We start from the raw sequence: 72,089 nt of genomic DNA, 5'->3' as shown, positions 1-72,089 counted from the left end.
TGGGTTATTATGGACCCAGGAAAGATTATTGGCCTAGATCGGTACGATCAGAATTGGCTTGAGGTCTGTGAATGGATTTAATATGAATATGGGCTCTATATCAGGCCGGATGTGTTCATTTCAGCATATCACTCCTTATGGAAGAGTATTCGGATGTTGGATGTCGTTTCGTCGTTGGCTATTTCATGTAATATTATATCGTGCCGTGTGAGTTGTGAAACGGCTTGATAATTCTCTTATGTGTTGAGGTTCCACGTAGCGATGGTGTTATTGAGCAGGATGGCTCTTTAGATTTAGATCATATATTGTACCCCAGTTGTCTTTGAGTTTTGTAGCGTATGGCGCTATCTGTCTCCCCAGGGATGGTATTATGCACTTAGCGTGCTTGTGGATGATATTCGGTATTTTGTAGTAATAAGCACTCTAGCTCGGTATGTATCTCCTTATATAGATTTTATGTGTGGATCAGGTGGCACGCCACCACAGGTATGTTGATGGGATCGGGTTGCACGCCGCAACAGTGTGATGTGGAGTCAGTCCCCTACGTTCTATTTTGTGTGTTTTGTTTCCCATTTTTTTTTTCTGAGGGAGGTTTATAACACCTTCTCGGCTGTATGATTAGTTTCGTAGGTTTAGTAGTCCCTTCCAGAGTTCGTTTTCCTTATGTATCACGTTCGAGTTGGTAGCCTACTGGCACATTGTGGCATCATATGAGACATTTGGTCATGTCTAGAGTGGCTTATTGCCTGAGCAGCTCGTACTAGGTAAGACGAGATTATTGGATCTAGGATTAGTGCAATCAGATTATTTGAAGTATATTAAAGAGCAAATACCATTATTTGGTTCAAAATGAGGTAATGGTTCTTGTCAGGAGTATAGCCTCAATGATTTGTTGACTCGGCAGTTGGTTATGGATTTCTACACGTCTCTTCCATCGTGGCAGTATTGTAAGAGTTGGAACAAGACTTATATGACATGGGGTGCATTGTGAGCATTAGATTCGGGGAATGTCGGTTATTATGATCAGAGAATGTTATAATGGTCCAGTGAATGAGGTGGTGCATGGTGAGAATTCAACAAAGGCATGCAGTCATGTTCTGGTACCTCGTGTAGTGATTGATACAGTGTTGTATATTGGAAGCAGGCCTGGCAGAGAATTCGGGATGTTGAAATTGGGCTCTAAGTTTATTTGCTTGGATAAAAAGGGAATGTCTTCAGAATTGATCGAGCTAATGTGCTCAACTGGGTTGTAGTGGCACGGGTAGGTGCACGAGGTGTTAAATAGTGATTTCGGACAACTCTAGTGCAATTCTTAGCACGTTCGAGGACGAACGTATGTTTAAGTGGGAGAGAATGTAACGACCCAACTGGTCATTTTGAGCTCTAACACGACGTTAAGCAGTTTGAGGCCTTGAGCAGCTTCACTTCAGGTATTATGACTTGTACGTATGGTCGGAATTGAATTTCGGGAAGTTCGGAGTTGATTTGGAAAGAGAATTCTCATTTCGGAAGCTTTAAGTTGAAAGAATTGACTAAAATCGGATTTTTCAGTAAACGACCTCGGAATCGGGATATGAAGGTTCCATCAGGTTCGTATGATGATTTCGGACTTGGGCGTATGTCCGGATCGGGTTTTGGAAGACCCGGGAATGTTTCGGCACCTATTGTGGAAGTTAGCATTTTTGCAAGAATTTCATGAGTTTGGGTTGAAGTGCATTTCAGTGTTATCATTGTCCTTTGGGATTCCGAGTCTGTGAATAGCTCTGTATGGTGATTCTGGAGTTGGGAGCGCGATCGGAAGTGAATTCGGAGGTCCCTGGGTCATATTGGAGTCGTTTGGCTAAAGATAGAAATTTGAAGGTTTTTGAGGAGTTTGACCGGAAGTGGACTTTTTGATATCGGGGTCGGAATCCAATTCCGGAAGTTGGAGTAGGTCCGTAATGCCGAATGTGACTTGTGTGCAAAATTTGATGTCAATCGGATGTGATTTGATAGGTTTCGGCATCGAATGTAGAAATTGGAATTTCTTAGTTTCATTAGATTCGAATTGGGGTGTGATTCGTGTTTTTAGCGTTGTTTGATGTGATTTGAGGCCTCGACTAAGTCCGTGATATGTTTTGAGACTTGTTGGTATGTTCGAACGGGGTCCTGAGGGGCTCGGGGTGAGTTTTGGGGTGATTTCGGACCATTTTTAGCTGCTGGTTTTTTGATACAGCAGTATGCTATGCGATCACGGGGAATTGGTTGCGATAGTGATGAGTAAAGTGGGAGAAAATGGCCAGTGATTCGCAATCGCGGAAGGCCTTTCGCGATCACGTAGAGGAAAGTTTCCGCTGCACTGACCCGACTTCGGAAGCTTGTATCTCGCAATCTATAAGGAATTTGGAGATGATCCAAAAATAAAAGTTGTATCCCTTTGTGTCTAGTTTTCAGAAAATTAAAGCATTTGCTATTTGGAGCTGCGTACAGAAAGTTATGAGTGGTACACTACAGCTTATCCGGGAAGAGTTTGAAAATTGCAAAGAAGAAATTTGTGTTGCACATGGCTGACTTTGGAAGCTTATATCTTGTAATCTATAAGGGAATGGGAGATGAGCAAAGCAATGAAGTTGTAGTCCTTGGAGTCTAGTTTTCAAAAAATTAAACCATTTGCAATTTGGAGTTTTGTACAAAAAGTTATGGCCATTATGCTAGAGACTGTCTGGAAGAGCTGGGCATTTATTCTTCGCGATCGCGAAGGGAAAGTTTTGGGCTGAGAAATGTTGTGCTTTGCGATTGCAAAGAATTTTACGCGATTGCGAAGAGTAAATACCTGGGCAGAAGCTATATTTCGAGGTTTCAGCCATTTTTAACATATTTGGAGCTATGGAGCTCGGATTGAAGCGATTTTTGAGGTGATTTTCACCATATGGATTGGGGTAAGTGTTGTATATCCGAAAGTAATTATACTTCATGACTCTATGGTTATATTCATCATTTATTTCGGATTTAAATGGAAGAAATCAAGATTTTTGCAAAACTTTTCAAGAACGAAAATTCAAGATTTGGAGGTCAAGTTGTTATCGGAATTTGGTAAAATTGGTATGGTTGAACTCCTATCAGAATGGGTTGTCGGATTTTGTGAGTTTTTCAGAATTCAGGCACGTGGGCCCACGGGCGATTTGGTCAACTTTTTGAACGGAGTTAGAAATTTATCTAAATTTAATTGTTGTGAGTATTAGAGTATATATTTATGGATTTTCTCATTTATTGGCTAGTTTTGGAGCGTTGTGCATCGATTTGAGCCATCAGAAGGGCTTGAAAGCCGGTTTTCGAGCTTCGGAGCAAGGTGAGTCTCCATTCTAACCTTGTAAGAGGGAATTGTCCCCATAGGTGAATTAATTGGATATGTGCTTCTATGTGTGGGGGCTACGTACGCACGAAGTGACGAGCGTCCGTGCGTAGCTACTATTATGCTTAAGTCCGGGTAGTCTAGGACCCAAAAACATGCTTTACTTGTAATAATTGTAACCTTACTGACAGTTTAAATTGCTTTAATTGCATCGAACTGGTAAATGATTTTCTAAAAGAGTTAAACTTCGTTTTCTCGACTTGTAAAAGAGAAATTGATACTTTCTTGAATAATTGTCTCCCTGATGAAGTTTTGATTGACTGTTTGAATGTGTGTTTCTATGTGTACCTGCGTCGCATGTATGATTCGCGAGCAGGGTGATTATTTATTTATGTTTGACCGCGTCGCATGTATGATTCGCGAGCGGGGTAACAGATGCATCTATGGTTCACGCCATTCGACCCTCTGGCAGTGCACAATTTAAATATTGTTGGATTGGGCCGTACGTCCTCGGCATGATTTGCGCATGCTTGTATTGCTTGCCTTGATATTTATAAATGAGGATATGCTTCTCCGGATTGAGAATAATTGTATAAATGATGAAAACTAATTTGGCAATTTCTTGCTTCATGCTATTGAGTTACAACCATTTTCTATAGAAACCTTCGATTTACTATATTATTGGTGTATTATTATTGGACCACTAGTAAGTGTCGAAGTCGACCTCTCGTCTCTACTTCTTCGAGATTAGACGGCATACTTACTGAGTACACGTTGTTTTTGTACTCATGCTACACTTGCTGTGCATTTTTGTTGTACAGGCACATGTACCCCTAGCGGCTTAATGGGCGTAGCAGCAGGGATGAATACGGAGACTTAGGTGAGCTGCATCTCTCGAGTCGATCCACAATCGGCATAGTCTCTTTCAGCGTATAGTATTTACCTTCTGTCCAATTTGTATTCCGGACAGTTATTGCACTTCATTTGATTTCGTAGAAATAGCTCATGCACTTGTGACACCGGGTTCTGGGATGATTATAGGATTATTAAATATAAATTTTGTTAAAGACATCATCTTATTTTAATGAATTTCATTATTTATTGTTTAATGTATAAGAGGAATGATTTCAACAAATACTAAAATGAGAATTTAATTAACTTCTTGGTGTTGGCTTGCCTGACAGTGGTGTCCGGCGCCATCACGACCCTTAGTGGATTTTGGGTCGTGACAGTAGGACCACTACCACAAGCCAAAGGCAAGGTACGATTTCTATTAGTACTCACTGACTATTTTACTAAGTGGGTAGAAACAGGCGCCTTCAAACAGGTACGAGAAAAAGAGATCAGAGTCTTCATCTGGCGAAATATCATTTGCCGGTTTGGCGTCCAAAAGAGATCGTGTGCGATAATGGCCCGCAGTTCATAGGTGCACAAATCACAGAGTTCTTTCAAAGTTGGCAGATTAAAAGGATTACCTCGACACCTTACCATCCAGTGGCGAATGGACAAGTTGAATCAACGAATAAAGTTATTATCAACAACTTGAAGAAAAGACTGGAAGAATCAAAAGGCAAGTGACCGGAGGCGCTACCTGGAGTTTTATGGGCTTACCGAACAACAACAAAAACAAGTACGGGAGAGACACCATTCTCACTTGTGTATGGTGCTGAAGCCTTAATTCTAGTTGAAATAGGGGAGCCAAGTACAAGATATACTCAAGCTACCGAAGAGTCTAATGAAGAGGAGATGCGGGTAAATCTCGATTTGCTTGAAGAAAGGAGAGAAATTGCCTTAATAAGGATGGCTGCGCAAAAACAAGTTATTGAGTGATATTACAATCGGAAAGCTCATCTCAGATGCTTCAAAATTGGGTACTACGTAGTCAAGAAAGTTTTTCAATCCACAAGAGCAGCCAACGCAGGAAAGTTGAGTCCAAATTGGGAAGGACCTTACAGGATTCGCGATATTGCAGGAAAAGGTGCATATGAACTTGAAACCATGGATGGAAAGATTTTACCCTCGAGTTGGAATGTTGTTCATTTGTAGAAGCACTATTTCTAAAGGAAGGAAATACCCGCAATCAGGTACCCTCACTTACAATTTTTATTTTGAACTGTTAAAGTTATACTAACAATTTTAGATGATGGGCAAAGCTAGCCTACACCAAATGATGAAATTAGACCTGAAAGAAACGCGGAAAAAACATAATTCCCAGTCTAGGGTTACAACTATTCTGATGGAAATATAATGGGTTAAGCAGTCTTCATCTAAATTATACCTCCGAGTCCCGTATGTTTTTCCTTTTCAGGAAAAGGACCGCATGGAAGGAATAATCAAGTGCTCGAGATTTTATGCTTCAAAGCTCAAACACTTGGGGGACTATATAATATACATATAATATATGTATAGGGAAGGCAAAGAAGACTGGAACAATTAAATTTCAAGTCAAGCCTAAAAGTCTGTTCAACAAATCTCAAGTTCAAAGCAAAATCAAGAGCCAAAAACAAAAACACAAGCCCGATTCAAAAACCTATGAAGGATACACTCGTGGATGTAAAATGTTTAGGTTAAAGGCAATATTTAGTTATGGATTATAAAGAAACCCTTGAATTTCCTTTTTTACAAATCTGTTGTAAATAAAACAGTTACGGAAGAGTTATAGATGATATTAAAATACATGGAAGGCATTATTTTCAGTTCGACAAGTTCGAATGAAATAAAACTTTTCTCAAAGTTATTCCAAGAAACATGTGTGTTCCTATTTCTTCTTTCGTATGTTTACACCATTATGAAGTTGAGACGTCTTCTTCTTTAAGTGTCGTATATAAAAGGGCCCTATTTTATAATTCGTGCTTGATTCAAAAAGCCATGAAATAAACAAAGCATTTTTAAATGCGAAAGGGTAAAATAAAAACCCACATATTAAAATTGAAGTGGAAGCAAGACCTTAAACTTATAAAGGAAAAGGCAAGGACAAACCCTTAAGAGAGTAGAACAGAAACTCAAATCAAAGGCATCATAAAAGTTGAGCAAAAACTTTATAATACCTTAAAATATTTAGTTAAAACTAAGTATGAACTTAATCCTAACTTAATTGTCATTATAGAAATCCCCGAAAAGGACTGGGGATATGATGTTACCAAAAATAGTACCCCTAAATGGGACCAGGGGTAAAACCACCAAATGTTTCACCAACAAAACAATAAAAAAAAAACTAGTTAACTTCACAATTAAACTTTCACTATGGAGCTGGTTCTAAAGAAGAGTTCAAGGTGGCGTCATCAGCAACAGAAGGTTTAACATGATCATAAGGGGCTTGAACATCCACTACACCAGGATTAGCTTCAAATCTTTCGGGAGTATCAGCCATGGGTGAAGAAAAACTTTGGCTTTGCTGAGTTTTTTCAATTGTCTCCTTAATCTTTGCTACCTCAGCATCCAAATTAAAACCTTCCTGGCTTACCTCCATAAGAGTATCGTGGCGCGTGTTCAATATGGCCCAACTTACTTCAACAACGGCCTTGTGTTCAAGAGCTTCGTAATCTCTCTCCCAATGACCAATTTCACTCTTAAGCTCTTCTTTCTTAGCTAAAGTGGCATTGTAAGAAGTCTGTAAGGGGGCAAGTGAGCTCTCCAAAAACTTAACCTTATCGGAAGACACTCGGAGATCTTCTTGGGTCTGGGTGAGAGTTTGAACGAGCTCACCAGTATAAACTTCTTTCTCATTCAACAGGGCCTTCAGACCTCTGATGTCTTTTGTAGACTTGGAAAGTTGTTCAGCAAAAGATGACTCAAGAAGGTGCTTGTCCTTGCCCGCTTGGTTGGAAGAGGCTTTCTCAACTACTAGCTCCGCTGCCATGACTTTTATCTGGTGCTCCAAGGTATATTTGTTCTCCTCTAAAACTTCCATCTCAAGCTGGAGATTTTCATACTGCTCTTTCCAATTATCAGCCTCAATTTGGTAGTCATGCATCAATTGCTCCGCATGGGAAACCCTTTTCATCATCTCCGTGCCGATGAGATTGATCTACATAAAGAGAAAAGGATGAGAATCCTAGTAAAAGGAAAAATTGCATAAGATAAAGAGAGGAGTCTATACATTCAATGATGATTGCACGATGTCGTTCATCCAAGTCAAAGAACTATGACTTTCTAGTTTTGACTTTTCAACTAGACCAATCAAGGGTTTTAGCCATACGTCAGCCTGGCCTGACTTCTTCAGAAGATTACCATCGGTAGGAACTTCTATGGTAATTTGCTTCATTGCCCTGCTTCCACTTGAAGAACCAATTTAAGTACGAGAAATATTGGCAGCAGGGACAGTCGAAGAAGTCGTAGTAGCTTCGGGCGGAGGAGAAACAACAGCGGTAAGAATAGGCAAATGGCATTCCATTGGAACAGACACAGGAAAGGAGGCAAGAGGCGCTTCCTCAGACACCAAGTCAAAGCCTTCATTATCAAACCCACGTGAAAAGAGGTGTTCAGCAAAGTCACGAGGTGCCACAAGCATCTCTTCATCAGAACTCACTAAAGTGGCTTCAACAAGCTCGGTCATGGAAATAGAACGGGGAGGACGAGTAGCTTCGTCATCCGAAATAACACGTCTTCTAGCCCGCAGCTTTCGAACCAAAAAGCTTCCATCCCGCTCCTCTTCATCTTCAGATTCCTGTGGTCTATCAGCTTTTCTTTTCGTTGAAGAACTCAAGATTATCTCCTAAGCTCTTGCTAAAGAAAGTCTAGAGGCTACGATTGACTCAGCACTCACGCCACGAATAGGAAACCCTGATAAAAAGAAGGGTTAATAAATTCTAATGAAAGGATGAATATAAAAAAAGAGAAGGGGAAGAATAAATTTTTTACCGTGAGTCTTAACCTTCCAACCAAACCTATTTGAAAGGTACTTCCAAAACCTTACTTCCATCGGAGCAACTTTTAACAATTTTTCTACCCAACCACGGAGATCGGGAATCTCCTCAACCGTTCTCATGGTTGCTGAAAAAGAAAAGTAAAACAGTCACGGGAAGTACGAACTCTTAAAGAAAACTTACGTGCAAAGCTTTACTTCTTAGGGAAGGGCATATTCTCTTCGCCTACTAGTCCTTGCGTAGGAGCAGCAACAAATCGGGCGTACCAGCCACGATCTTTATCGTCCTCAGGGCTAACTAAATCTCTCTTACTCCTCGCCACCAGAGTAAATATCCCATAACGGAAAAATTTAGGGGAGTATAGATGGATTAGATGGTAGAAGGTGAACGACAACTGAGCTAGATTCGTCAAATACCTTAAACATGCAACCGCCCTCCATACAATAGGGCCGATTTGTCCTAAACACACATTGAAGAAGCGGCAAAATTCAATAATGACTGGATCAATAGGGGGTCTAAGTATAATGTGAAGGGATACGTGTACCCAAAAGAAAAGCCAGCTTTAAAAGAAGTGATCCTTTGATTTGCATTAGGGATCAGAATTGGGAAATCAAACTTCCAATGACAATCTCTACGAACAACAGAGATTAAACCTTCAGTAATCTGTGAAGGATAAACATCGGCACGATCATGAGAGGACATAGAGGAGACCTGGTTTCTAATCGATTCTCTATCAGTATAAAAAGAAAGTTCAGTAGGAATAATCTCGTCTATTGTAGGTCCACGAATTGGCTCGCTGGAATCTCTACTTCTAGCAGAATACCTATGTGAAAGAGAAGCCCTAGTTCTAGAAGATGATGGAGGAGTAGAACTAGGTTGAGAAGAAGAACCTCGAATGGAAACTGACCCTAAACTACGCAGCCTACCCCCTCTCCTGCTTCTGGTAGGAGCAAGGGGAAGTTCATCTACAATAAGAACCTTCTGAGGATCAGGGTTTGAAGAAGACATAGCTGTACGAAGAAGAAGAAAGGATTGAACGGCAAAATATGGAAAAAAATTTCGTGAAAGAAAAGACAAAGGATATATTTATACTCAGAAGCAACCGTCAAACAAAAAGGTAATAATGGAAACGTCATTATGAAAATTGTCATTCGTGATTGATGCAGCGGTAAGAAAGCCCTAAAAGGCGCTGAGGAATTGCAGAACCAATCGTAGGACACCACGTGTCACGCGCATTAAATGGAAGTGACATACGATGCTGCAGTTCAGAAGAAGGTATAATGATACATGGGAAACGACGGCAAAAATTTTCGCTTTAATGAGATCCACTTCCCAAATATTCAATTGCTGAATAAATGGAAAGTGAGAGGACTATCTGTATTGGGGAAAATCAATATTACACTTGGAATTAATTATGTGGCTGACATGTTAAGACACGTGGATTATCATAAGAGTGACAGCTGGCAGAAAAGTACTTAAAGAGACACGAATCTTAATAGGTACGAGCGAAGCGTTTTCAGAACAAGAAGGAACAGTCACTCGGGTCTCTTCATGATTTGAAGAGACACCGGTGGAATGAACCAAGACAGTAAAAAAGTACAGATTCGTTAAATCTTCAAATTAATGAGCGTAAATGATAGGAAACGTTACAGAATCTTCACGAAACAGTTACGATCGCCAATTATAACGTTTATTTAATGCCATTAAATGCTCATAATGATTCTACTATGAGAAGGAAGAAACATTGTACTTAGAAAGAGCTATAAAAGGGAGAGAAATAACATTCTATAGGGACATTGTTTATTATTGGAATATACTCATTTACATTGCTTTATATTGTCTACTTGGCTACCTCTCAGTCTAATTTTCCTTTACACAATCATTTCCTTATTTGATTATCAGTAACCCGAATTCTTCTAAAAATAAGTTTTGACCGAAATTTTTATTTTCTTTTTAAATCATTATTAGCAACTAAAATATATTTATCCAATTTTACTCTTCCCAAAAAGTATGCATGGAATTTGAATTGTATTCAACTTATTATATTTGGACTCCAAAGAGTGTTGACCCTAAAAACAGGAGGGTATGGTAACAAAATTTTTACCAACTCCGGAAAATGTCCAATCACCACTCAAGAATTAATTAATTAATAAAACTAACTTATGTACTATTATTTTATCTAAAAGAACAGCCCTATTAAAGTTTAGCATAAGAAAAATGTTGTTTAAGTTTCTATATAGTTGAGGTTTTTTGTCGCCATTTACTCAGTTCAATTATATCAAAAGGTCCTTTCGTCTATCTCGGCAAGCTTTCCACTGTCGCAAAAATTTTGTTCCTCCTTTCCGTTTCTCCCCATTGCATAATTGACTTCATTAAATTATTTTCTTGCATAATAATGTATCATTTCAAACCTGGCTAAGCTTTAATTTTTCACAACAATTCACTTCAAATTATCAATGTAGCTACTTTGTAACGACTCGATTGGTCGTTTTGAGTATTTGCACTTCCCTCGATAGTTTGAGGGCACGAGTACCTCCGCATGATATATTATGACTTGTGTGAATCGCCGGTCTTGGTTTTCAAGTTATTCGGATTCGATTTGGAAGAAGGAACTTCAAGATTGAAGCTTTAAGTTGGAAGGGTTGACCAAGTTTGACTTTTTAGCATTTGACCTTGCATTGGAGTTTTGATGGTTCCGTTAGGTTCGGATGGTGATTTTTGACTCGGGCGTATGCCCGGATTTGCATTTAGATATTTCTAGAAGGATTCGGCACTAATTGGCGAAAGTTGGAAATTTGAAGGTTTGGAAAGTTCATAAGTTCGACCGGAAGTTGACTTTAAGGATAACGGATTCGGATTGTAATTACAGTAATTGGAATAGCTTCGCTATGTCATATGGAACTTGCCTGCAAAATTTGACATCATTTGGAGTTGATTTGATATGGTTTGGACACTTGGTTGCGATTCTAGAAGTTCTTGAAGTCTTTTGTGATCTTCATGCGTTTTGTCATCCGATTCGTACTTTTAGAGGTTATTTTGATGTTTTGATGGTGCGAGCGAGTTCGTGTTGTGTTTTTTGACTTGTGTGCATGTTTGGTTTGGAGCCCCAGGGCTCTTCGGTTAGGCTTCAGAGTGGTTCTAGACTTAGGAAAAATAGTTTGTTCATCTGTTGGTGCAGGCCTCAGATCTCGCAATTGCGAGGTATGAGTTTGCATTTGCGAAATTTTCCAAGTCTGGTGGGTTTGCATTTGCTAACCTAGTGTTTGCATTTTCAAAGGGCACTTGGGGAGAGCTTCTTTCGCATTTGCGGAGGGTCCATTTATTCGCAATTGCGAACTATTCATCGCAATTGTGATGACAACAGAGATAGGAAGGACTTCGCATTTGCGAGTGGTTCTTTGCATTTGCGGGGTTCGCAATTGCAAACCTCAGGTCGTAAATGTGACATCTGCAACTAGACAAATAGCTGAAGAACAGGATTTTTGAGTTCATTCTCTCATTTTTGAACCCTAGCCTCGGTAGGAGACAACTTGGAGAGGGGATTTTCACCTACAAACCTTGGGTAAGTGATCCCAATATATTTCTAATCATTTTCCATCAACGTATCTTAGATTTTAACATCAAAATCATGTGAACCAAGTAGAAACTTAGGAAACTATGTCAAGTTCTTAAAGGATGAGAATTTGGGATTTGAGAGTCCAAGAGGACTCGAATTTGAAAACTAATCACGTATATGGACTTGTGGGGCTATGGGTAGTCAAGACCTACCTTTGGACCCGGATTTTGACCAGGCGGGCCGGGGGATGACTTTTGTTGACTTTTTAGAAATTTTAGAAAGATCACACTTTATTAATTGAAATTGTTTTCTCTTGCATTGTGTGTTGTATTTAAGTCATGTTTGGCTAGATTGAGCTGAGCGGAGGTGAATTTATAAAGGAACAAGCTAAATTTGAGTATTGAGTTAGCCGAATTGAGGTAAGTGTCTTGACTAACTTTGTTGAGAGAATTTTTCCTACTATTTGACATTATTTGCTACATGCGGGGGAGATACATATATGACGTGACGAGCATATATGCATGTGCCAGGGTTAATTATGCTCGGGGGTAGATTATGCTATGAATTGTGCCTTGTAGAGTTACGTGACCTTCTTGCTTCATGTCTTACTTGACTCATAGATACTAAGAATATATAATTAAATGTTATAAAGCAAGATTTAGTTTATTATTACTTGATTAAAATTTGACGGAATATTGAGAGAACATTGATGTGTCTAATACTCTAATTCAGTCATCATTATGTTTAATCATTAATACATTGCTACGGCCGATATTCTTGGGATATTAGATTCTATACTCGTGTTGTAGATCATTCTTGAGATCTGTTGAAATACTTGAATAATAAGGTTCTTGAGGGTTTATTGAACTCTTGAGCCGAGGGTCTATTGGAAATAGCCTCTCTTTCCTCACAAGGTAGGCGTAAGCTCTGTGTACACACTACACTCCCCAGACTCCACGGTGTGGGATAATACTGGTTAAATTATTATTGTTGTTGTTGAGGGTTTATTGAACTATTGTTGGCTTGAAGTTGTGATTGGGTTCATTTGGAATATTTGTTTAAACATTCTCCTTGACGTTATTTATGCTTCCTACCTTGTTTGTCATTGATATTGCGTTCGCATTCAAGCCCTCGCGTTCGCGTAGTATTAATTGGCGCTGAGGGCTGTGGCTATTTTTCCTCATCGCGTTCGCATGCCTTCGATCGCGTTCGCGTAGCTTTGAAATGCTCGCCCTTCGCGTTCGCGTCTCCTACTTCGCGTTCGCGAAGAGCAATTTCTGGGCGACAATAATTTCTCTTCCGCGTTCGCGAGCTAGATTCCGCGTTCGCAAAGCATAATTGAGCAGCCTTCATTTTTCTTCTTTTGCGAACGCGATACTTCTTCCGTGTTCGTGATGCATTAAATACCTGGGCAGATATAACATTTCAAAAACGAGGGTTTAGCCATTTTTACCAAAACTCAAGCTGGGAGCTCGGATTTGAGCAAGATTTCGAGGGGTTTTTTAAGAGATCGATTGGGTAACGATTCTAAACTCCTTTTTGCTTGTAACCCACTAATCTAAGCATGAATTCCTCCTTTAATTTCGGATTTTTGAAAGAAAATTTGATAAAACTTCATAGACCGAATTATTGAGTTTTGATGGGGATTTTGACATCCGATTTGAGAGATTTTTATATGGTTATACTCGTGTGAGTGTGAGGATTCTGAAAATGTTAATTTCACCCGATTCCGAGACGTTGGTCTGAGGAGCGTTTTGGTCATTTCACCTAATTTCGCGTCTTAGGTTTGAATTAAATCGTAGAATCAATTGCTTGAGATGTTATTTACATTATGTAATTGAATTGAGTAGATTCGGGCCATTTGGAGTCGGATACTCGTGGCAAAGGCGTGGTTTCTAGTTGACTTTGAGCCGGTTCGAGGTAAGTGGCTTGTCTAACCTTGTGTGGGGGACCCTTTCCCCTTAGGATATGATATTTGATAATTGAATGCCTTGTACGTGAGGTGACGAGCGCGTACTTGAGCTAATTGTTGGAAATCCGGTTTTACTTTTAGTACTTAAACTGAGTTCTTTTCTTACTTGATTTATTCTACTTGCAAATATAGCTTGTGTTAGTTTAGAAGAGTATGCTTAGTTGAATTAATTGCCTATTTGCTCAAACTGCCTTAATTGCATTACGTGAAGCACGTTAGGCTAGAATTTACTGTTTACTTATTAGACTTAGCATTTATTTTGATGTCCTTGAGCTGCTGTTGTGTGTTTAAATTGGGACTACGGGACAGCATCCCGGGAGATCCCCTGTGCGTAAATTTTGGTCTGGATTGAGGTGCGGGATACCAAGAGATCCCTGGGACGTGTATGGAGGGTACCAAGAGATCCTCGGGATACCAAGAGATCCCAAGAGTGTATATTGAGGATACCAAGAGATCCCGATTATTTATCTTGCTGTGAGGGGTATTTCCTTGTAGTTTGCCTTTATCTCTGTTTTCATTATTGCAGCATTATTATACTGTGTTGATCTTTATTATCGACTCTCAGTTTTACTGCTTATTGCCCTGTCATTTTATTATATATATATATATATATATATATGTATGTATGTATGTATTTATCTCAGTAAGGCCCTGACCTTCCTCGTCACTACCCAACCGAGGTTAGGCTTGGCACTTACTGAGTACCGCTGTGGTGTACTCATGCCCTTTCTGCGCATGTTTTTCATGTGCAGATCCAGGTACCTCTACCCAGGCGTATCATCCTTGAGGCAGGGAGCATTTTGGAGACTTCGAGGTATATCTGTCGCGTCCGCAGACCGAAGAGTCTCCTTCTTTACTCTATCTGTAGTGTTAGCCCTTCTATCGTACTATTGATGTAGACATTTCTGGAGATTAGAGCACTTTATTGTATTCCTTCTAGCTTGTGTTCCCGTGAGTTTCCGGGTTTTGGGATAGTATTTTTAGAAGTTTGAGATAATGCGTTGTATGTGCCGAGTGGCATTTTTATTTCGTTTCCTTTTGTTAAATCCTGGTTTAAGTGATAATTTCCGCAAGGTTTCTATTGTTTTCCCGCACTTGATAGGCTTACCTAGTCGTAGTGACTAGGTGCTGTCACGACAGTTCACGGAGGGCGAACTGGGGTCGTGACAACAATGCAGAAGAAAGGAGGAGAACTCAAAAAATTATATGGAAAATCTGAGAGAATAGACTGGTATGTATAGCCAATGTTGAGCTCAAAACTGAAGAGATGCAACTCTTCAGAATGGCTGTTTATGTAAAACGGCCATAACATGAATTCCATAACATAAATGGATATTTACGCAACAATAAATCGGGAATTGAAGAGGGAGGTTAATTTTCAGTTACAAAACTGAAAAATTGAAAACGAAAATAAAACGTTTAATATTTCCGTTGGATTTAATATTAATATTCCGTTGGATTCCTGTTAATATTTGCTACTAACAAATAAATTTGGTCCAAAAAAATTAATCAATCAATAGATCATTTGACCAAATCAGAATCCAAATCCGAATGCGAATGCGAATCTGAGTCGAGCGAGCGACGACACGACGGCGCGAGACTTGCCTTCTTCTTAACTCTTTAAGAGCTACAAGAAGAGCAGCTGTATATATACCCATCAAAAACCTTTTCCTCTTCCAATATGGGACAATGTCCCTTTGTCAAGGGGGAAAACATAAAATTTCACTTAAAATTTTCATTTTCCCTCCATTTCCCATTCACCCTCTATTAAGCCTATTTAGCTTAAAACCTCAACAATCCCCGACAAGAATGGGGAATGGCTATATCACGAAAATATGCATGAAAAACTGTGTGATTCGCAAGCAAGGATTAATTGTATCTGGACAAGTAAGTTTCCCTTTGAACTTTCCGTAGTGAACTTATGTCGGATATACTCGGTCAACCGGTAGATTTGTTATCTTTGAACCGTCGAACTTTGGTGTATACCTAGACAACCATAAGTCACACAATCAACCCTTAACAGTCTTTGGTTCTCATTGTTGTGTTCGTTTCAGCCATGAACACCGCCTGGTTTCATAAGTGCGTAGAGAACTGGCCTTACAAAATTCTCCTTGAAGCGGCTAACACTTCACACTTACATAGGTGAATCCTAAACATGTCATCCCATAGATATACTATTTGATATACCCCATATCAAATTTAGAAATCACTAAAAAAAACTTAATGCTTTATCCTTGGTACTTAACATTGTCTCATCACGAGAATGGACCCAAATTTTAGTTGACAATGTTGAACCGTCATTAATGACTTTGTTTGATCTCCTTGAACCTAGATCTTGGGATCTCTAGTCTTTTTGGTAGAGTTACCGCAACAATGACTTGTACTCGGCCATAGTCCCATTCCCCTCGATGATTTCTCAACTACCTCTCTAGTTAGGCCTTTTGTAAGTGGATCCGACACATTATCACTTGACTTTACGTAGTCAATCGTGATAATTCCTCTAGAGAGTAATTGCCTAACGGTTTTATGCCTTCATCGTATATGAAGAGATTTACCTTTATACATAACGCTCCCAACCCTTCCAATTGCAGCTTGACTATCGCAATGCATGCATATTGGTGCCAGCGGTTTGGGCCAAAATGGAATGTCTACAAGAAATTACGGAGCCATTCAGCTTCTTCACCGGCTTTATCTAAGGCTATGAACTCAGTCACCATTGTAGAGCGGGCAATACAAGTTTGTTTGGACGACTTCCAAGATACCGCTCCTCCATCAATAGTGAATACATATCCACTTGTGGACTTAGAATCAGTTGAATCGGTGATCCAATTTGCATCACAGTATCCCTCAATCACCGCAGGATATTTACTGTAGTGCAAAGCAAAGCTCTGGGTGTCGCGCCCTCTTTTACTCGCGAAATCGGGTTCATGATATTTTGGTTGGGACAACTCTTTCCTTTTGGGAAAGGAGTTTGCATTTTTTTAAGAGTCGCCACCTAACGATTTAAGGTCGTTAGGGCACCTATAGGGTTCATTTATAACTATGTTTGGTAACCAGAGACAGGGTAAGGGCTTGAAATTATCCTAAGGGGATGGTGTTAGGCACCCCTCAGGATCCACTAGTGTGGTTCCCGGCCAAACAGTTTTGTGTGAATTTGTACAATTAGCAAATAAACAAGTATGACTCAAATATTAGGGGATTTAAGTTTAAATACACAGGAGTTTGAAAAAAAAAAGCAATTAAAAAAAACAAGATTTTGAAAAGAATTACAATATAAGCATGTTTGGGGATATAAAGGGTATCCTAGGTTTGTTTGTAATATGGATCATATCAATGCAATACCCGGTATGACACTCCTCGAAGAGGGGCTACACGTGGTATTAACGCACCGGTCATCATATTCATATCTACCCCCTCCCGCCCCGTGAAGGTAATTAAAGCGAAGGTTGGTCTCGACTCCTATTGCATGCTGTTACCCGTCCTTTCCTATAATCCTGGAGGAGTTTAGGGTTTCTATCCTATGAGGGAGGTTCTAGGCAGACCCTCAGGTTTAAAGGCAAAATACTAGGCGACAAATAAGAACACATAGGACTGCATTTAGGGGGGAGAACACAGAAAAACAGTTAGAAGGCTCAGATATACCTCCGCATGTAATGCACATAGACAGCACGACTCATACACAGATAAGGTCCACATTTGAACTCAGAATCCTAAAGCATGGTATCTAAGTGATTTTAAAACATAATAGAGGCAGATTTGATATGTAATTCAGAAGAGGGGTCCTAATAAGTTTTGCCTACTGATTTTAAACCAGTTGATAATTAAGCAGCATACATAAAGAAGTATGTTTCTAGTTTTGACAAATTTAGCACCTAAGGCTCGCCTAGGTGTAAAACAGTGTTCCAGTTATCAGGGTTACTTAGAGAAGACTGTTTGAATTGTAATACTAAACATGCTGTTCTATATGTTCAGAATTTCGGAATTATTACCAGCCGGGTTAATCTATTTTTTATCAATAATTAAACTAGAGATGCCTAAGCAGATGTGAATGCAATTCTAAAGGCATGTTATCTAATGCACAAAAAATGCAGAGTGATGTATATGCAGGACCTGAGCAGGATTTTTTTTTCTAAATGCATAAGTGTTACATACTTTCAGAATATGCAGAAGATATGGAAATGACTTGTTTATTAGCATTGTTTTTATCCTAAGGCGGGATCTCTAAGTGTACATGGCAGCGCATAACATAATGGTAAAGTGCTTGTTATTAGCAGATTTTAACACATGCTTTTATAAGGATGCTCATGCTGAAACAATAAATATGGGACCTAAGAGCATGATTTCTAATGCATGTATGAATCCTAAGCATGGTTTCTATTGCGCAATTAGGAATATAAACCTAATAACATGTTTTCTACTCTTAACAACTACAGCATGCATATTTACCCCATCCGTTTTTACTATCAATCCCCAGAGAGTTTTTATAATAATTATTACAAACTGTTTGCACAGATTACATAATTGAAATAATAAAAGAAGCAGTTATACTATAGGGAGCCTACTAATAGGCCCAGAATCTCCAGAATGCCTCAAATGCCATTGGTTCACAGCCTTTCACATGATCCAGGTGTGTCAGAGTTCCCTAAGGATCTCAAGGGGTCCCGGGCAGTACTCACACCTAGATTCATAACCAAATTGAGTAAGTGTAGTGTGGAAGAGCTAGCCTTAATGTGTCAGAGTTCAGAGGGAGCTCATAAGGGTCCCTAAGCAGTCACACATTAAGGGAGCAGAACCTAGACTTCTAAGAGTATATGTGAGAGTGCTTGACATAGCTTTAAAAGAGTTGAGTTGGAAACAGTTTTGACAATGATTAGTTTGAAATAAGTTTTGGAAGAGTTTGCCTTAGTGAAAACCAGTTTGAAGAAGAAAAGAAACAGGACAATCAGCAACTCAAAACCAAATCAACATACATAGTTCAAAGACAAACAGGGAAAGGAGGAATTGGGGACAAGTAGTTCATATGTGAAAGCATATTTGCACACAGGTTAACACCAGAGAAGTACTACAGAACTTAAATAGTCACAACAATAGTCTATCACAAAGTGTTCATGCCAGGAGCTTAACGGCATTAGATTAATGGGTGCTAAACAGAGTTACACATTAGGTTTAGGGGGAAGGGTTCAGGATCACATAGTAACTAGGTGTCATGAACACATGCTTATAATGTATTGGGGGTTAGGGGGGGAGGGCAGAATAGTAGTAGAAAATGTAAGAAAGCAGTAGACATGCTGAATTACAGGGAAGGGGTAATCACATGGCAAAATAGGCATGCTAATTGCAAGGGAGACAGCAGAACCACAAGTAGAAGCATAAGAGAAACAAAACGAAGTGCAATACAAATAGAGACATATTGTTTTGGATGCTAGAAGTTAAACTAAGAACATACCAGTAAAAATGAGAGAATAAGTGCAGAGTGAGGAGTGAAGAGCAGTACAATAAAGGGAAGTAGAGCAGTAGTGTGTAGAGCAGTTGAGCAGTAGAACAATAGAGAAGCAGAGCAATGTAGTCACTTAGTTTTGGCTTGGCAGCCGACTGAGTATCAAGTAAACGACAAGAGAAGCAAGCAAGTATGTATGTGTATAAGAGAGAGTTCAGAACAGTGTAATTGTTCCTCCCTTATGCTAAAGAGAGGGTAGAGTATTTATAGTTTGAGAACAGGCAGGAAAATAAAGTAATAAGTACTGACTTAGCACAATTATAGAAATAATACAAATCAGAATCAATTAAAGACCCGGACTCCCTTCAATTAGGGAGTCATAGTTCAAACGGGTACAAGTTGTATCAAATAAGGAAACGAATTACTTATAAGACTGATTTTACCATAATAGGAGTAGTAAAAGCATGTAGCATGTAATAAGGAATAAGTACAGAATATTTTCAAGTAAGGAAAGTACACATTAAATAACTAACATCATATTTGTGCACATAAATAAGGTAGGGTACAATTTTAATTTTGAAAGTTAGTTCAAAGGATCACGAATAAGATTGAAAATCATAGGGAATCAGCACTAACTAAGGAAAGTATCACAAAAGTAAGGAAGCAATTCAAAAAATCAGTACAGAATTACAAGGAAAATACGCATAATCACAGATTCAGGGAAGAAATCGCATGTCTAAGGAGATTACACAAAAATCAATATAAATTATTATGTGGACAATCAATAAAACAAATAGTCGGACCTATTACACGATAAATAACATGTGTTGGACAAAATCAAAGAAACTCTAAGAACAAATTAGAGCAGGAAGCACAAGAGCATATAGAACATACATGAAACCTAGAATGTTCATGAGAGACATGCAAACACATCGCAAACAGACTCAAACTTCAAATCGAACCCAGAAGTATTAGGGTTTCTTAACAAAAATTAATCGAGCAAAAGGAAAGACTCAGGTGATGTATAAACATGCTAAAAATCACAAAGTAATCGCTAAAAATTAGAAAGAAATCGTTTTTTGCAAAAGGGTTTTGAAACCCTAGTCTAGAAAATGAGGAAATCGTTTGAAATCAGAGAAATCTTTTGAGGAAAACAGGTGAGAACCTTAAAAGACACATAGATCCATCACAGATCTAAAAAGATCGGAGGATTTAAAGCTAGGGTTTCCAGAGAAAACCCAAAGGAGGAGAAGAGAGCTTAAAATATCACCGGCCTTTGGCCGGAAAATGTAGAGATCTTACTCGAACGGCCATAGGTGGCCGAAAAACATGGCATGAGACCGGAGATGGGAGTGGACTGCCTCAGGGTCACTTGAGAGCCTCCACCGGTGACACAGGCTTGAAGGACGGATCCGTAAGGTCGATGAGAGGTGGAAACTTCATGGTTTCCGACGAGGAGATGGCTGGAGAGGGGAGAGACGGAGCTCAGGAGACGAAGGTTCTAGAGAGAGTTGAGAGGATTCAGAGAGATGGGTGAGAAATGAGACGGAGAAAAATGGGAAAGGGGGGTAGTCATTTAGGGGTTAATATGGTAAGTATTAATTTGGGCCGTTGATTTGAATTAATCGACAGCTCAGATCGAACGAGGGTTGGGCCGGGTAAGATTTTAAGTTTGGTTGGGTAACTGGGCTAGTTTATTGGGTTAGGGGTCTGGGTTAATTAGGCTAGAATTGAAATTTAAAAATGGCTAGTTGTTAAATACCCCATAAAATAGATAAATAATTTATAAAAATGGCTAATAATTATAAAAAATGAAATTGATGCTTAATAAACTAAATTAAAATGATTAATTAGTATTNTGCAATTCATTACATCTTTCACAATTATAAGATCTTACCTCACTTGTTTCACCTCGAGCCATGAAATAGTTCTCATTGTCATCTTTGCATTCGTCATTTGAAGTGTTTTCATCCGTCCAGCATCCTGAGGATTTGTTCATCTCGTTTTCCAGAATCGTCATGAAGCAAGGATTTGCTATTTCTTCGTGTTCTGAACTGTCTTCATCGCTCCAACTTCCAAAAGATTTGTTCTTGTTAAAGCCTCTGGAAATTTTTCTTTTTAGATCTGGCACTCAGCTTGAATGTGTCCAAATCTTCCACACTCATAGTATTTTCCATCATTCTTGTCCTGTTCGTTGTATTGCCTGAATCGCCTAGGTGGAATTCTTCCTTTCCTCGTATTCCTGAATCTTCTCATTAAGCCATCCATGTTTCTTGATAGCATAGCAATCTCTTCTTGGAGAGCTTCAGGATCATCATCGATTTCATTTTCAGCTATTTCAGTTGAGGCCTTGAATGCGACTGTTTTCCTTTTTTCTTCTTGGCTAGTCTTCTTGAGATATGTCTTTTCAAAGGCTATGAGTTCTCCTCGTAGTTCATCATAGGATAACTTGTTTAGATCCTGAGATTCAAGTGTGACCACTTTAGTCTGCCACGTGGTTGGTAGACTTCTAAGAATTTTTCTGACTTGATCACCACTGGTATATGGTTTGCCAAATACTTTTAGATTGCTAATTATTTTGCTGAATCTGGCAAACATCTCTTCAATAGACTCTCCTTATTTCATTGAAAAGAGTTCGTAATCATGAACCAACATGTTGATATGTGTTTACTTTGCTTTGCTGGTTCCTTCGTATGTAACCTCAAGCTTGTCCCACATTTTTTTGGCTGTGTCACAGCTCGAGATTTTCTCATATTCTTCACCACTTATGGTATTGTAAAGCAGGTTTCTCGCTTTATTGTTAACTTGTACCACTTCCATTTGCTCTTTTGTATATGAATCTATATCCTTAGGATCAGCAAGTGGTTGAGCAGCAGCTGGCAGGGGATAGTTCCCCTTTTTGATGACTCTCCAAATTTTAACATCATAAGCCTTGGCATAGATCTCCATACGCACTTTCCAGTGAGAAAAATGTTGTCCATTGAAGTATGGTGGCCTAACTTGTGAAGTTCCTTCCTGGAAGAGAGCTCCTATGATAACTTGATTTGCCATGAACTTTTCTCACAAGCTGCTAAGCAAAAGAAAAGTGTGAGCCTTGCTCTGATACCAATTGAAAGTACAAGAGGGGGGTGAATTGTATATTTTTAAACTTAATCTCTTTTAGTTGACTGGTTTTTCAATTAGTCGACTAGACCCAATAAACAAACAGTTGTAATAACAGAATATAAGATGCTGAAAGTAAATGCAGGAATTAAAGACACCAGAACTTTTATACTGGTTCGGATTCAATGTGAATCCTAGTCCAGTCCCCTTGGGTTGCAAGGGAGTTCTCTTTGGTGAATGAGTTTCTTCGAGTACAATGGAAATGATGTGATAGCTCAGTTCCTATATCACTCGTCTCTTTTGATACAATGCCTCACCAGTGTTCTCTCTTTCTTCTCTAACTTGTTACACAGCAGGTCTTAGAGAGCTACAATATTTGTTTGCAGTAGAACAAAGAGAGGGTGTTTGGTTCGATCAAAGTATATCTAGCTAAGGTGTGATTACAGGTTTAAATACTTTGAGAGAGAGGCTTGAATTCTAGAAAGATTTTCCAACCCAAGAGATTTGATCCTTCGAAAGAGATTGATTCTTTCCAAGAATAAATTTGTTCTGTAACGGCTCTGTTGAACTTGGAATCTTGATCCTCTATATTTAGACACTTGTTTGAATATTCAGCGAGATCTTGATTTAGCTGATTCCTTGAGTTTGATTGAATATTCAGCGAAATCTTGATTTATTTGATTCCTTGAGTTTAGCTATAATTGATCCCATCTGTATCTTCAGTGATTTCTTCTTCCTTTGATCGCGTCCCTTGATTCCGTCAGTATCTTCACTCTTGATTTCATCTTCCTTTAACCGCGCCTACATTCCTTGAATCTTGTAACTCAATCCATACGTTCCTTGATCATTGCTAATTGATTTCACCAATCCAAGAGTTTCTACACAAAAAGAAAATATATTATTGTCGCACCCCCTTTTTCTCGCGAAATCGGGTTTGTGACGTTTTGGTTTGGACAACTCTTTCCTTTTGGAAATGGGTTTGCATTTTTGAAGAGTCGCCACTTAACGATTTAAGGTGCGTTAGGTCACCTATAGGGTTCATTTATAACTACATTGGTAACCAGAGACAGGGTAAGGGCTTGAAATTATCCTAAGGGGAAGGTGTTAGGCACCCCTTAGGATCCACTAGTGTGGTTCCCGGCCAAACAGTTTTGTGTGAATTTGTACAATCAGCAAATAAACAAGTATGGTTCAAATAGTAGGGGATTTAAGTTTAAATACACAGGTGTTTGAAAAAAAGCAATTAAAAAAGAGAGATTTTGAAAAGAATTACAATATAAGCATGTTTGGGAATGTAAAGGGTATCCTACGTTTGTTTGTAATATAGATCACATCAATGCAATACCCGGTATAACACTCCTCTAAGAGGGGCTACACGTGGTATTAACGCACCCTTCATCATATCCATATCTACCCTTTCCCGCCCCGTGAAGGTAATTAAAGCGAGGGTTGGTCTTGACCCCTATTGCATGATGTTACCGTCCTTTCCTATAATCCTGGAGGAGTTTAGGATTTCTATCCTATGAGGGAGGTTCTAGGCAGACGCTCAGGTTTAAAGGCAAAATACCAGGCAACAAATAAGAACACATAGGACTGCATTTAGGGGAGAGAACACAGAAAACAGATAGGGCTCAGATATACCTCCACAAGTAATGCACATAGACAGCACGGCTCATACACAGATAAGGTCCACATTTGAACTCAGAATCTTAAAACATGGTATCTAAGTGATTTTAAAACATAACAGAGGCAGATTTGATCTGTAATTTAGAAAAGGGGTCCTAATAAGTTTTGCCTACTGATTTTAAACCAGTTGATAATTAAGCAGCATACATAAAGAAGCATGTTTCCAGTTTTGACAGATTTAGCACCTAAGGCTTGCCTAGGTGTAAAACAGTGTTCCAGTTATCAGGGTTACTTAGAGAAGACTGTTTGAATTGTATTACTAAACATGTTGTTCTAAATGTTCAGAATTCCGGAATTATTACCAGCTGGGTTAATCTACTTTTTATCAATAATTAAACTAGAGATGCCTAAGCGGATGTGAATGCAATTCTAAATGCATGAATCTAATGCACAAAATGCAGAGTGATGTATATGCAGGACCTGAGTAGGATTTTTTTCTAAATGCATAAGTGTTACATACTTTCAGAATATGCAGAAGATATGGAAATGACCTGTTTATTAGCATTGTTTTTATCCTAAGGCATGATCTCTAAGTGTACATGGCAGCGCATTACATTATGGTAAAGTTCTAGTTATTAGCAGATTTTAATACATGATTTTATAAGGATGAACATGCTGAAACAATAAACATGGGACCTAAGAGCACGATTTCTAATGCATGTATGAATGCTAAGCATGGTTTCTATTGCGTAATTAGGAATATAAACCTAATAACATATTTTCTACCCTTAACCTAATAGTTATACTATGGGGAGACTACTGATAGGCCCAGAATCTCCAGAATGCCTCAAATGCTATTGGTTCACAGCCTTTCACATGATCCAGGTGTGTCAGAGTTCCCTAAGGATCTCAAGGGATCCCGGGCCGTACTCACACCCAGATTCATAACCAAATTGAGTAAGTGCAATTTGGAAGAGCCAGCCTTAATGTGTCAGAGTTCAGAGGGATCTCATAAGGGTCCCTAAGCAGTCACACATTAAGGGGGCAGAACCTAGACTTCTAAGAGTATATGTGAGAGTGCTTGACATAGGTTTAAAAGAGTTGAGTTGGAAACTGTTTTGACAATGATTAGTTTGAAATAAGTTTGGGAAAACAATAGAAGAGTTTGCCTTAGTGAAAACCAGTTTGAAGAAGAAAAGAAACAGGACAATCAGCAACTCAAAACCAAATCAACATACATAATTCAAACACATACAGGGAAAGGAGGAATAGGGGACAAGTAGTTCATATGTGAAAGCATATTTGCACAAAGGTTAACACCAAAGAAGTACTACAGAACTTAAATAGTCACAGCAATAGTCTATCACAAAGTGTTCATGCTAGGAGCTTAACATCCTTAGATTAAGGGGTGCTAAACAGAGTTACACATTAGGTTTAGGGGGAAGGGTTCAGGATCACATAGTAACTAGGTGTCACGTACACATGCTTATAATGTATTGGGGGTTAGGGGGAGGGAAGAATAGTAGTAGAATATGTAAGAAAGCAGTAGACATGCTGAATTACAGGGAAGGGGTAATCACATGGCAAAATAGGCATGCTAATTGCAAGGGAGACAGCAGGACCACAAGTAGAAGCATAAGAGAAACAAAAGGAAGTGCAATACAAATAGAGACATATTGTCTTGGATGTTGTATGTTAAACTGAAAACATACCAGTAAAAATGAGGGAACAAGTGTAGAATGAGAAGTGAAGAGCAGTACAATGAAGGGAAGTAGAGTAGTAGTGTGTAGAGCAGTAGAGCAGTAGAACAATAGAGCAGTAGAGCAATGTAATCACTCGGTTTTGGCTTGTAGCCGACTGAGTATCAAGTAAATAGCAAGAGAAGCAAGAGAGTATGTATGTGTGTAAGAGAGAGTTCAAAACAGTGTAATTGTTCCTCCCCTATGCTAAAGAGAGGGTAGAGTATTTATAGTTTGAGAACAGGCAGGAAAATAAGGTAATAAGTACTGACTTGGCATGTGCTAGAAATAATACAAATCAGAATCAATTAAAGACCCGGACTCCCTTCAATTAGGGAGTCATAGTTCAAACGGGTACAAGTTGTATCAAATAAGGAAAGGAATTACTTATAAGACTGATTTTACCATAATAGGAGTAGTAAAAGCATGTAGCATGTAATAAGGACTAAGTACAGAATATTTTCAAGTAAGGAAAGTACACGTTAAATAACTAACAGCATATTTGTGCACATAAATAAGGTAGGGTACAATTTTAATTCTGAAAGTTAGTTCAAAGGATCACGAATGAGATTGAAAATCACAGGGAATCAACACTAACTAAGGAAAGTATCACAAAAGTAAGGAAGCAATTCGAAAAATTAGTACAGAATTACAAGGAAAATACAGAAAATCACAGATTCAGGGAAGATATCGCAGGTCTAAGGAGATTACACAAAAATCAATATAAATTATTATGCGGACAATCAATAAAACAAATAGTCGGACCCATTAAACGATAAATAACATGTGTTGAACAAAATCAGAGAAACCCTAAGAACAAATTAGAGCAGGAAGCACAAGAGCATATAGAACATACATGAAACCTAGAATGTTCATGAGAGACATGCAAACACATCGCAAACAGACTCAAACTCCAAATCGAACCCAGAAATATTAGGGTTTCTTAACAAAAATGAATCGAGCAAAAGGAAAGACTTAGGTGATGTTTAAACATGCTAAAAATCACAAAGTAATTGCTAAAAATCAGAAAGAAATCGTTTTTTGCAAAAGGGTTTTAAAACCCTAGTTTGGAAAATGAGGAAATCGTTCGAAATCAGAGAAATCTTTTGAGGAAAACACGTGAGAACCTTAAAAGACACATAGATCCATCACAGATCTAAAAAGATCGGAGGATTTAAAGCTAGGGTTTCCAGAGAAAACCCAAAGGAGGAGAAGAGAGCTTAAAATATCACCGGCCTTTGGCCGGAAAATGTAGAGATCTTACTCGAACGGCCATAGGTGGCTGGGTAAGATTTTAAGTTTGGGTTGGGTAACTGGGCTAGTTTATTGGGTTAGGGGTCTGGGTTAATTAGGCTAGAATTGAAATTTAAAAATGGCTAGTTGTTAAATACCCCATAAAATAGATAAATAATTTATAAAAATGGCTAATAATTATAAAAAATGAAATTGATGCGTAATAAACTAAATTAAAATGATTAATTGGTATTAAAAATACAAATGACTAACTGTTGAGTAATAACATAGCACAAAATATATACTTAGGCCACAATTGCAAAGTCATTGCAATTATAACCAGATAGTGCCAATTTGGCTAATTTGTGAAATACATTTGGTCTTAATAGGACCAAAATGATATATTAAATCAAGGAATGCTTTTGAAATCATTTGTAATGCAATTTATAATTAATTATTAGAGATAAAAATACTGGATAAATAAATATGAATTAGTAAAAATATGAGGAAAATTATAGAAAAATACCAATTGTTATGAAACCTAATTTTGATGGTCTATATGCAAATTTAACATAATTTGAGGAGAAATTGGGTATCAACACAGGGTATGTTCTAAATATTCCAAAACTCGTTTCATTGCCATCCAATGAGATTGACCTGGATTGCTCGTGTATCGACTCAATTTACTTATAGCACAAGCTATATCTAGTCATGTACAATTCATGATATACATTAAGCATCCCAACACATGAGCATAATCCAATTGTGATATGCTTTGGCTTTTGTTCTTTGCTAATGAAAGATTCACGTCAATTGGAGTCTTTGCAACTTTAAACCCTAAGTGCTTGAATTTTTCAAGTACTGTCTTAATATAATGAGATTGTGATAACGGCAGACCTTGAGGGGTCATATGGATCTTAATCCCTAGAATTAAATCAGCAACTCCCAAGTCTTTCATATCAAACTTTCTAGTTAGCATACACTTAGTAGCATTTATGTTGGCAATGTCATTACTCATTAATCAGCATATTATCCACATATAATCAAACAATGACTATGTGATATGGAATATTTTTAATATACACACATTTATCACATTCATTTATCTTAAAACCATTTGACAACATTGTTAGGTCAAATATCGCATGTCATTGTTTTGGTGCTTGTTTTAGTCCGTAAAGGGACTTAACAAGTCTACATACCTTCTTTTCTTTACCTGGAACCACAAACCCTTCCAATTGTTCCATGTAGATTTCTTCCTCCAAATCTCCATTCAAGAAGGCCATCTTAACATTCATTTGATGAATTTCAAGACCATACACTGCAGCTAATGCTACTAACATCCGTATGGACGTAATTCTTGTAACTGGAGAGTATGTATCAAAGTAGTCAAGACCTTCTCGTTTTCTATACCCTTTGACTACAAGTCTTGCCTTAAATTTATCAATAGTGCCATCATCTTTTATTTTTCTCTTAAAAATCCATTTAGAATCCAAAGGTTTATTTCCAGGAGGAAGATCAACCAATTCCCATGTATGGTTGTTCAATATGGATTCTATTTCATTATTGACTGCCTCTTTCCAAAACAATGATTCCGAAGAAGACATAGCTTCTTTAAATGTTCGAGGCTCATTTTCCAATAAGAAAGTCACAAAATCTGGTCCAAATGAAGTAGACGTTCTTTGACATTTACTACGTCTTGGATCCTCCTGATTAAATGTACTTTCTTTTGTTTTTTCACGAGGTCGTTTAGATCCTTCACCAATCGACTCACATTCCTTTTTATACGGATATATATTTTCAAAGAACTCAGCATTATCTGATTCTATAACCGTATTATTATGAATGTCGGGATTTTCTAATTTATGAACCAGAAATCGATATGCTTTACTATTGGTCGCATATCCTATGAAAACACAATCAACTGTTTTGGTCCTATTTTTACCCTTTTGGGGTTAGGAACATGCACTTTTGCCAAACACCCCCACACTTTAAAATAATTCAAGTTGGGCTTCGTTCCTTTCCATTTTTCATATGGAATGGATTGTGTTTTGCTATGGGGTACTGGATTTAGTATCCGGTTAGCCGTATGAACGGCTTCCCCCCACAAGTTTTGTGGCAAACTAGAACTTATCAACAATGCGTTCATCATCTCCTTTAATGAATGATTCTTTCTTTCCACAATCCCATTAGATTGGGGCATGTAAGGGGCCGTTGTTTGATGAATAATTCCATATTCTAAACATATTTCTTCAAAAGGAGATTCATATTCACCACCCCTATCACTTCTTATCATTTTGATTTTTTTGTTAAGTTGCATTTCAACTTCATTTTTGTATTGCTTGATTGCGCCTATTGCTTCATCTTTACTATTAAGTAAGTAAATATAGCAATATCGAGTACTATCGTCAATAAAAGTTAAGAAATACTTCTTTCCACCGCGAGATGGTATTGACTTCATGTCGCAAATATCTGTGTGAATTAAGTCTAAAGGATTTGAATTCCTTTCAACTGACTTATAAGGATGTTTAACATACTTAGATTCCACCCATATTTGACATTTTGATTTGTCGCATTCAAACTTAGGCAATACTTCCAAGTTAATCATTTTCCGCAAGGTTTTATAATTGACATGACCCAAACGTAATTGCCATAATTCATTTGACTCAAGTAAGTAAGACTAAGCTGAAATTTTATTATTATTCTCAACAACCATTACATTCAGTTTGAAAATGCCCTCAGTGAGGTAACCTTTTCCTACAAACATTTCATTCTTACTTATTACAACCTTATCGAATACAAAGACACACTTAAAATCGTTCTTAACAAGAAGTCCAGTAGAGACTAAGTTCTTCCTAATCTCGGGAACATGAAGGACGTTGTTCAAAGTCACCACCTTGCCAGAAGTCATTTTTAGAAATATCTTTCCACATCCTTCAATTTAGGCCGTTGGCAGCATTTCCCTAGAAAGCGTCTCTTCAGGTCAAACAGGAGCATATGTGGCAAATGCTTCCCTAACAGCACAAATATGGCGAGTCGCTCCAGAATCAATGCACCACTCATTAGGATTTCCCACTAGTTGAATTTAGAAAGCATAGCACATAAGTCATCAACATCATCATGCTTATCAAGCATTTTTTCTTGACCCTTCTTCTTGTCTTTCTTCGGAGCACGACAATCTGTAGATTTTTTTCCACCTTTCCCACAGTTGTAGTAATTTTCGTTGAACCGCTTCTTGCTTGGGTTATTTTTCGGTCTAGAAGCCTGCTTCCTCTTTCCCTTATTTTCAGAAGTATCCTCAACAATGTTTGCTCCCATTATTGTTGAGTTTCCACGGTCTCTCTTTTCAGCAGCTTTTTGTCCTATTCGATTCTCAACCGAAATATAAGATCTTCAAGAGACATCTCCTTGCATTTGTGTTTCAAGTAGTTTTTGAAGTCCTTCCACAAATGAGGCAACTCCTTATTCAACGCAGCTACTTGGAATGCTTCATTAATGACAAAACCTTCAATGAAAATTCTGTTAGTAAAAATACTAAAATTACTACTTTCAACATCAGTATTAATTCGGTTTATACCTTCAGAAAGGAGATCGTGAATAATCACTTGCAATTCCTGGACTTGGTAATAACAGACTTGTTATCTACCATTTTGTAGTCCAAAACTTTAGCGGCAATGAATTTCTTCAACCCGGCATCTTCAGTTTTGTTTTTCTTTTCAAGCGTAGTCCACAATTCTTTTGACGTCTCCACACCACTGTAGACGTTATACAGATCACCATTGGAACAACTTGGTTCCTGTTGTCATTAGTCATTTCTGTAAAAAATTGACACAAACAAATGTTAAAATCACGTATTTTTAATATCCAACGGAGTAGAAAACCACAAAGGTTTTAATCTCCAGAACAGTGAATATAACACAAATATAGAACAAAAATTTAAATTCCTTAAGCTTGTTAGTAAACTGTATTTGTAAAATAATTCTGGAGAAAATAAAATAACATATAAACAGAAATATAAACGAAACAGAAGTTAATCTGAGTCCACTGAATTCATAGTGTTTCCTTAAGAAATTTGTCCCCCTCCTAGTACCCAAGGTTGTGGATTATTTCCTCCCAGGATAGAACAAATTACACACTGGTGTAGTGGTACTTCAAACCACAGTGTTTCAGCGAACAAAAAGTTCGGTAGCAAATCAAACTTACTGTTGCTTTGTTTGAAGTTAAAACAATGCAGAAGACAGAATGAGAACTCAAAAAATCATATGAAAAATCTGAGAGAATGGACTGGTATTTATAGCCAATGTTGAGCCCAAAACATAAGAGATGCAACTCTTTAGAATGGCTATTTATGTAAAACGGCCATAACATAAATGACTATTTATGCAACAATAAACCGGGAATTGAAGAGGGAGGTTAATTTTCAGTTGCAAAACAAAAAAACTGAAAACGGATAAAGGAAATAAGATGTTTAATATTTTCTGTAACGACCCGCCCTGTCATTTTGAGAATTTAAGCTCCGTTCAGCGTCTTAAGGTCTAGAACAGCTTCACATTATGTGTATCGACTTGCGTGCATGGTTGAATTCAGTTAACGAATGATTCGGAGTCGAATTGGAAGAAGGATTCTAGTTTTGGAAGCTTGAGCGGTGAGAATTTGACCAGAATTGGACTTTTGAGTAAACGGTGCCAGAATGGGTTTTGGGTGATCTCAACAGCTTCGTATGGTGATTTTGGACTTAGGAGCGCATCCGGATTCAGATTTGGCGGTCTGTAGGGTAATTTGAGGCGTTTCGACGAAAGTTGGAAAAGTTGAGGTTTGGAAAATAGAGAAGTTTGACCCATAGTTGACTTTTGCAATATCAGGGTCGGAATGCGATTCCGAGAGCTGGAGCAGCTCTGTTGTGTCATTTTGGACTTGTCTGCAAAATTTGGCTTCATTCCGAGTTGATTTGATCGGTTTCGGCTCGAGTTAAAATTGGAAGAATTGAAAGTTCATAGTTTGATTCTTGGCGCGATGTGTATTTCCGGTGTTGTTTGATATGATTTGGGACCTTGAGCGAGTCCGTTTTAGGTTATAGAACTTGTTTCTGTGATTAGGCGGGGTCCCGGGGGCCTCGGGTGTGTTTCGGACGAGGTTCGGATGTTTTACATAGTTCTAAGCAGGTATGGTTCTGGTGTTTCTAAGCAGGTCTGGTTCTGGTGTTTTCGCACCTGCGACCTTGGAGCGCAGGTGCGGCTCCGCTTCTGCGTGAGCCCGGCCGCTTCTGCGGTGATGCATGCCTGGGTAAATTCTCGCTTCTGCAGCTCCATTTTTCGCTCCTGCGGTGCCGCTTGTGCGGTTAATTTTCGCAGATGCGGTCCCAGGCCAAGTAGCCAAAGTTTGCAGATGCAGTTTCTCGACCACAGACGTGGAAGTCCTGGCAGAATCCTTTTATACCAAGGGTTAGGCATTTTTCTTCATATTTTGAGTTTTAAACTTTGGATTTGGGAGCTTCGTTTAGGGTTTTTCAAGCAAATCAATTGGGTAAGTGTTCTTCACCTAGAATCTAACATATTCCATGATTTTATCTTCATTTTCATCATTTAAATTGTGTTTTGGGTTGGGGAAGGAGTTGGTTTTTGAAGAAAATTTCTAAAATGAAAAATTGTGATTTGAGGGACCAAATGGTATCGGAATTTGATAGATTTTGTATGGTTGAACTCGTATCAGAATGGGCATTCGGTTTTTATAAAATTTGTTAGGTTCCGAGGTGCGGGCCCGGGAGTCGACTTTTGGACCGATTTTTGGATTTTATTAAAGATTGAGACTTTATGATCCGGAATAGTTTCTTATGTGTTCTATTTGTGCTTTGAAGTTAATTTAGTTAGATTTGAGCCGCCCAGAGATCTTTCACCCGAGAAGTGCATTTTAGAGTATCGGTATGTCATCTTTAAGGTAAGTATCTTGCCTAACCTTGTGTGGGGGGCTTCCCCATAGGATTCGAGTCTTCTATGCTGATTGTAGTTCGTGTACGCGAGGTGACGAGTGCGTGCTCGGACTTAGTTGAGGAAAAGTTGGCTTTTAGGGTTCTTAGGTCTTTATATTCACTGTGTAGGAATGTGTTCTTGACATGACTGAGTTTCTTATTTATTTGTTTCACCTCCACATGCTTATTTGGAATTAATTGCTTCATGATTCACTCTTATTGCCTAATTGACTCCTAATTGATTTAACAGAAGAATTGCGCCTCTCCTATTGTCATGCTATCTTTTCATAGTTGCTTATCTTATTTGAGAATTATTATTACCCCTCCTGAAATTATTTAGTCTTAAGTGAAGCTAAGATTATCTTCCCCTAATTGAATTGCCGAATATCCTCGAAATTATCCAATCTTAAAAGAAGTTAGATAACCTATGTCCTTGTTGACTTGCCCTTATTTGGGACTATTTGACTCGTGTTGATTTTCTTGTTATTGACTTGTATGTTGTGGGATCGTCGCTATATATTTGTTTTCCCGTTGTTGAACTGTTCCCTTTATGCCAGCATTCTTTTCTGTGGTTATTCCTTGTGAGCTGTTTCTACCGTTTCCTTGCGATTTACAGTCCTTAAGTTGATTTACTTGTATTACCTTGTATTATTATCATTGTTGTTGTTTATGTATTGTGGTGATGTACGAGCTTTCTGTTGTGTTGTGATTCTTGTTTCTGTTGGTTGCGCTGCATGTTTACTTTGGGACTACGGATCGGTGTTCCAGGAGATCCCCCTGCATATTTACTTTTGGGGCTATGGGACTGTACCCGGGAGATCCCCCTGCATATTTACTTTTGGGACTACGGGACTGCACCCGGGAGATCCCCCTGCATATTTACTTTTGGAACTACGGGACTGCACCCGGGAGATCCCCCTGCATATTTACTTTTGGGACTACGAGACTGCACCCGGGAGATTCCCCTGCACACATATATTGATTCGGACTGTAGTGCGGGATACCGAGAGATCTCCAGCGCACATATTGAGGATACTAAGAGATCCTTGGGATACAGAGAGATCCCCAGCACATATTGAGGATACAAAGAGATCCCCGGCATACCAAGAGATCCCCAGCACATATATTGAGGATACTGAGAGATCTCCGAGTATTTACATTTGGGACTACGGGACGATATCCTGGGAGATCCCCTGTTAAAAATCATTGCGTTCTGAGCTGATGTTTCATTGATCCAATCCTTGTGTAAACATTATAGGTGATGTCCGTTCTATTCCTTGTACTTACTAGTTGTTATGAACTATGTTAGGACACTTGCACAAGCATACACATGGTTAATCACCCTTATCGGATAGGAGGCTCCTTGAGATTTCTGAGTATAGACACACACCCTTGTTATTTGCCTTCCATGTGAGAATGACTCTTTTGGGCACGTGAGTTGTCAGTATGATCAGGAGGTGTGATGAGGGCACAGGATGCCAAGTGTTAGGGTTCAGGTATTGGGACCCGTATTGTATGATTATGAGATGAGGTGTCACCGGGTGACTAATATGCAAAGGTTATCTATCTGAAAAGATTATATTCGAAAAGCCTTTATTTTGAAAGAACTCTTTAAAAAAAAGAAGGAGGAACATTTATTTGACTGAAGTATATTTCGAAACATTTTTTCTTTTATCATTTGAAAGGTTTGACAATTGCTGGTTAAGACTTAAGGTGAAAACTATCGGAGTTGTTGAATTATGACTTGTCTTTACTGTATTTGTGATTTCGGATTTGGGTTGTATTCTCGCTTACCTTTCCGTGTTTTCCTTGCGGTGATTTCCCTGAGTACTTGCTGTTTTCCTTCCTTATTTTAATTACTGTATTGTTAGCCGTATCGCGTAGTCTCTATATAAATATCATGTTCTGTATATTAGATCAGTAGGTGTCTTGACTGTTCCTCGTCACTACTCCACCGAGGTTAGTCTTGATACTTACTGGGCACCGCTGTGGTGTGCTCATACTACACTTCTGCACATTTTTTTGTGTGCAGATCCAGGTATTGTTCGCTAGTAGTTGTGCGGATTCTTGCCGAGGAGACTCAAGGTAGTCCTGCTGCTGCGTTCGCAGGCTTCGGAGTCACCTTCCTATTTTTTATTCACGTTGTTGTACTTATTTCCATACGGTTATGTTTAGAAGTTGTAGCGAAACTCTGTAGAGCTTATGACTTGTACTACCAGGTTTTGGGAATTATAAATTTTGTAGAGATTTTTGCTTCAAGATTTTTAAATTTCATTTATTAATGTAGTATCTCAGCATGAGTTAGGCTTACCTACTCCCTAAGACTAGGTGCCATCACGATACCCAAACGGAGGGAAAGGTTGGTCGTGACAAGTTGGTATCAGAGCCCTAGGTTCATAGGTGCTACGAGTCATAAGCGTGTTTAGTAGAGTCTTGCAGATCGATACGGAGACGTCTGTACTTATCTTCAAGTGGCTACGGAACTATTAGGACAATCTCACTTCCTTCACTCTTATTGTGCGAGCTTATTAATCTTGGAGTTTGAACTTTTATCCTTCCATTCTCTCACCGACGGTGAGGACACGAGCTGCGGTTTTCGATAACGCTGCTTCCGGAGCAGGTATCGCTAGAGACAGAGGCAAAGGCCGACGAGGTATACGTGCTGCAGCTAGACCACAGTCAGAGCAGCGAGTTTTCGTTGGTCAGGTTCCAAGCATCATGGCGACACAATTTGTGGTTTCAGTTCAGCCCATGGTCAGGGCAGCAGCATCCGAGGGAGAGCAACTTAGAATTTCAAGGTTCAAGAAAGAGTAACCCTCCTACATTCAGTGGTTCGACTTCAGAGAGTGCACAGGGTTTTCTGGAGGAGTGCCATCGCGTTCTTCACACTATGGGTATTGTTGAGTCGAGTGGGGATGTTTTTACTACATTCCAGCTTAGGGGAGCGGCTTATCAGTGGTGGCGGGCACATGAGTTGGGTAGTCCGGCCGAGCCAGTTTCACTTACATATATTCAGTTTTCGGAAATGTTCCTGAGAGAGTTCGTACCTCAGTTCCTTCGGGTTGCATGGCGCGCGGAGTTTGAGCAGCTACGCCAGGGCACTATGTCAATATCAGAGTACGCCTTCAGATTCAGTGATTGGCCAGACATGTGCCGACCTTGGTTTCTACTGTTCGGGAGAGGGTCCGCCGGTTTATTGAGGGACTCCATCCCAGCATCAGGACTAGCATGGCTGAGAGTTAGAGATTGATATTTCGTATCAGCAGACCATGAGTATTGCTAGGAGAGGTCAGGCGAGGCTATCAGAGAGAGGGGAGACGAGATCAGGAGAGAGAGAATATAGGGAGGCAAGAAGGCCTCGTAGACCGGAGAGATCTGCTGGTCTTTATTTTAGAGGCAGGGTGAGACATAGTAGAGGTTTAGTGGGTCAGCCAGTTCAGTTTGCGCTTCAGGCTTTACTCAGTGATTCAGGTATTCATTGGTCTCAGAGTACCAGTGCCGCACAGTCCCCACAGCCACGTCAGTAGAGGGGTTGCTTCAAGTGTAGAGATATTAGCCATATGGTGAGAGATTGTTCCAAACTTCGGGCCGATGTGCCACAGCGAGGTATTCGGGCGAGTAAAGGGCGCCCAAGAGGGGGAGGCCCGGCCTGTTGATGTGTTCCACATGGTAGGCTTGAGGCTGCAGCACCAGATGATGTCATTCAGGTATGCTTTCAGTTTGTTATGGGGGAGCACCATCCGTATTTCATCTAAGTTCTGCTTATCGGGGTAAGTTCCCCTATCTGTTGCTCCACTTATGGGTGTGCTTCATGATTTGCACTCTGTTTATGTGATTACATTGTTGGGAGGTTCTATGAGTGATAGTCGTGCCTATCGTCTGTTTCTAGTCCTTGTTGAGAGTTATGAGACTAGTGGTAAATTCTTGTTGTCCTTTTCGGTAGGCTTGATGTGATTTATGAGTATTATTGGCTACGAGCCGTGATTTTATGCTCCACCGGTGTGGGAGCCAGTACGGGTTGTAATTTTGTTGGAGGAATTGATCTAGTGAGAGGTTCCAACTGATTTGATGTGTACCCTACTTGAGATTCAGAGTTGAGGACAGGACCCTCGTTATTTCATGTGATTTGATGTGATGAGACCGGGCTGTGTACCGCTGTGGGAGTTATATCAATATGAGATCCTTGTGATTCTTTTATATGCTTTAATTCTTTCTTGTTAGATTGTTTTGTAAATGAGTTTTGATAGAAACATTTGTGCTTGACGGACTTGTTTGATAGTTCCTTTATGTGTTTCCCTTTCCATATTCAGTCATTTTCGTTCTGTGCTTCTTGAGTTATAGCTTGTGGGGTGTGTGCCCGTTGTTATTAGTTGTGATTTGGCGATTCGGGTGTTAGTTATGTGGTTTTCGTGGTTGTTGTATCATCGTCAGTGTTGTGGAGGTTTGAAACGGGTTCCTATCGAATATAAGGCTTATGGCTGGTGCAGGATTTGATTTCGGGCAAGTATTGTGATCAGGAATGTTATTATAGGCCTATGTGTGATGTGTATGTTGTGTGGTTGTACTCTGTGGGGGTAGGCATAAGTGGTTGCAGCTAGCTGAAACTGATACCGGATATGGATTTAAAATCGGATTTCTTGGAAATGAAGGGGAGATGGGGATTTTGGCTCTAAGGCTTATTGGTATTGCTAGAAAGGCTAAATTTCAGTTAAGATGGTGTCGTCAAATTTATGTGGATTGGGGTGACGTGGGATCACCCGCGGGTGTATGCTGGAAGTGTGCATTCAATGATTTGAGGACTTCGAGGCAAATCTTGGCACGTTCGAGATCGAACGTTAGTTTTAAGAGGGGGAGGAGTAAGGACCCGGCCGGTCGTTTTGAGAATTTAAGCTCCGTTCAGCGGCGTAAGGTCTGGAACAACTTCACATTATGTGCATCGACTTGCGTGCATGGTTGAATTCAGTTAACGAATGATTCAGAGTCGAATTGGAAGAAGGATTCTAGTTTTGGAAGCTTGAGCGGTGAGAATTTGACCGGAATTGAACTTTTGAGTAAACGGCCCCGGAATGGGTTTTGGGTGATCTCAACAGCTTCGTATGGTGATTTTGGACTTAGGCGTGCATCCGGATTCAGATTTGGAGGTCTGTAGGGTAATTTGAGGCGTTTCGACGAAAGTTGGAAAAGTTGAGGTTTGGAAAATGGAGAAGTTTGACCCATAGTTGACTTTTGCGATATCAGGGTCGGAATGCGATTCCGAGAGCTGGAGCAGCTCCGTTATGTCATAATGGACTTGTCTACAAAATTTGGCATCATTCCGAGTTGATTTGATCGGTTTCGGCTCGAGTTTTCAAAATTGGAAGAATTGGAAGTTCATAGTTTGATTCTTGGCGCGATGTGTATTTCCGGTGTTGTTTGATATGATTTGGGACCTTCAGCGAGTCCGTTTTAGGTTATAGAACATGTTTGCGTGATTAGGCGGGGTCCCGGGAGCCTCGGGTGTGTTTCGGACGAGGTTCAGATGTTTTGCATAGTTCTAAGCAGGTCTGGTTCTGGTGTTTCCGCACCTGCGACCTTGGAGCGCAGGTGCGGCTTCGCTTCTGCGTGAGCCCGGACGCTTCTGTGGTCATGCACGCCTGGGTAAATTCTCCCTTCTACGGCTCTACTTTTCGCTCCTGCGGTGCGCTGATGCGGTTAATTTCAGCAGATGCGGTCCCAGGCCAAGTAGCCAAAGTTCGCATATGCGGACTCCTTCTCGCAAATGCGGCCCCGCAGATGCGGTTTCTCGACCGCAGACGCGGAAGTCCTGGCGGAATCCTTTTATATCGAGGGTTAGCCATTTTTCTTCATATTTTGAGTTTTAATTTTCGGATTTGGGAGCTTCTTTTTGGGTTTTTCAAGCAAATCGATTGGGTAAGTGTTCTTCACCTAAAATCTAACATATTGCATGATTTTATCTTCATTTTCATCATTTAAATTGTGTTTTAGGTTGGGGAAGGAGTTGGTTTTTGAAGAAAATTTCTAAAATGAAAAATTGTGTTTTAGGTTGGGGAAGGAGTTGGTTTTTGTATGGTTGAACTCGTATCGGAATGGGCATTCGAGTTTTGTGAAATTTGTTGGGTTCCGAGGTGCGGGCTCGTGTGGGGGACTTCCACCTAGGATTTGAGTCTTCTATGCTGATTGTAGTTCGTGTACGCGAGGTGATGAGTGCATGCTCGGACTTAGTGTTCTTCCCCTAATTGAATAACCGAATATTCTCGAAATTGTCCAATCTTAAAAGAAGTTAGATAACCTATGTCCTTGTTGACTTGCCCTTATTTGGGACTATTTGACTCGTGTTGATTTCCTTCTTATTGACATGTATGTTGTGGGATCGTCGCTATATATTAGTTTTTCCATTGTTGAACTGTTCCTTTATGCCAGCATTCTTTTCTGTGGTTATTCCTTGTGAGCTGGTTCTACCGTTTCCTTGCGATTTACAGTCCTTAAGTTGATATACTTGTCTTACCTTGTATTATTGTCATTGTTTTTGTTTTATGTATTGTGGTGATGTACGAGCTTTCTGTTGTGTTATGATTGTTGTTTCTGTTGGTTGCGCTGCATGTTTACTTTGGGACTACGGATCGGTGTTCCGGGAGATCCCCCTGCATATTTCCTTTTGGGACTACGGGACTGCACCCGGGAGATCCCCCTGCATATCTACTTTTGGGTCTACGGGACTGCACCCGGGAGATCCCCCTGTATATTTACTTTTGGGACTACGAGATTGCACCCGGAAGATTCCCCTGTACACATATATTGATTCGGACTGTAGTGCGGGATACCGAGAGATCCCCAGCACACATATTGAGGATACTAAGAGATCCTCGGGATACGAAGAGATCCCCAGCACATATTGAGGATACTAAGAGATCCTCGGGATACCGAGAGATCCCCAGGACATATTGAGGATACTAAGAGATCCTCGGGATACCAAGAGATCCCCGGCACATATATTGAGGATACCGAGGGATCCCCGAGTATTTACGTTTGGGACTACGGAACGATATCCTGGGAGATCCCCTGTTAAAAATCATTGCGTTCTGAGCTGATGTTTCATTGATCCTATAACTGTGTAAACATTATAGGTGTTGTCCGTTCTAGTACTTGTACTTACTAGTTGTTATGAACTATGTTAGGACACTTGCACAAGCATACACATGGTTAATCACCCTTATCGGATAGGAGGCTCCTTGAGATTTCTGAGTATAGACAGACACCCTTGTTATTTTCCTTCCATGTGAGAATGACTCTTTTGGGCACGTGAGTTGTTAGTATGATTAGGAGGTGTGATGAGGGCACAGGATGCCAAGTGTTAGGGTTCAGGTATTGAGACCCGTATTATATGATTATGAGATGAGGTGTCACCGGGTGACTGATATGCGAAGGTTATCTATCTAAAAAGATTATATTCGAAAAGACTTTATTTTGAAAGAACTCTTTTTTTTTAAAAAAGAAGGTGGATGAACATTTATTTGAATGAAGTATATTTCGAAACATTTTTTCTTTTATCACTTGAAAGGTTGGACTATTTGATTGACGCTTGCTGGTTAAGACTTATGGTGAAAACTATCGGAGCTATTGAGTTATGACTTGTCTTTACTGTATTTGTGATTTCGGATTTGGGTTGTATTCTCTCTTACCTTTAAGTATTTTCCTTACGGTGTTTTCCCTGAGTACTTGTTGTTTTCCTTCCTTATTTTAATTACTGTATTGTTAGCCGTATCGCGTAGTCTCTATATAAATATCATGTTCTGTATATTAGATTAGTAGGTGTTTTGACTGTTCCTTGTCACTACTCCACCGAGGTTAGTCTTGATATTTACTAGGCACCGCTGTGGTGTGCTCATACTACACTTCTGCACATTTTTTTGTGTGTAGATCCAGGTATTGTTCACTAGTAGCTGTGCGGATTCTTGCCGAGAAGAGTCAAGGTAGTCCTGCTGCTGCGTTCGCAGGCTTCGGAGTCACCTTCCTATTTTATATTCAGGCTGTTGTACTTATTTCCATACGGTTGTGTTTAGAAGTTGTAGCGAAACTCTGTAGAGCTTACGACTTGTACTACCGGGTTTTGGGAATTATAACTTTTGTACAGATTTTTGCTTCAAGACTGTTAAATTTCATTTATTAATGTGGTATCTCAGCATGAGTTAGGCTTACCTAATCCCTAAGACTAGGTGCCATCACGATACCCAAACGGAGGGAAAGTTGGGTCGTGACATTTCCGTTGATTTAATACTAATATTCCGTTGGATTCTGTTAATATTTGCTATTAACAAATAAATTTGGTCCAAAAAATTAATCAATCAATCGATCATTTGACCAAATCCAAATCCGAATCTAAAGCCGAATCCGAAGACGAAGCCGAAGCCAAGACGAGCGACCGACGACGACGACGACGGCGCGAGGCTTGCCTTCTTCTTAACTCTTTAAGAGCTACAAGAAGAGAAAAAAAATATACCCATCAAAAACCTTTTCATCTTCCAATATGGGACAATGTCCCTTTGTCAAGGGGGAAAACTTAAAATTTCACTTAAAAATTTCCCATTCACCCTCTTTTAAGCCTGTTTAGCTTATTACCTCAACAATCCCCCACATGAATGGGGAATGGCTATATCACGGAAATATCCATGAAAAACTATGTGATTCGCAAGCAAGGATTAATTGCATCTGGATAAGTAGGTTTCCCTTTGAACTTTCCATAGTGAACTTATGTCGAATATACTCGGTCAATCGGTAGATTTGTTATCTTTGAACCGTCGAACTTTGGCGTATACCTAGACAACCATAAATCACACAATCAACCCTTAACCGTCTTTGGTTCTCATTGTTGTGTTCGTTTCAGCCATGAACACCGCCTGGTTTCATAAGTGCGTAGAGAACTGGCCTTACAAAATTCTCCTTGAAGCGGCTAACACTTCACACTTACATAGATGATTCCTAAACATGTCATCCCGTAGATACACTATTTGATATACCTCGTATCTAATTTAAAAATCATTAAAAAGCCTTAATGCTTTATCCTTGGTACTTAACATTGTCTCATCACGAGAATGGACCAAAATTTTAGTTGACAATGTTGAACCGTCATTAATGACTTTGTTTGATCTCTTTGAACCTAGATCTTGGGATCTCCAGTCTTCTAGGTAGAGTTACCGCCACAATGACTTGTACTCGGCCATAGTCCCATTCCCCTCAATGATTTCTCAACTACCTCTCTAGTTAGGCCTTTTGTAAGTGGATCCGACATATTATCACTTGACTTTACGTAGTCAATCGTGATAATTCCTCTAGAGAGTATTGCCTAACGATTTTATGTCTTCGTCGTATATGACGAGATTTACCGTTATACATAACGCTCCCAGCCCTTCCAATTGCAGCTTGACTATCGCAATGTATGCATATTGGTGCTAACGGTTTGGGCCAAAATGGAATGTCTTCCAAGAAATTCCAGAGCCATTCAGCTTCTTCACCGGCTATATCTAAGGCTATGAACTCAGCCTCCATTGTAGAACGGGCAATACAAGTTTGTTTGGACGACTTCCAAGAAAGCGCTCCTCCTCCAATAGTGAAATACATATCCACTTGTGGACTTAGAATCAGTTGAACCGCGGTATGTTCTAAATATCCCAAAACTCGTTTCCTTGCCATCCAATGAGATTGACTTGGATTGCTCATGTATCGACTCAATTTACTTATAGAACAAGCTATACCTGGTCGTGTACAATTCATGATATACATTAAGCATCCCAACACATGAGCATAATCCAATTGTGATATGCTTTAGCCTTTGTTCTTTGCTAATGCAAGATTCACGTCAATTGGAGTCTTTGCAACTTTGAACCCTAAGTGCTTGAATTTTTCAAGTACTGTCTTAATACAATGAGATTGTGACAATGCCAGACCTTGAGGAGTCTTATGGATCTTAATCCCCAGAATTAAATCAGCAACTCCCAAGTCTTTCATAACACACTTGCTAGTTAGCATACGCTTAGTAGCATTTATGTTGGCAATGTCATTACTCATTATCAGCATATCATCCACATATAAGGAAACAATGACTATGTGATTTGGAACATTTTTAATGTACACACATTTATCACATTCATTTATCTAAAAATCATTTGACAACATTGTTTGGTCAAATTTCGGGTCCAACGGGAGCATATGTAGCAAATGCTTCCCTAACAGCACAAACATGGCGAGTGGCTCCAGAATCAATCCACCGCTCCTTAGGAATTCCACCAGGTTGCATTCAGAAAGCATAGCACACAAGTCATCAACATCTTCATGCTTTTCAACCATGTTTGTTTGACCCTTCTTCTTGTCTTTCTTCGGAGCACAATAATCTGTAGATTTGTGTCCAGCTTTCCCACAGTTGTAGCAATTTCCGTTGAATCGCTTCTTGCTTGGGTTGTTTTTCGGTCCAGAAGCCTGATTCCTCTTTCTCTTATTTTGAGAAGTATCCTCAACAATTTTTGCTCCCATTATTGTTGAGTTTCCACGGCCTCTCTTTTCAGCAGCTTTGTTGTCCTTTTCGATTCCCAACCGAACAATGAGATCTTCAAGCGACATCTCCTTGCGTTTGTGTTTCGAGTAGTTTTTGAAGTCCTTCCACAAAGGGGGAAACTTCTCAATCATAGCTGCTACTTGGAATGCTTCATCGTTGACAAGACCTTCAATGAAAATTCTGTTAGAAAAAATACTAAAATTACTACTTTCAACATCAGTATTAATTCGATTTAAACCTTCAGCAAGGAGATCGTGAATAATCACTTGCAATTCCTGGACTTGGGTAATAACAGACTTGCTATCTACCATTTTATAGTCCAAAACTTTAGCGGCAACGAATTTCTTCAACCCGACATCTTCAGTTTTGTATTTCTTTTCAAATGCAGTCCACAATTCTTTTGACGTCTCCACACCATTGTAGACGTTATACAGATCACCTTTGGAACAGCTTGGTTCCCGTTGTCATTAGTCATTTCTGTAAAAGAATGACACAAACAAACGTTAAGATCACGTAGATTTTAATCTTCAACGGAGTAGAAAACCATAAAGGTTTTAATCTCCAGAACAGTGAATATAACACAAATGTAGAAAATAAATTTAAATTCCTTAAGCTTGTTAGTAAATTGTATTTGTAAAATAATTCTGGAGAAAATAAAATAACATATAAACCGAAAATTAAAAGAAACAGAAGTTAATTGAGCCCACTGAATTCACAGTGTTACCTTATGGAATTTAACCCCCTCTTTGTACCCAAGGTTGTAGATTATTTCCTTCCAGGATAGAACGAATTACACACTGGTGTAGTGGTACTTCAAACCCCAGTGTTTCAGTGAACACAAAGTTCGGTAGCAAATCACATTTACTGTTGCTTTCTTTGAAGTTAAAAAAAATGCAGAAGAAACGAGGAGAACTCAGAAAATCGTACGGAAAATCTGAGAGAATGGACTGGTATTTATAGCCAATGTTGAGCTCAAAACTGAAGAGATGCAACTCTTCAAAATGGCTTTTTATGTAAAACGACCATAACATAAATTGCTATTTACGCAACAATAAATCGGGAATTAAAGAGGGAGGTTAATTTTCAGTTACAAAACCGAAAAAGTGAAAACAGATAACGGAAATAAAACGTTTAATATTTCCGTTGGATTTAATATTAATATTCCTTTGGCTTTCTGTTAATATTTTCTATTAAGAAATAATTTGGTCCAAAAAATTAATCAATCAACCAAATCCGAAGCTGAAGCCGAGCGACGATGACGGCGCGAGGCTTGCCTTATTCTTAACTCTTTAAGAGCTACAAGAAGAGCAATTGTATATATACCCATCAAAAACTTTTTCCTCTTCCAATATGGGACAATGTCTCTTTGTCAAGGGGGGAAACTTAAATTTTACTTAAAAATTTCATATTCCCTCCATTTCCCATTCACCCTCTTTTATGCCTATTTAGCTTAAAACCTCAACAGAAGCTCAATGAGTGATCTAACCCTCAACCCCACGAAAGTTAAACTTTTATGAATGTTTTATGAATTGAGAATTTATAAACAACGTGGAGGCTGTAAAGGTTACAATTTGATTATATCCTTTTCCATTTGTTATGATGGACAAAACAAAAACCAGCTAAAAACTTTTGTTCTGATTTATACAAACTAAAAACTAGAAGGAAAAGTATAAAAGAAGATGAAAGAGAGCAAACACAAAACAAACTTCTATAAGGAGTACTCTTCAATTACAATAGGTCCACCTTTCTCTCATATTCTTGTGTGGAAGTTGACCTTGTCAAATATCTCAATTTTTGGAAGTTTCAAACTATTGTTTTAGTGGGGATGTTGTGACTAGAAACTTCAAATATTCAACTTAAGATGTATAAACGGGAAATGATAAAAAGGAAAAAAAAAAAAAAAAAAGAGCATGATGTTAAGATAATATAAATTGAAGGTAAAACAAGAGAACTAGAAAAGGAGCTTCAATTTTTATTCATTTTCTTAATGTATTATAAATAGGGTGCAAGTGGATTCATAACACGTGTAGCATTATTGTTGCAAGGATTTAAAGACAGTCCTCGTTAGCAAGTGCACTACACAACCGCAAAAACAATTCTCTAACAACTTTATTCAACAGGATAAAAATACAACACATACTCCCTCCGTTCACTTTTACTTATTTATTATACTAAAAATATATTTTTCAATTTTACTTATCCACTATTTTTCATATAATTTTACTTTATCCTCGAGTTTTTTATACTTGGAACAATAAAATTAATTTCAATTTTTATGGTGTAACTTCTGACAGTTGAATGTATTTGCTTGGTATTAACAGATGAAAGAAATAGTAAGGAATTACAACGTTGAGGCGAAGTGGATTATTGAAGGATATATGCCACCTGTCTCTGAGTACTTGAGCAACGCATTAATAACTAGCACTTATTACTTGTTAACTACAACGTCCTATTTGGGCATGAAATCTGTTACCAAGAAGGATTTTGAGTGGTTAGCAAAGAACCCTAAAATTCTTGAAGCTAATGTAACATTATGCAGAGTTATTGATGATATAGCGACGTATAAGGTATGGATATTATCTCCTGAAATCATATGATTTCAACAAACTAACGCTATAATAACAATTGAAGCAATATAAAGCTCCTATGCAATCTATATTCCTTTGCAGGTCGGAAAAAGTGGGGGTCAAATTGCAACAGGAATTGAGTGTTACATGAGAGATTATGGTGTTTCTACAGAAGAAGCAATGAAGAAATTTCAAGAAATGGCTGAAATAGCATTGAAGGATGTAAATGAAGGAATTCTTAGACCAACTCCAGTCTCTACAGAGATTTTAACTCGTATTCTCAATCTTGCTCGCATGATTGACGTCGCATATAAGAACAATCAAAATGGATACACTCATCCAGAGAAATTCGTAAAGCCTCATATTATTGCCCTACTTGTGGACTCCATCAAATTTTAAACTGCCAATGTTGCTGTAACGCCCCGGAAAAATTTTGAAGTGCTATTAAGAAAATTGATGTGCGCTAATTATATTATTTTGTCTGCGAACAAGGACTATTAATATGATGGATATCAATTGGATATGATAATAAGTGTACGGGGCATATTATAAGTGATTTGGGGTCTAAAGAGAGGCCTAAGTCCAAGCCAAGTTGAAAAGTTTCATTTTGGACGAAAGTTTCAAATGAGCAGCACAAGACCAAACTTTGGACAAGAATATCTGAATAAATATAAGGATTTATGTGATGAACTATCAAATGAAAGATATTCGAATCTAGTTTCTACCGCTTCAAACCGTTCGTCATTCGGACACTCCTACAAGAAGTTATGACGAAATTACCAAAAGCAGCGTAGAATTTTACACTACCGCGGCGCCCCATGCGGTGCCCCATGCGGCGTGGCAGTACAAAAATGGGTTTTTAAGACCCGAACCCCATTTCATTTAACTCGTTTGGGGTTTGTTATTTTGGGGTTTTCTGGAGCTTTTAGAGAGAGGGAAGAGCAATTCTAGAGAGAGGAAGAAGCTCAAGTGCCTTGTTCATCAAAAAATGTTGTCCAATCCTTGAAATCCAACAAGAAATCCCTGATGTTCTTCATCAAAGAGGTAAGGTTCTATACCCTAATCTTCAATTTCGTTTTTGGGTGATTGTTGAGTAAGAATTCATGTGAAAACTAGAGATAAGTCACTTGCGGTCATTGTTAGTCAATAATATGGGATTATCATCAAATATCCTCACTAGATTACTTGTTTTTGGGGTGAAATCCGAAGGTTTGGGGCCTAGGGATTTGAAATTTGATTTGGGGATTTGAGGGACCATTTGAGGTCGGATTTGAGAAATTTTGGTATGTATGAACTCGTGAGGAGATAAGGAATCTATTGATGTAAAAATTTCTGAGTTTCGAGAAGTGGGCCCGGGGCTCGGGTTTTGGTAATTTCGGGGTTTGTGCCCGTAATTGATTGTTTTCGCTTGGGCTTTGTTCCCTTAGCATATTCTGATGTATTCGCTTTGATTTTGGATAGATTCGACACGCGTGGAGGCCGATTTGAGGGACAAGGCGTCAATCTTGATTGGATCCGCATATGTTTGGTAAAGAGAATAATATTATCCTTTGAGAATAATCAAAAATGGTAGAGATTTCGCCGGTTCGAGGTGAGTAATGATTGTAAATGATATCCTGAGGGTTTGAAATCCCAGATTGCACACCGTAGTGCTATATTGAGGTGACTTGCACGCCGGATATCGAGCGTGGGGTAGAGCACCGTTGGGGGATTGTGACTTGGTCCGTGCCGATTGATGATTTTACCGCGTATTTGACTGAAACTTATTTGTTATTATCATGATTTGGGCTGATTGCCATATTTGGGCTTTGTGCCAATTATCTGAACCCTTCGGGGATTTTTATCACTGTTTCCTCACTATTTTGATATACTACTTGAACTCAGTCCTGTTGATTATACTGTTTTACAAACTCAGCCGCTTTAATTGAACTTTGAGACTTAAATGATATTTCCACTGTTGCTTGGGCTGAGCACTACAATTTTATTGATGCCCGAGCGGCTTATGATGTTTTCTGGACTGAGTGAGGCCGAGGGCCATATGTGAGGATATGTTGAGCGATGTGAGGAGGCTTCCAGGCCTTGTGAGTTATGTGAGGAGGCTTTCAGGCCTTGTGAGTGATGTGAGAAGGCTTTCAGGCCTTATGTTATATGCCACGAGGTGGCTTGATATTGCGCTTGGGCCGTAAGGGGCCCCTCCCGGAGTCTGCACACCCCCAGTGAGCGTCGTCGACGATATATGGATCGGGCTGTATGCCGCAGCGAGATGTGGATCGGGCTGCACGCCGCAGAGGTTACTATATGATACTGTTCTGAGAGTGATCTGAGAGAGAGAGCCCGAGGGGCTGAGAGTGTTTCTGAGAGTGAGCCCGAGGGGCTGGTACTGTTTTGAGATATTGCCCGAGGGGCAAACTTTTATGTGCTCATCTTGCATAATTACTTGCCTTTTTACCTGTTATACTGCGGTAATTTGTGCCCGAGGGGCGGATTTTTTTCTGTGCTTATCAGCACTAACTGTTTTGAAATCGTTTCGTAACTGTTGAAAAGATTATTTTCAAAAGAGATTTAAACTGAGCCAATATATTTCTAAAGATTTCACAGCTTCACTATTTTCTCAAAGGATTGTACCCTGCTTCTATACAACATGTTGGTTGCTTTATGTGGTTTTTTACTGCTCAGATGTAATTTACCTTTATTACTCACTGAGTTGTGTACTCACTTTACTCCCTGCACCTCGTGTGCAGTTGCAGGTATTTATTCACCCGGTAGCGGGTATTGGCTGTTTGGAGGCAGAGCTGTAGTAGTCGAGCGAGGTGCCTGCCAGCGTTCGCAGCACCGTTTCTTTCTATGTTATTCATTATTCCTGTTCAGTGTATTTTTAGACTTGTAAATGTAATTACATTCTTATAGATGCTCGTGACTTGTGACACCCCGATTAGAGTTGTGTTGGGTTGTATTTGCGCTAATTAATACTATTAAGTCATATTTAAGCTGTTTAATTATGTTTAACTACTTTTGAAAAGACGAGTTGGGTTAGTTGGCTGGCCTCGTCTTCACGAGAGGCGTCATCACGACCAGTGCGGGGTTTGGGTCGTGACAGTTGCTCATGTTGAGAAAACTGTCACGACCAACAGAAAAACACTTAAATTGATAACAACAAATAAACACACCAACAGAAAGTGCACGGCATCACCCTTCGTGCTTAAACTCTCAATCCTCACCATGCAATCAATAAAAGAAATGGGCACGGCATCACCCTTCGTGATTTATCACTCTTCCTCACCATATGAATAATATAAATGTAAATGTGCACGGCATCACCCTTCGTGCTTTATCCCTCTTTCTCACCATATGAATAATATAAATGTGCACGGCATCACCCTTCGTGCTTTATCACTCTTCCTCACCATATGAATAATATAAATGTGCACGGCATCACCCTTCGTGCTTTATCTCTCTTTCCTCACCATATTCATCAATATAAATGTGAATGTGCACGGCATCACCCTTGGTGCTTTATCACTCTTTCCTCACCCAAACAGTAGAAATAACAACAACCCGGCAAGGGAATCAATCAATAGAAGCAATAACATCCCGGAAAGGGAACCAACAATAGAAACAATAACATCCCGGCAAGGGAATCAACAACAGAATCAATAACATCCCGGCAAGGGAATCAACAACACATAGTGAGGGTCACGAAAAAAAAAACCAAGAAGCACGATATCCTCAACAAAACAGCAAGACATAATAAGCACGTGATAACTACACCGGTAACCATAACAATTGGACATGTAACATATTTGCACGAAGTGATAGAGGAACTCACAATCAAGATGTATCAAAAAAATAAGGAAGGCAACCACTTCAATTAAGGAAAATAAGGGTCAATGTAACACGTAGAATTAGAGGAAAGCTAACAACATCATATGGAGCATATATAGGCAATTTAAGCAATTAGGAAATACAATCATAACGGCTATTTTCCACATAATGAACATAAGGACCTAAGAACCCTAGAGCAAATTTCTCACAAATAAGTCCGAGCACACACTCGTCACCTCGCATGCACAGACTACAATTAGCATAGAAGACTCAAATCCTAAGGGGAAGTCCCCCATCAAGGTTAGGCAAGATACTTACCTCAAAGACGGCAAACCGATACTCTAAAATGCACTTCTCGGGTGAAAAGACCTCCGGACGGCTCAAATCTAACCAAATTAACTTCAAAGTACAAATAAAACACATAAGAAACTATTCCGGATCATAAAGTCTCAATCTTAACAAAATCCAAAAATCGGTCCAAAAGTCGACCCCCGGGCCCGCGCCTTGGAACACAACAAATTTTACAAAAACCGAATACCCATTCCAATATGAGTTCAACCATACAAAATTTATTAAATTCCGATACCATTTGGCCCCTCAAATCATGATTTTTCATTTTAAGAATTTTCTTCAAAAACCAATATTTTACTCAACTCAAATCACAATTTAAATGATAAAAATGAAGACAAATTCGTGGAATATAATCAATTCTAGGTAAAGAACACTTACCCAATCGTTTTGCTTGAAAATCCCACAAGCAATCACCCAAAACCGAGCTCTAGAACTCCAAAAATGGTGAAAATGGCAAACCCTCGGAATAGAGTACTATTTATTCTGCCCAGGTCTTAAAGCATCACGAACGCGGAGGAAGTATCGCGTTCGCGAAGAAGAAAAAAGAAGGCTGCCCAGTTGTGCTTCGCGAACGCGACAGCACACACGCAAACGCGAAGAAGGAAAATGTTATGGCCCAGAGATTGCTCTTCGCGAACGCGTGAACTAGTACGCGAACGCGAAGAGTGGAACGGCATACTACGCGAACGCGTGAGGGCGACGCGAACGCGATGAAGGATAAGGCAGAGCTTCGCGAATGCGAGGCGTGTTACGCGAACCCAAAGAAGGAAAATGAGGCGACCAGCAACAACACATCGCGAACGCGAAAGGCTGTTCGCGACCGCGGAGAAGGAATACTAGAAGCAGAATACAGCAGTCCAAACAATGGGAAAATGACCCGTAGCCCACCTGGAACACACCCGAGGCTCCCGGGACCCCGTCCAAACACACAAACAAGTCATATAACCTAACATGGACTGGCTCGAGGTCTCAAATCACATCAAACAACGCCGAAACAACAAATCACACCAAGAATCGAGCTTAGGAACTTTCAAACCATCCAACTTCCAAAATTCGTGCCGAAACCTATCAAATCAACCCGGAATGATACCAAATTTTGCAGACAAGTCCAAAATGACATAACGGAGCTGTTCTAACTCTCGAAATCGCATTTCGACCCCGATATCACAAAAGTCAACTTTGAGTCAAACCTCTCCATTTTCCAAACTTCAACTTTTCCAACTTTCGCCAAAACACCTCAAATTACCCTACGGACCTCCAAATCCTAATCCGGACGCGCGCCTAAGTCAAAAATTACCATAAGAAGCTGTTGAGATCATCCACGACCCATTCCGGGGCCGTTTACTCAAAAGTCTAATTCCAGTCAAATTTTTCACTGTTTAGACTTCCAAAACTAGGTTCCTTCTTCCAATTCCACCCCGATTCATCCGGAAACTGAATCCAACCATGCACACAAGTCGATATACATAATGTGAAGCTACTCGAGATCTCAAACTGCCGAACCGGGCGCAATTCCTCAAAACGACCATCCGGGTCGTTACATCCTCCTCCACTTAAACATACGTTCGTCCTCGAACGTGCCCGGAGTTGTTCCAAAACCATCGAACCACTGCATGAGCTCACCATACATACACCCGGGGGTGATTCCCCATCAGCCAACCTAAGCAGAACTGACAATGCAACTTAACTGAAGATCCCATCTCCTCCTTAGCCCATAACCTTAGAACAGAACCCAAACCTCAACATCTGAAATTCATCATCGGATCCGAATTCCACGTCATCACACTGCATGAGCCTTAACAAGCTAAATCAAGCCAAATTCCAATCCAGAATACCATCACATGTTGCTCCACACAACTCAAATGCCCGAAGCAATAACATCTGACCACCAATGTTGCTCAAATAACATCCTGGATGACGGCAATATACTTCACATTGAATACAACCCTGTTCCGGACCTCCACATCACTGCTCATGATAAAGAAACATGCGGGAACTCATAGCCGCCTATGAAGACAACAAGTCAAGAAGCTCTCTCGCTCGCTAAGGGCCATTACCCAAATCTTAGCAGAATCACCCTCATACTTCCAAACACTCCTCACCCCAATACCATAGTACTAATCTCAGCTCTAAGAATCTCATCTCAGCCAATACAAGGAACCCAACTAACAGCTCATCACGGAACCACACGGATTCTCACACTACACAATTCGTACACCAAACCAATAATTACTCAATTATGCAGCACAAATAAAGAAAAGCAGAGTATAAGAATTATCTAACGAGTACAACACGTATAACAACAAAAGTTTAGTTCTTCATCAAATAGCCCCACAGAGGGAAAACACAACACCAAATAAACACAAGAAANTAACATTCGCTGCGGCGTGCAGCCCGCTCCCAAATACTCATCAAGCCAAAATGCTCGGGCTCACTGAACATATGAATACTGATATCAAGTACAACAGAGTGCACAAATAAAACTGTGGGGAAATGAATAGAAGTGCTAAAACATGAAAGAAGCAAGAACAACTAAGGTGCCATGAGCAAATCAACATCACGAGGGCTATCTCGCACGCATCAATCATAAGGCCTATACAGAATTACAACATGCGTGGGGAATAATCATACAACCTCACCGCCTAACACAGCATAAAAGAGTAGTACATAACATAAGCTAGGGGCAGAGATAATACTCATTCTGCCTGATAACATAACCATGGCTATCTCACAGGAGCACACAAACTTGACCTGATACAAGATATATATTCTCATTGAGCTCTCAAATAGCCCCCAACCCAAATCTTGATTATTTCCACATAGGTAAATATTGTTCAGAAAGATCCACAACAACCTATCGATAACACATGCTATTAATTATCCCATTCTCAACATTTCTTCACAATCCACTAACAAGAAATAACCCACATATGGGGATATTTAGTCCCAAAACCTCGGGAACACCAAAATTTCCATACCCGGACTCAAGTACACAAATCAAATGGCTAATACATTACTCACCTTCCATCATCCTATCTAAGCACCCATATAAGATTTCCGGCCGCATACTCTAAAATGCACTTCTCGGGTGAAAAGACCTCCGAACGGCTCGAATCTAACCAAATTAACTTCAAAGTACAAATAAAACACATAAGAAACTATTCCGGATTATAAAGTCTCAACCTTTAACAAAATCTAAAAATCGGTCCAAAAGTCGACCCCCGGGCCCGTGCCTCGGAACCCGACAAATTTTACAAAAACCGAATACCCATTCCAATATGAGTTCAACCGTACAAAATTTATTAAATTCCGATACCATTTGGCCCCTCAAATCATGATTTTTCATATTAGGAATTTTCTTCAAAAACCAACATTTTACTCAACTCAAATCACAATTTAAATGATAAAAATGAAGACAAATTCATGGAATATAATCAATTCTAGGTGAAGAACACTTACCCAATCGTTTTGCTTGAAAATCCCACAAGGAATTGCCCAAAATCGAGCTCTAGAACTCCAAAAATGGTGAAAATGGCAAACCCTTGGAATAGAGTACTATTTATTCTGCCCGGGTCTTAAAGCATCGCGAACGCGGAGGAAGTATCGCGTTCGCGAAGAAGAAAAAGGAAGGTTGCCCAGTTGTGCTTCGCGAACGCAACAGCACGCACCGAACGCGAAGAAGGAAAATATTATGGCCCAGAGATTGCTCTTCGCGAACGCGAAGAGTGGAACGTCATAACTACGCGAACGCGTGAGGGCGGCGCGAACGCGATGAAGGATAAGGCAGAGCTTCGCGAATGCGAGGCGTGTTACGCGAACGCGAAGAAGGAAAATGAGGCGACCAGCAACAACACATTGCGAATGCGAAAGGCTGTTCGCGATCGCGGAGAAGGAATACCAGAAGCAAAATACAAGAGTCCAAACAATGGGAAAAATGACCCGAAGCCCACCTGGAATACACCCTAGGCCCCCGGAACCCCGTCCAAACACATAAACAAGTTACATAACCTAACATGGCTCGCTCGAGGTCTCAAATCACATCAAACAATGCTGAAACAACGAATCACACCAAGAATCGAACTTGAGGAACTTTCAAGCCATCCAACTTCCAAAACTCGTGCCGAAACCTACCAAATCAACCAGGAATGATGCCAAATTTTGCAGACAAGTCCAAAATGACATAACGAAGCTATTCCAACTCTCGGAATCGCATTCCGACCCCGATATTACAAAAGCCAACTATGAGTCAAACATCTCCATTTTCCAAACTTCAACTTTTCCAACTTTCGCCGAAACACCTCAAATTACCCTACGGACCTCCAAATTCAAATTCGGACGTGCGCCTAAGTCCGAAATCACCATACGAAGCTGTTGAGATCATCCACGACCTATTCCGGGGCCGTTTACTCAAAAGTCCAATTCCGATCAAATTTTTCAATGTTTAGACTTCCAAAACTAGGTTCCTTCTTCCAATTACACTCCGATTCATCCGGAAACTGAATCCAACCATGCACACAAGTCGATATACATAATGTGAAGCTGTTCGAGACCTCAAACTGCCGAACCGGGCGCAATTGCTCAAAACGACCAGTCGGGTCGTTACACGAGTATGATAACATATCAGCAAAATACAGTTTTAGGGAATGTTGCATAAAGTTTTAGGGAATTTGTAAACTTGACGCATTTAGTTTTTGGCTCTAAGGATAATGTTCGGCGCAATTCTATGATAACTTGACGCATTTTCTTTCCGAATAAAGTTTTAGGGAATTTGTAATCAACCAGTTGACAATGCCCTTGTTGAATGTAGTATTTTCTCACTTCATCTCAAGGCTATATTTATCAATGGGTATTTTCTCTCCGGGGTCGGGATTTAATGATTCCACATCAAATTCATCGACTAGACGGGAAGAATTCTCTCTAAAATTAGAACTTGGTTGAGAAGAATTAAACCTCGTCAAAAATACGTCCATCTCAAGTTATAAGAACAAGAACTTCCTACCAAACAATGATTCAATTCAATTTAAGAGTCCATACTCCATTTTGTCTTGTATCAATACTACATTTTGTCGTGTAAATAAAAAAGTTCTGATATTCAAGTTATAATAAGATTTTATGGCTTACTGCTTAGTGTAGCTACTATGAGAACAAGTATTAATTAAATTAAACAAGTTCCAAATTTTACTCTAGTCTGTAAAAAATTCCCTAATTTGAAGTTTTGGTTTGAAAAGAAACACTTCAAAATATATAACATTAGCACATAATATTCAAATGCATACAAAATTAATTTGGCAATTACTTTTTGGCTCTAACGAAAGCAAAATTTTGATACCAAATTACTTTGCTAAGTTAATATTTTCAAAAGAAAGAAAAAACTTACTCAAATACAATCAAGATTTTACTCTAAGAAACCTACTATTTCAGTTAAAGAAGAGCCTCAATCCAGTAGCCGACGCCGATTCAGACTACCGGTCACCGGATTTGAGCTCGAGCAGAAGTAGAAAAGGGTTAATTGAAAATGGGGTTTTGTTTTTTAGCAGAATGGTTTAGGTTAACTATTGTGTACAAGTATTAAATAATTCAAAGACAAAGAGAGGTGGGGTTGGTTTTGTTTTTTAGTTTGGAAAAGGATAAAAGTTAGATACAAGTATTAAAGAACTCAAAGAGAAAGAGAGGTGGGGTTGGTTTTATTTTTTAGTTTGGAGAAGGATAAAAGTTAAGACTTGTAATGAAGAATTCAAAAAAAAAAAAAAAACAAGTTGACTAAAAGAATTTTAAAATGCAAACGTAGGGGGCAGGTTACGAACCTGGATCCTTCAAGTAACTGAAGTAGGGCTGCTTATCGGGGGCGGATTGGGCGGTAATTTACTTTAAATGGTTTGGCTTATCGGTTATCGGCTTTTAAATATATTAATCCGCTAGTCATCCGATAAGATATCGAAGGATTGGTATCGGTTTAGCTCTTATCGGGCGGTTTATCGGCCTAATTCAATCAAAATAAAAGAAAATTTAGTCTCTGTATGTTTAAATACATGGTCGACGTACTAAGAGCACTACAAAAAAAATGCTAAATTTGCGGCGGTTTAATTGCGACAGTTACTATAACCTCCGCAATCTATATCAAATTGTAGGGGTTTATTTACCCCCGCAAATATGTTATATTTACGGCGGTTGGTAACCTCTGCAACCCTTAAAAAAATAGCGCCCACTAACTCCAATGTTTCCCTCTTTTTTTAATCCTTTCCCTCTCTTTTTTTTCTCAAACCCTTTTCTCATTTTCAGCTACAAACTAAAAAAAACCCTCTTTCATTTTCAGAAACGTCCCTTTAACCAAATCCTTAATAGACCTAGCAGACAAGGGATGAAAATGAGCAGCATACAAATTCCTCAAAAATTCCTTTAATTGGATGTAAGTTTATTTGATTTTGCTCTTCGATTAGCATACAGATTCCTCAAAAATTCCTCTTCGATTTTGCCTTCATAGCAGCCCACTTTCATACAAATTCCTCTTCGATTTTGCTTTGATTTTGCTTTTTCATTCTTTGATTTTGCTTTTTTGTCTTTCTTTCTTCATGCATGTGGGTTTTAAGTTTATTTTCTTTGTTAATTTGTGTTTTTCCTTTACTGATTTTTTCTCTTTCTTTCATCTTGATGTTTTTCGATTCTCAACAGAAAGTAAAAGAAATTTTGTAGGATCAGTGTATTTGAAGAAGGATATAACACTCTTTATTGAAATCGAGATGTAAGTCCTCTTTCTCCTTTTGCATTAGGTATTAAAGGTTATAGAATTTAGATTTTTTGTGTATTTTGCAGGTTAATTTCTGTGATTTGGGTCTTAATTAAAATATTTCCTTTTGCATGTGTATTTTAGAACTCCTGCGGACCTTCAGAGAAGACACAATTGCCTCTGGTTGCTTTTCCTCTCAAGGTACATTTTTTGTTTTTCTGTTTAATAATATGGAAGTGCAGTAAATGAACATTACCTATTTGAACATTACCTATATGAACATTACGTTGTTTTTCTGTACAAAAACTACAGTACTACTTTCCAACCGGTAGAAAATGAACATGACCTATTTGAAGTGCAGTAAGTACTGCATTTGAGCCTGTGTTGATTTCAAGTGGTTGTAGTTTCTTTTGAATTTCTATCTTAGTCTCATCTGTAGAGCTATTTGTTCTGACAAATATGCTAATTTTGACAAGAAGTATCATATAGTAGCCTACACTCTAGTCACCTTAGTGATTTCTGGAGCACCTCATATTCTTCCTATCGCAGGTTACTGACTTGCCAATGGGGAGCCTTTGTAATTAATTTGTTGTTTATCTTTGATATTTTAGTTTGTATATTTCCTTCTTTTCCTTTACTATATTGTTTTGCTGTTCTTAAGGTGGTGCTGAGGTTCTTTTCATATTTGTAAATACTTTTGTTTAGGCACAGAACAAGTAGGAACATATCATTACTTCTACAAGGAAAATGACTTTAGCTTTCCAAATAAAAAATTTCAGTATAGGCACAGAACAAGTAGGAACATATCATTACTGGCTACACTGCTATACAGTGGTTTAAGATCAATAGAATCATAGCTGTATGAGTATGAAAAATGGGTCAACAACATATAAAATGAATTATCGAGGAGTCCTAGCAATTAAGAAATTAAGAGAAATCTGCTGCATTTCTCCTACAATAGAAGTGTGGAAATGTGAAAATGTTTAGAAGGAAAGCAAAGTAAAGGACCGAAGTAACATAGAGATTGGTAACAACAATCAATATGTGTATGTGTATGTATTTGGTTCTATCTTGTAATTTGGATTTCCTGTATCAATTCACATCAACTGCTAATTTGCATTTATTTATACATATAGCAGTCCAAGCTACATTATCTTACAAAATAATTTATAATGTTATTGCGTTGATAGGTTACTAAATCATCCTTTCTCATGGAAATATTGTAGGTTACAGTAAACACTCTTGCTCAGAGAAATCCTTATCGGCGGATCACTTCTGAAAGGTTATATATCAATACTTTTCAATGGATAAATCTTGGATTGGAATGCCTAGAAATACAACAAAGTATTTACTTGGTTTGAATCAATTTCTAAATTTTGCATTTAAGAATGCTTGTATAGGAGATAGAATAAAATGTCCATGTCCTAAATGTGGTTTTGGGAAGTGACACCGTGATGGGTAAATCATCTATCTAGAATCTTATTTATGTGTATGCACATTGGCCTTTGTTAAAACAAATGTTCGTCCTTAAAACCTAGCCAAAGTTGATGAAGCAGTGGTGTAACTGGTGTTGTTATCTTGTTTCAGACAGCAAATTCTGTCTTTTGTCACAGTTATATGACTCCTTTTATTTGGCTTTCTTTTATTCTAATTCACTTTGATAGACTACTGGAGGAAGAAGTGCTTTTGATTATTTAATATATATGGGGATAAAAATAAATTTTATATGTATATATATATTCTTAACGGGTTAACGAATTATCCGTTAAGAAAATTGAATAATCCGCTCCCAAACCGATAAGCCGTTAATAAAAAATTTCAATCTGTTCTCCGTCCGTTAAACTGTTAACCCGATACCAATTAGCCATTAAGTTTCGATTTCGGTCCGGTTTTCGATTTCGGTTCGGTTTTGAACACCCCTAAACTGAAGTGCTTGAACAAGCTACAAAACCAACACGTCTGCCTTGCTTTAGTTTACTAAGGTGGCCAGATAAATTATTTAAGGGTGCCCAGTATATATATAAATATATATAAAATATATTTACAGTATTTTCCCGAGTCTAACGGGTTCCGGTAATCCCCCTAACCCTAAGGTAGGTCTGCCTCTGATATTAGTCATTGCCTCTTTTGTTGATACTCTATAATCTCTCGTGTAGCACTCAATTTACAATTTTATATACCTATACATGAAAATTTTATCTCTTTTATAGTGACTAAATAAATAAGATTTCATTTTATAAATTCAGTATTAAATTTTATTAGCTTAATATAATCTAGCCGCCTTTGTGGTTATATTATGTATATAAAGTGGTTTGTTCATAGTAATCGTGACAGAGAATATGGTTCACTGATAATTTGGCCCCAACTAATAAAGTATTAAAATGCTTAAATTCATCTCTCTTCTCTTCCATTGAAAAAAACATTGAAAATTCTCTAATAACAGAAGGAGAAAAGCTTGTGGGACAGTTAAACAAAAGGAAAAACTTGCAGGAAAACACACGATATTGAAATTTTGAGATACAGATAATAAGTCAGAAAATTGATATTTTGATGTAATTTTATTACCATTTTTCTACCTAAGTAGGTCGAATTGAGGACTTTGACCTTATGCTTCTATTCACCACCTTGGTTTGTGGTATAAAAGATAGTAATCTCGTGATAAAAAAGTAAGATTATTTAATTCCGTATTTGAAATTTTCGTTTTTCGGATATAAGCGATTGTAGATATTGAAATCTTAATGGATCGAGTTAAATCCTAAATTCAAGATACTACAAGACCTCTTGAAATTCTAGGAGTCTGTCAGTGTTGCTTAGATGCTACTCTACCAAAACCCTAGGTCACTCTTATAAAAAGGATTACATAATCCTTTAATAAAGATCTCAAAAATGGAGATCATCTCGAAAATCCCATAAACTCACGGGATATTCACAAAGAGATCAAGAAGTGGCCGGATAATTCTTGATAATCAAATACTTCAAGAAGATCCACAACATACTTCATGGAAATCAAATAAATCCATGAAAGCCCGCACCATCCTACGTTCGAGAAATACGTTGTTCTAGCCCTCGAATCACAGAGATAATCAGGAGAGAAGAATCAAGGGGATAAACAGAATTGTACCCGCGTCTTTTTATGAATAAAATTATGTTCCTTCATATTTATATTGTGGTTGCAATTTATTTTTGAATCACAAATAATTTATTGCGAATAAATTGGCACGCCCAGAATATGCACAAAGAGATCAAATATGAGATCTCCGAAATTCCATGAAACTCTTGGAATATTCATTAAGAGATCAAAGACAAGTCAAATATGTCTTGCTCAAATTCCTAACAACATTCAAGATCAAATACATCCAGGAGGTCTGCATCATCTTACATTTGAGAAATACGCTGCTTCAGCCCTCGAATCACGGAGAATTTTAGAGAGGAGAATCAAGGGATACATAAAATTGTACTCACGAATATTTATCAATAAAATTACTTTTTTCTTCATATTATTTTTGTTGCAATTTATTTTTCGTCTTAAGAAAATTTGTTGCAAACAGCGATACCGTCACTTGTTATAAGACAATTCTGGTATTGTTTTTATACAATATTCAATGTGTGATAACAATTTTGGGATAGCTAATCCCAAGATAAAATAATATCACAAAGGTGTTCTCCAATATCTCTTCATCCAAAGTCCTTTAAGAAAGTGTTAAAATTATAAATAAAAGTTTCTCCAAGTTTAATATATTATAAACCAAACATATACTTTATATTATACCCGGTATATTCCATTATTAGCCAATTACACCTACCAAAAAGGTCCATCTATTCACTACAAAAGAATATTAATTCCAACAAAATGGAAGTGTTACCATGTCACGATCCAAACTCCGCTACGGTCGTGATGACGCCTCTCGTGAAGACAAGGCCAGCCAACCAACCCTAATTGCCTCTTTCAAAAATAGATAAACATGAATAAAAAGTTTTGAAGATGATTCGATAATATTACTTAGCGGAAGTACAACCAAACACAGCCCAAACCGGGGTGTCACAAGTCACGAGCATCTAGAGGAGTCTAAATACAACTACAAGGCCAGTAATATACATAATAGATCAGAGGAAGAAATCTGGTGCCGCGAACGTTGGCGGTCACCTTGCTCAGCTATGATAGCAAAATCTTCAACCAGCTCAAAACCCGCTACCGGGTGAACAAATACCTGCATCTGCACGCAAGGTGCAGGGAGTAAAGTGAGTACTCCAACTCAGTGAGTAATAAAAGTAAATAATAACTGAGCAGCAAGAAATCACGTAAAGCAACCAACATGCTGTATAGAAGCCGTGTACAATTTTCTGAGAAAACAGTGAAATCTGTGAAATCTTTAGAAATATCTTGGCTCAGTTCAAATCTCCTTTGAAAATGATCTTTTCAATAATTACGGAAACGATTTCAAACAGTTAGTGCTGATAAGCACAGAAAAATTCGCCCTCGGGCATAAATACCACAGTATAACAGGTAAAAAGGGCAAATAAATATGCAAGATGAGCACATAAAAGTACGCCCCTCTGGCACATCTCAAAACAGTACCAGCCCCTTGGGCTCAATATCAATCGCTCAGAACTGTATCATCCCCTCGGGCACAGTATCACATCACTCAGAATGGTATCAGCCCCTCGGGCTCAGTATCAGTCACACAGTACAACATCAGCCCCTCGGGCTCACTCTCAAATCACATGGGTACCCGCGCTCACTGTGGGGGTGCAGACTCCGGAGGGGCTCCTACAGCCCAAGCGTTATATCATCATAAGGCCTGAAAGCCTGTACATATCAACATGAGGCCTGAAAGCCTTCTCACATCACACTCGAGGCCTGAAAGCCTCCTCACAAATCACTCGAGGCCTGAAAGCCTCCTCACATATACACTCGAGGCCTGAAAGCCTCCTCACATATCACTCGAGGCCTGAAAGCCTCCTCACATATACACTCGAGGCCTGAAAGCCTCCTCACATATCACTGGAGGCCTGAAAGCCTCCTCACATATACACTCGAGGCCTGAAAGCCTCCTCACATATCACTCGAGGCCTGGAAGCCTCCTCACCTCATGCTCAAGGCCTGAAAGCCTCACTCAGTCCAGAAAATATCATAAGCCCCTCGGGCATCAATAAAATAATAGTTCTCAGCCCAGACAACAGTGAAATATCAGTAAAATCTCAAAAATCGATTAAAACGGCTGAGTTTGCAAAAACAGTATAATCAACAGAATAGAGTTCAAGTAGTATATCAAATGGTGAGGAAAGAGTGATAAAAATCCCCAGAGGGGTTCAAATAATTGGCACGAAGCCCAAGTATGGCAATCAGCCCAAATCATGATAATATCAAATAAGTTTCAGTCAAATACGCGGTAAAATCAACAACCGGGACGGACCAAGTCACAATCCCTAACGGCGCTCTACCCCACGCTCGCTATCCGGCGTGCAAGTCACCTCAATATAGAACTACGATGTGCAAATCCGGGGTTTCAAACCCTCAGGATATCATTTACAATCATTACTCACCTCGAACCGGTGAAATCTCTAGCTCGCGACGCCTTTGCCCCTCAAACAGGCCTCCACGCACGTCGAATCTATCCAACATCAGAGCGAATACATCACAATATGCTAATGGGACAATACCCAATCGAAAACAATCGAAAAATAGCAAAAATCTCTAAATTAGCAAAACCCGAGCCTCGGGCCCACTCCTCGAAAAATCAGAAAATTAACATCAATGGATTCCTTACCTCGCCACGAGTCCATACATATCAAATTTACCAAAATCCGAGCTCCAATGCTCCCTCAAACTCCAAATTTCCATTTCAAAAGTCAAGCCCTAGTTCTTCCATTTTTAATCAAATTTCCATGAATTTAGGTGTTGATTCTTCAATAAAATGATGATTCTAGGTCACGAGACTCACCTCCAATCAATTCCCGTCGAAACCCTCTTTAGTTTCTACCAAAAGCTCTCAAGGTGCTCAACAATGGAGAAATAGACCAAGCTTCGCGGATGAAATAATATAAAAAAACCCTTCTGCCCAGGTGCATTTTACTCTACGCGAACGCGGCAACTCCCCGCGTTCGCGATGAACAGAAACATTGACCAAAATAAACCTACGCGAACGCGGTGCCCAACCCGCGAACGCGTACCTTTAGGACTTCCAACTAGGCGAATGCGTCCACCTGGCCGCGAACGCATTGAACAATTTCTCAGGGCCTTAACTTCCTTCTACGCGATCGCGGAAGCCAAATCGCGATCGCGATGCTTCGCCTTTCAGAACTACGCGAACGCGACCCAATGCCACGCGAACGCGAAGACAAAATTTCCATGCCCTGAAATTCCCTCTACGCGTTCGCGACTCACCCATGAGAACGCGATGAGCAATTTTCTTCTGCAACACAAATAGTTGAACCTGCAATCTTTATGTCCAAAAATGGTCCGGTTGACCATCCGAAACCACCCCGAGGCCCCCGGGACCTCAACCAAAAGCAGCAACACATCCTAAACCATTTTTCAAACTTGTTCTAATCATCGAAACACATCAAACAACGCTAAAACCATTAAATCACATCGGATTCAAGCCTAAGTTTCTTCAAAACTTCTGAAATACGCATTTGATCAAAAACCCAACCAAACGACGTCCGAATGACCTGAAATTTTGCACACACATCACAAATCACATAACGAAGCTACAGCAACTCTCGGAATTCCATTCCGACCCTCGGATCAAAATCTCACCCATCAACCGGAATTCGCCAATATACTAACTTCGTCAATTCAAGCCTAATTCTACACCGGACCTCCAAAATAAATTCCAATCACACTCCTAAGTCACAAATCATCCCCCGAAGCTAACCGCATCACCAGAAATCACATCCGAGCCCTATAACTCATAAGTCAATATCCGGTTGACTTCTCCAACTTAAGCCTTCCTTAAAGAGACTAAGTGCCTCATTTCTACCAAAACCAATCCGAATCAACTATAACACACCAAATACTGATAATGAAACATGAAGAAGTATAAAATGGGTGAAACGGGGCGGTAACTCCTGAGAGGACGGGTCGGGTCGTCACATCCTCCCCAACTTAAACAAACGCTCGTCCTCGAGCGTACCCAAAGTTATCCTAGAAGCCAACCAATAGCTGAATGAACTTACCAAGCATATACCCGGGGGTGATCCCACGTCACCCTATCTCGCATAGGTCCGATAACACAACAAAGCTGAAATTCCACAATCCATCTATTCCATAACCACAGAACCACATTGCACTTTCTGAAATCATACACAAAACCAGAACCTCACATCCATATTCAGAATAAGTCCGAACCAGCTGTAATAACCCATACCTGCAACCTCAGGTGAAATCATATGATATACCACATAATCCAAGCACTCAAAACGATAACTTCTATTCACCGCAGTTGCCCACAACAACCAAATACCGATAGAAAATCCCTTATTAGCTAAAGTCTTATTCCAACACTTTTATATACTGCCAACGATAAATGAGACACGCCGCAAACCATAACCATTTCTCAGATCAACCACTCATGAAGCCACTTCCCTTTTGACTAATACCACAACAGATTTCCGAGCCAAACCTCGATATTATCCTTCCAACAAGCTGAAATCAAATCTATTCGTATTCATTAATGACCCTAACGATCACCTCGAATCCAACACACCACTCTGGTGATATGACACCTCAATACAGGCCTAAGCCACAACTTACATAATACAAGCACCAATAAGAAACGGTCTGAACATACTCAAATCATGAAAAATGACTCAAACGAAAGAGCTGTACCTCAAGCTCATCAATACCATCACCATACAAGGCTGAGACCCCGTCTCACATCATAGAAATAGAACACTTGAATCTACCCCGAAAGGTCATATCTCCACGTGGCCTCGCCACAATGCGCGATCCTATCCAAACACTGTTACACATGAAACGCCTCAAGTCACTATGCTCAAAATAGACAGCCACACACAATTTGATGTCTGGAACCCAAGCAATTCATTACACCCACGGTGAAACATATAACATACGACACGCAACCCGATAGGTCATAACCAACATTTCATTTACCGAGCAACACCCAATTACTCTCCCGCTCGACCTCCACTATAAATCCCAATAGAACCGCATCACGTGTGCCCATAACCAACAAATCATAACGTTTCGCAGCATAATAGCATCTCATAGATCTCCCCAGATCACTAACAAGCTTACTAACGATCGAATCAACCTATCCCTCAACAATAAAATTTCGGGGTCAACCAAGCCGACTCAAGCTAGAACAAGCATCCACATTGACCTGCCAACGAACTCATCATCAAGGAAGCCTGCAGCTGCTCCTTCCACTACTACAGCTCCTACCAGAGCCATACAATACGGTGCCCAACACCAAATCAATACCCGGAATTCCACAAACCTCGTCTGGCGACATGCTCGGCCACAAGAAACGTATCCGAAAAGTCCCTCAACACCGGAACTGAACCAATGGTAGAAACCTCTGCACTGACATCCATCATGAAGGTCCAATTAAGAAAAGCAGTCCTCCACAGCCATCCGCTGGTCTTTGGAATACAAACCACTATGCTAGAACATAATCCGATGCACCCCGCCACTCAACCCGTGGCATTTTCCGGCATAGCCCATAGCGCAATAGTCTAGAATAACCCAACACTGAGACAGCCAGTCTACACCCCAACATCATATCCAAAATCTAACATACCAAGCAATGAAAGATCCACTCGGGCCTCCAAATCCCAATAGCCGCTAAACGGTGCCGATACACACCATCCACAACCACTACATAGTTTGTAGATAAGAACTTCCAGTCTCCACTCCATATAGCACACGAATCACCATACCTAGTCCCAAATTCCGCCGTATGAATACATATCACACCTCAAGTACCCAATCATTCCACGAAAGATCTTCTAAAATTCCCCTGTGCCATCACACAAACTCAGATATCAGCAGTCGATCTAACAAGAAAGCACCGCAATACTACCGAAGTATCATCAGTTTAATCACATTCCCTTTTTTTCTGAGACGTATACTCTCGTCAAATCACTTCCAATTAGCAATACCATTTCCTTGATTACCTGAGGCTACTCGTTGCCTAAGAATTTTATGAACTTCTTTTCAGAACTGAACTGTAACTCATCTAGCCAAGAACTTCCATTGATCCCATTCAGAAGAAAATCATTACACATCCCATGCTACGCATGCCCATAGAAAATATACATCTCCAAACCACGGTAAAACCCAACAAAAACTCTCTCCCAATTCCATTTGCACAACTAAGCTGTCAGGACTGAATCCTTCTATCCAAACCGAGCTAAGCAAGCTATCAGAACGCAAGAGCTTTGCTGCACAATACCTGTACGAACTCATTGCCTCGAACACACACAAAGAATTAATCACATCCTCACCATACCGATTCGGTCCACTATCAAGCTATTTCATCTATCTAATTTCCCTTCTGATTCATCATGAACTTGATATTTCTCCCTTACTGTAGTACCACAATTCCTCAATCCAGGCTTACCACGCGAGAACCAAGCATGAACCACACTGTCTGAAACCCGTAAGCCGCCGAACACACTCTCTCGAATATTTTCGAAAACACCACATTCCACGGCACTTAACTCTGAAGAACTTCCTGTTAATCTAAATCTGTTATCTTTACTTTCCTGACAGTGATGCATAGAATCCCATAATTAACATAGAAATGCCACAAATCTGAACCTCTTCCAATGAAAACACAATTTCTAACCACACATGCAACTTTAAGATACCCGATTGTTCCCTGTAGACTCTTGAACACATTAGAATCATTTTCGAAAATCATTCTCTCTTATTCGAACTACGATTCACCTGACCTGACGGACGGAACCACCCGTGCCTCATTGGCACTCTGATACCGCAAAATGATATCTTCATCCCAATGCAACCAAGCAACTTCCCGCTTGTCACGACCCAATTTCTAAACCCGGTCGTGATGGCGCCTCTCGTGAAGACAAGGCCAGCCAACTAACCCAAATCGTCTCTTTAACAATTTTTAAACATAAATGAACAGATAAATACAGCTTAACGACAATAATAACCAGTATTTACAACCCAACACAACCCGACCGGGGTGTCACAAGTCACGAGCATCTAAAGAAACCTGAATACAACTACAGGGCCAATATTATACAAAAAATAAATTCTGGAATGCTAAAGACAACGTCCGGTGCCGCGAACGCTGGCGGTCACCTTACTCAGCTACAATAGTAATACCTTCAATCAGCTAATATGCCGCTACCGGGTGAACAATACCTGCAACTGCACGCGAGGTGCAGGGAGTAAAGTGAGTACTCCAACTCAGTGAGCAATAAAAGTAAATAATAACTGAGCGGTAAGAAATCACGTGAAAGCACTCCATCATGCTATATAAGACAGTGCAAATCTTTGAGAAAACAGTAAAACCGTGAAAATCCTTTAGAAAATATCTGGACTCAGTTAAAACTTCTTTTGAAAATATCCTTTCCAACAGTTAAGCAAATGAATGCGTAATCATATAGTGCAAGTCAGCACATAAGTCAGCCCCTCGGGCACAGCACTCCACTAATAATTAACACCAGGGCGTCTGGTAAATAGTGCAAGAAGTAGCATGAATGCCAATGAAATGAGAGTGCTGAATGTCATGACACGTATTACAAACAGGAACCGATGCATGAATGCAATGCAATGCATATGACCGCTGCGGCGTGCAGCCTGATCCATTTGGGTACCCGCGCTCACTGTGGGGGTTCAGACTCCGGAGGGGCTCCTACAGCCCAAGCGCAATATCATCATAGTATCGCTGCGGCGTACAGCCCGATCCATATTCAGTCCAGATCAATGCAAATGAGCCACTCGGGCAATGTCAAGTAATAGCTTTTAACTCAAACATCAGAAAAAATGCAATTTAAGTCTTTAAACTTTTAGCAATATGACTGCACATTTCAAAACAGTGTTTAACTAGGACTGAAGTCATTTAACATGCTATGTTTCGTGAAAACAGTGATAATAATCCCTAAAGGATTCAAATAATCGGCACGAAGCCCAAAACATGGCAATCAACCCAAATCACGATAGCATCAAGTAGGTTTCAGTCAATTACGTAGTAAAATCAACAACCGGGACGGGCCAAGTCACAATCCCCAACGGCGCTTTACCCCACGCTCATACCTGGCGTGCAAGTCACCACAATACAACACTATGATGTGCAAATCCGGGGTTTCAAACCCTCAGGATATCATTTACAAGTATTACTCACCTCGAACCGGTGAAATCCCTAGCTCGCGACGCCTTTGCCCCTCGAATCTGCCTCCACGCGCGTCGAATCTAACAAAAATCAGAGCGAATACATCACAATATGCTAAGGGAACAATACCCAATCGAAAACAATCGAAAATTAACAAGAATCTCGAAACTAGCAAAACTCGAGCCTCGGGCCCGCTTCTCGAAAAATTACAAAACTCACCTTACCGGATTCCTCGTCTCGCCACGAGTTCATACATACCAAGAACTCCCAAATCCGAGCTCAAATGACCTATCAAATCCCAATTTAAAATATCAAAAACTCAAGCCCTAGCTTTACCCTTTTTTTGAAGAATTTCAACCAATTTCCATGTTAAATCTATCAAAGTTCCATGTATTTAGGCCAAGGGGCTTAACTCCAATCACCCTAGTCGAAATCCCCCTTCAGTTCCGTCCAATAGCTCCCAAGCTCGCTTAAAAATGGTGGAAATAACATAACCCTCGCGGAACAAAATGAATATAAAACTCCTACTGGCTTCAGGGGTTTCCGCTTCTGCGGTCCCCACGCCCGCTTCCGCGCAACCGCTTCTGCGGTTTTTGTCCGCTTATGCGGAATTTCATTAAAACTCAAGGGCCGCTTCTGCGACACAAATTTCCGCTTTTGCGGAAGCTCACCTCCTGGCCAATCCCGCTTCTGCGACCGCCTGTCCGTTTCTGCGGACTCGCTTAAGCGAAAAGTGTTTCGCTTCTGCGGAACTGCCCAACTCCACTCCAGACCGCTTTTGCGACCAAGATTGCGCTTCTGCGGAACCGCTTATGCGGTCCATCCGCAGAAGCGAACATACCAGATACCAGCAAAATCTGACATTTCCTCAACTTGAATTTCATCCCGATAGCCATCCGAAATCACCCCGAGGCCCCCAGGACCTCAACCAAAAGCACCAACATGTCTTAAAACATCATCCAAACTGGTTCCAATCATCAAAACACATCAAACAACACTAAAATCATCAATTCTCATCGGATTCAAGCCTAAGTTCTTTAAAAACTTCCGAAACTCAAATTTGATCAAAAACCCAACCAAATCACCTCCGAATCATCTGAAATTTTGCACACATATCCAAAATCACCTAATGAAGCTACGGCAACTCTCGGAATTCCATTCCGACCCTCGGATCAAAATCTCACCTATCAACCGGATTTCACCAAAATACTAACTTCGCCAATTCAAGCCTAATTCTACACCGGACCTCCAAAATCGCTTCCGACCACGCTCCTAAGTAACAAATCATCCACCGAAGCTAACCGAATCACCGGAAATCACATCCGAACCTTCTCACTCATAAGTCAATGTCCGGTTGACTTTTCCAACTTAAGTCTTCCTTAAAGAGACTAAGTGTCTCATTTCTTATCAAAACCAGTCCAAATCAACTCCAACACACCACATACCGATAACGAAACATGAAGAAGCATAAATTGAGGGAAAAGAAGCAGTTCCCCCTGGGGCGACGGGTCGGGTCGTCACACCGCTCTATACAACGAGCATCCTTTGCCAATAACACTCTAGACATTCCGTGATTCTCATACTCTATAAAACATAATATGACCTCTATCACAATTTTGCTTCACTCGTGCCATCCACGGCTCAATTTCTGCGACCAGAACTGATTCGCCAGCATGCCTCAAACCGGAACCAACATAGCACATAACCGTGCAATCAGCTAATCAACAGCAACCTCCCCAACTTGGCTCAAAGCCATATATCAGGACACACTCAATAACCCATAATACTTTTACTCTAATGATGCCACCATATCACAGTGAGATTAAACTCAAATCATCTACAAGTTTGTGAAAACACAGATCATCTAGTACTGTAATCCTCTGCATATCTCGCATTCCCCCCACATCAGTTGAGTCCACTCTCTTAAGCGACCCGAATTTTCCAAATTTTGACACGTACCCTTCAATTACACATGAGATCTTCTAACATACACATAAGGATCATACCACTTAAGAACACTCTGCAGGAGATAACCCACCTGCTTCGCCTCAATTTAGCATTTCAGCATACCATCCACCATCATATACGTTACACAGTCATTTAGTCTTCCTGAGTCTGAACTCATACCGCCACATGTAAGGCACTTCACTCCCCAACTAGGAGACCGAAAATATTCTCCACGCGCCCATAACTCGGGCTACATGACAAATCACAATAGGAATCGAACACTTAACAGTTCATCTAATATCCAGCCGACTTCTTCGTCACTACCAAGTCATATAGATACATCTTGCAGTACTAACATACTCATCACATGGATATCCAACCGCCATTCCGGCTAATGGGGACAATACCGAACATATAAGTTCAAAACACTTGCTCACACAATCAGTACCTCGGTGCTCAAGCCATAAGCAAAGATCCGGCCTCAAGTCCTCCAGACTGGCCCAACATCAAACTCACAGAGATCACATCTCGCCCCTTGATCGGGGAATCACAAGCCATCAAGGCACATCTAACACTGAGCGCTCACGTGCGCATACCGTCGCGTGGAAGGAATTTCAAGAGTTTCTTTTCAAGCTGAATCAAGGACGCACAATAAGAATTCAAGAATGTGAAGTTTTCCTAAAGGTTCTGCAGCCTCTCGAGGATAAATAAAGACATCTCCGTACCGATCCGCGAGACTCTACTAAACCTGCTCATGACTCGTGAGACCTAGTAACCTAGGCTCTGATACCAACTTGTCACGACCCAAACCCCGCTCCGGTCGTGATGGCGCCTCTCGTGAAGACAAGGCCAGCCAACCAACCCTAATTGCCTCTTTCAAAAATAGATAAACATGAATAAACAATTTTAAAGATGATTCAATAATATTAGTTAGCAGAAGTACAACCAAACACAGCCCAAACCGGGGTGTCACAAGTCATGAGCATCTAGAGGAGTCTAAATACAACTACAAGGCCAGTAATATACAGAATAGAATTTTAGAATCAATGGAAGAAATCCGGTGCCGCGAACGCCGGCGGTCACCTTGCTCAGCTATGATAGCAAAATCTTCAACCAGCTCAAAACCCGCTACCGGGTGAACAAATACCTGCATCTGCACGCAAGGTGCATGGATTAAAGTGAGTACTCCAACTCAGTGAGTAATAAAAGTAAATAATAACTGAGCAGCAAGAAATCACGTAAAGCAACCAACATGCTGTATAGAAGCCGGGTACAATTTTCTGAGAAAACGGTGAAATCTGTGAAATCTTTAGAAATATCTTGGCTCAGTTCAAATCTCCTTTGAAAATGATCTTTTCAATAATTACGGAAACGATTTCAAAACAGTTAGTGTTTATAAGCACAGAAAAATCCGCCCTCGAGCATAAATACCACAGTATAACAGGTAAAAAGGGCAAATAAATATGCAAGATGAGCACATAAAAGTACGCCCCTCTGGCACATCTCAAAACAGTACCAGCCCCTTGGGCTCAATATCAATCGCTCAGAACAGTATCAGCCCCTCGGGCACAATATCACATCACTCAGAACGGTATCAGCCCCTCGGGCTCAGTATCAGTCACACAGTACAACATCAGCCCCTCGGGCTCACTCTCAAATCACATGGGTACCCGCGCTCACTGTGGGGGTGCAGACTCCGGAGGGGCTCCTACAGCCCAAGCGCTATATCATCATAAGGCCTGAAAGCCTGTACATATCAACATGAGGCCTGAAAGCCTTCTCACATCACACTCGAGGCCTGAAAGCCTCCTCACATATCACTCGAGGCCTGAAAGCCTCCTCACATATACACTCGAGGCCTGAAAGCCTCCTCACATATCACTCGAGGCCTGAAAGCCTCCTCACATATACACTAGAGGCCTGAAAGCCTCCTCACATATCACTGGAGGCCTGAAAGCCTCCTCACATATCACTCG

General features: G+C 39.7%; 1 protein-coding gene and 1 long non-coding RNA gene across 2 annotated transcripts; both read left to right on the top strand.

The window, feature by feature from the left end:
- On the top strand, nucleotides 36,096-49,055 carry LOC109232488 (vetispiradiene synthase 2-like). The gene is made up of 5 exons (XM_019398259.1): nucleotides 36,096-36,345; nucleotides 38,410-38,654; nucleotides 45,694-45,939; nucleotides 46,042-46,348; nucleotides 49,037-49,055. Exons 1-4 carry the CDS (start codon nucleotides 36,096-36,098, stop codon nucleotides 46,336-46,338), a joined length of 1,038 nt encoding a protein of 345 aa, XP_019253804.1. The 3' UTR covers nucleotides 46,339-46,348; nucleotides 49,037-49,055.
- Nucleotides 56,389-58,436, top strand: LOC109232731. The gene is made up of 4 exons (XR_002068975.1): nucleotides 56,389-56,518; nucleotides 56,782-56,851; nucleotides 56,981-57,037; nucleotides 58,063-58,436. It is a non-coding gene; the product is annotated as an uncharacterized LOC109232731 (long non-coding RNA).

Source organism: Nicotiana attenuata, chromosome 9, assembly GCF_001879085.1.
Source record: "Nicotiana attenuata strain UT chromosome 9, NIATTr2, whole genome shotgun sequence".
Classification (NCBI taxonomy): domain Eukaryota; kingdom Viridiplantae; phylum Streptophyta; class Magnoliopsida; order Solanales; family Solanaceae; genus Nicotiana; species Nicotiana attenuata.
This window is presented reverse-complemented; position numbering and strand designations above follow the sequence as displayed.

Coding starts and splice junctions, on each gene's coding strand:
- LOC109232488 (XM_019398259.1), top strand. CDS start 36,096: ATGAGTATTGCTAGGAGAGGTCAGGCGAGGCTATCAGAGAGAGGGGAG. Junction 38,655..45,693: donor GGAATCCTTTTATATCGAGG/GTTAGCCATTTT, acceptor TGGTATTAACAG/ATGAAAGAAATAGTAAGGAA. Junction 45,940..46,041: donor ATGATATAGCGACGTATAAG/GTATGGATATTA, acceptor ATTCCTTTGCAG/GTCGGAAAAAGTGGGGGTCA.